The 60,948-nt window shown below is 35.2% G+C and overlaps 5 protein-coding genes across 5 annotated transcripts; 2 read left to right on the forward strand and 3 right to left on the reverse strand.

The window, feature by feature from the left end:
* Positions 1 to 1,482: 1,482 nt before the first annotated feature.
* On the forward strand, positions 1,483 to 21,901 carry LOC136802745 (protein O-linked-mannose beta-1,2-N-acetylglucosaminyltransferase 1-like). The gene is made up of 9 exons (XM_067059503.1): positions 1,483 to 1,740; positions 2,876 to 3,138; positions 15,812 to 16,115; positions 16,462 to 16,730; positions 17,043 to 17,216; positions 17,838 to 17,905; positions 19,819 to 19,925; positions 20,649 to 20,835; positions 21,494 to 21,901. The coding sequence occupies exons 1-9, from the start codon at positions 1,524 to 1,526 to the stop codon at positions 21,795 to 21,797; spliced, it is 1,893 nt and encodes a 630-aa protein (XP_066915604.1). The 5' UTR covers positions 1,483 to 1,523; the 3' UTR covers positions 21,798 to 21,901.
* Positions 21,902 to 27,607: 5,706 nt separating this feature from the next.
* On the forward strand, positions 27,608 to 36,642 carry LOC136802738 (uncharacterized). The gene is made up of 13 exons (XM_067059488.1): positions 27,608 to 27,855; positions 28,886 to 28,942; positions 29,098 to 29,125; positions 29,578 to 29,907; positions 30,136 to 30,183; positions 30,511 to 30,619; positions 31,706 to 31,987; positions 32,382 to 32,488; positions 32,749 to 32,840; positions 33,752 to 33,778; positions 34,022 to 34,095; positions 35,193 to 35,351; positions 36,148 to 36,642. The coding sequence occupies exons 1-13, from the start codon at positions 27,724 to 27,726 to the stop codon at positions 36,494 to 36,496; spliced, it is 1,794 nt and encodes a 597-aa protein (XP_066915589.1). The 5' UTR covers positions 27,608 to 27,723; the 3' UTR covers positions 36,497 to 36,642.
* LOC136802806 (anti-sigma-I factor RsgI6-like) lies at positions 36,592 to 41,249 on the reverse strand. Its single transcript, XM_067059572.1, has 6 exons — positions 41,161 to 41,249; positions 40,682 to 40,819; positions 39,687 to 39,855; positions 38,346 to 38,450; positions 37,756 to 37,971; positions 36,592 to 37,333 (listed from the first exon to the last, which is right to left on the reverse strand). Exons 1-6 carry the CDS (start codon positions 41,247 to 41,249, stop codon positions 37,079 to 37,081), a joined length of 972 nt encoding a protein of 323 aa, XP_066915673.1. The 3' UTR covers positions 36,592 to 37,078.
* A 1,039-nt stretch (positions 41,250 to 42,288) lies between these two features.
* On the reverse strand, positions 42,289 to 48,184 carry LOC136802739 (uncharacterized). Its single transcript, XM_067059489.1, has 6 exons — positions 47,982 to 48,184; positions 47,170 to 47,373; positions 45,580 to 45,747; positions 45,110 to 45,320; positions 44,150 to 44,210; positions 42,289 to 43,053 (listed from the first exon to the last, which is right to left on the reverse strand). The coding sequence occupies exons 1-6, from the start codon at positions 48,067 to 48,069 to the stop codon at positions 42,760 to 42,762; spliced, it is 1,026 nt and encodes a 341-aa protein (XP_066915590.1). The 5' UTR covers positions 48,070 to 48,184; the 3' UTR covers positions 42,289 to 42,759.
* A 331-nt stretch (positions 48,185 to 48,515) lies between these two features.
* On the reverse strand, positions 48,516 to 59,945 carry LOC136802740 (uncharacterized). Its single transcript, XM_067059490.1, has 15 exons — positions 59,793 to 59,945; positions 59,386 to 59,434; positions 57,965 to 58,191; positions 56,481 to 56,625; positions 55,905 to 56,245; positions 55,163 to 55,286; positions 54,467 to 54,612; positions 54,029 to 54,159; positions 53,367 to 53,529; positions 52,953 to 53,047; positions 52,069 to 52,225; positions 51,593 to 51,656; positions 51,007 to 51,269; positions 50,111 to 50,288; positions 48,516 to 49,656 (listed from the first exon to the last, which is right to left on the reverse strand). Exons 1-15 carry the CDS (start codon positions 59,835 to 59,837, stop codon positions 49,487 to 49,489), a joined length of 2,298 nt encoding a protein of 765 aa, XP_066915591.1. The 5' UTR covers positions 59,838 to 59,945; the 3' UTR covers positions 48,516 to 49,486.
* Between the last annotated feature and the right edge of the window lie 1,003 nt (positions 59,946 to 60,948).

Consider the following 60,948-nt stretch of genomic DNA (forward strand, 5'->3'; position numbering starts at 1 on the left):
AAATATATTTCATGAAAATTTACCGTATTCTAACGCTAATATACTTTAATGGGATAAACTTTCGTGGTGTTGGGCCTATCCGCGAAATTCAAAAAATTCCCGAGACTTAATTTCGCGGGTGGCACTATTAAGTGCCAATATTGGGTGGCAATATTCTCACGATTTTGTGACTTTTACTGACAAATCATGTATTTTGGTTTTTGAAATACACATTATTAGCGCATTATTAGTATTTGTTTGACATATTTTGAGTTTTGTTTAGAAATATTTCGCAGATGAGGCTCTTCCAAATTTCCATAGGGACTTAATTTTGCGGATTCCGCAGATGGGGTGTCATCCGCGAAAATCCGTGGAAATTTAATCCCCGCGAAAGTTTATCCCATTAAAGTAATCTAGATAGGAAACAGATATTAAATTTGACTCTCTGTTGCTTGTATTTCAAAATTTCAGGTTTAAAAAGAACTATTTACAAATTATTTTTTTTAACTGCCGTTGAATCGATATTGACATATTTAATGATGTCATGATCAATGCCATGCATATTTTGTCAACATCCTTTTCATTGGATAAATACCACTAAAATATTATACAAGATATGTAAAAATGAATTTATCACAGCGAGCACAGCTTAGCTAAGCGCACCTTTCTTATTCATTATCTAAGAATTGAAGCAGGCATAGATTACCGTGCAGGCTGATGGCGGACAAAGGTTTTTTGAAGATATTTTCAGTTATAATCCAAGATAGAACAAACTAAACATAGAGAGGGGGTATTTTTTTAGTGCTCTATACAATGATCGGTATTTTTTTTGAATTCTATGTTTAGATTTCTCTACCAGCCACGTTGTTATGAACGCATGTCCTGTTGCTAAGACCTTTGCTTGAAATCGAAACCAAAATATTATAGCACACACTGCTGTGCCCGTAATACCGAGTTTATGTATTTGCACTTTTGAGGACGGTAGAGTGACTGAAGCGATTTGGAAAAACCCGCAATTCCGCCCCGCAAAATCGAGGACGGTAAAAGTGCTGATTTACCGTCGTCCTCAGCTGGTCAGGATCTACTCAAATTAGAACCTTACCGTCTCCGTCGCTGAAAAACACACATACATAAACTCGCTTATATCAATAAAGGGAAAGGAAGGAGTTTGAGTTTCCTCTTTACAATGAAAACAGGATCTTAAAAATTCACATTTATTACTGGGATATCAACTATCAAACTTTTTAATATTTTTGGTGTTTACCAGGTAAAAGTCACTTAGATTAGCAGAAGATATATGTAAAGCATAAGTAAGTAAGAGCCTATTTTATTTGTTTAGGATGAGAACTCTCGTCCAGATGAGATAGTCGCTGCTTTTTTTGATGCTTTCAGATTGGATTTCTAAGTCATCTGGCCGAATGATGACTTGACTGCAAGGATGACAAAAACAAACAATCTCTAATAGAGTTCTTTTCTCTTGATAATACCTGAATCATTTTTTAGCTTTCAAAAAATGTGAATAAATATCTGAATAGAAAGAAAACATGTATCGAAAATTCTGTCATGCAACATGCTTGCAGTATTCTCTGTTAGCTGTCCTTTTAATCACTCTGGTTTTCAATGTGATGTTTGTCTTGGATAATCGAAGTCGATTTCAAGAGTCACAAGACCAATTTGCTAAACAGCAAGCAAGGGATCATCCAAAAGATATTTCTCCTCACCGAGAGAATAATGCTGAAGGATTTGTTGGGCATAAGAAAGGTTAGTATTATCAATAAAAAAAGGAATAGTCACGTGTATAGTCACATGCTTTGTTAGCTTTCCCCCTGAAAATGAATACATTCGAGAATGTTCGTAAATACTCGCGAAATGTAATACACGTGAAAATTAATCCCCTCATGTTCAAGTTCATAATAGCCATGTTCAAGTTTTGTATTTTGATGTCATTGCCTACGATTTTCTTGAGAAAAATGAAATTGTTCAATTTTTATGAAAACCTGAAATAATTTTCCAGAATAAAGTTAAAAAATGTACATAGCAAACTTGGAAAATATCAGTTCTAAAACAGGAAGGGAAAATTATCAGCCTTATTTATTACAAGTATATACGAACCAAAATTTGAAAAATTGACTTTAGAAAAAAAGTTTTGTAAACCTTTTAGTGTGTTTAAATAGACAAATTGATCTCAAAATTTTGGTCCAAAATCCTCGAGTTTAGGTCGAGGAAACGTTCAACTTGTTAACATTTTGCTGATTTTTTTCAAAATAAAACTTAAAAAGCCCACAGCCGTAAAATTATTTTATAGAAACATCAAGAAAAATCGCCAGATGCGTCTAACTCGCAAAATGCGTCTAACTCGCATTGAAAAGAATATTAGAATTTTGCTTAAAATTTATTGGCAGTGAGAGTTATTCTGCTTTTTAGTTTAATTTGTGGATCCTCACAGCATTACTTACCTATAATTTTGAGACTTGATCTTTCAATATGTTTTAAATTGTGTGGTAACATAGGAAAAATTTATAATTTACCCCCTTCCCCTTCCCTAAATAACATTTGACACCCCCTTTTCACAGACCCGGTAGGATTTTTTTAGTCAATGGGGATGAAAATAACAGACTGAAACTCGATGGAGATTGATATTCTCATATTTTTTATTGTTGGGGATTTCAATTCTTTTGTTTTCAAGTCAGAACATTCATCAGTGGGGATAGGAAATATAAAAATATTTTGCAGTGAGGATTGGTTTATTGATTATTTTCAATGGGACAAAAATTGGAAGATAATTTTCGACCAGGGATGATATTTTAGCCAATTTTTCCAGTGGGAAGGAGTCCCATTGGCTCTGTGAGAAGTGGTGTATTTTGAAATGAAATGAAATTATCATCTTCCCTTCCAGCTCTTGAACCACCGAGGAAGATTCGAATCGAAGCGAAGTCCAGTAAAAGTAGTGTCTACGTGGCAATTGATGGATTAAAAGTGTACGAAGACAGTTCTGAAGGAGACAAGACGAGAGGGATTCACATTGTTGTCATCAATGAGTTTTCAGGTGTCATCATGGCCAAAAGAACCTTCGATACATACCTCGCCAAAGAAGAAGAAGCCATGGTTTTGTTTTTGAACTTAATCACAGAAGGACGTATTGTCATTTTCACAATTAAGGTAATTTCTTAAAACCGAATTTCACACTGTACCTTCTGGAACTACATTATGGCCATCTGGAATACTTTTTCCATCCATCTTCATACATCACTTTGAAAGTCCTTTGAAAAGTCGTAAAATGTTGGGCCATTCTATTTCATATCTATAACAGTGGAGTGGAACATTTCCAGAGGGTAATTCGAGAAGAATTTTGCAGGGATTCTAAAGGAGTGTTTTTTCATTTCCTAGGGGTGAAAGATAATTTTCAATTTACCAGGTGGTAAAAGACTGATTTTAGCTCGTCCACCTTACAGACATTTCCGAGAAATGTTTTTTGACTTGAAAAGGTTCGTCCCTCCCCCCCACCCCCTGTATGGAGATTTAATGGAATGACCCATTAAATAAATGGGCTATTCTAGAAAAAAATTGCACCCCTTATTTTGAGGTTTTTTTGGGAAAGGTAAAACCCCTGGAGATTTTTCTAAAATTTTCAGGACTCCCTTGGATTTTTTTCCTCATTTTTGGACCACCCTTGACGTCATACCTCCTCAACATAGGCGGTACAGACTTCCAGATTTCTGGAATAGCTCAATATATGGCTATAGTTGTTTTTCCATAGTATCTCCATTCTTCAGCAAAGAAACCTTAGCTTTCATGTATGCCCTTTTGAACGCCACTGTAAATTTTCTAGTGAACATAGGCGAAGAAATTTCTGGATTATCTCTAACTTCGAAAAAAATATGGACTAAGTTAACAGAGAGCTTAAAATGACAAGAACAGTGAATTCTAATTCAGTTTCAAACTTTTCAATAAAAACGACTAAGAGGGGTGAAAACAAAATGAGACTCTTAAAAAAAATAAAGTCTTGACAAAAATTTGGTGAGTTTCATTGCCTCTATAATAAAATTTCAATCAGGGTGATATAATAATTTGAAAACATTTTCCTCAAAAGTTTCTTTGGTTAAGATAAAGAAATAACATACATAAAGAAAATAGAACATTTACATAAAGAAAAGAGAACATATTATAACATTTTAAAATATCCTGCCTGATAATATGTACATCTGATATATAAAATTGAAAATACTTTAAAGCTCAAAAGGTTTTTTCCTTCGATATTAGTTAATACAATATAACTAATTACAAGTAGACGGCTCTTTGCAAACTCGAATCAAATACAGGACGGCTACTACAGATGTTAAGCCAAGAGTAACAGTACCGGTTACTGCCAAAGGGTAAGCTTTTCCTGAAGTGTGAACCATAGTGTTAATGTCTGAAGCTTCTCCAACGATCATAGTTGCCATTGCAAGGGCGAAAGACAAGAAACATAATATGGCGCCAGCCCCTCCTTGCCACTTGAAATACTTTTTTCGACAATTAGCCATATTAATTTGAAATTGCGAATTCCAAATGGTGATAAAAGCTGCCAAGAACATTCCTCTCATGGCAGCTCTCTCGTCGGTGAATGACTGACCCGATCCATCATTCATTGATAATCCATCAATGAAAAACTCATCGAGCCACAGGCCAAGACCGATGAACAATCCATTGACCAGGTGTAATAAAACAATGACTGTACCCAATCTACATGTCTCCATCTGTGATAACTTCTCTGATACAAATTCAGTATTGTTTTGATGGTTTTTTTTTGCTTTGCTCTTTCCACAGAAAAAAGTGAAATATGTTTATATCTTGCTTACCTAAAATGACGAATTGAAAATGTTTTACAACATACTCCCCTATTTAAATCTCTATTCTCTTTATAATGAATATTTGCAAGTCCAATTTTTCTCCTTTTGTCATTTTAATAATTTAATAATACCACTTACAAACGTTTCAATAGGCTTTACAGATCAGCACCACAGTCATGTCAATTATGTTAGATATGTTATATGTGTAGCATATTTATAAGATAACAGAGAGATCGCACAGAAAAGTCACGGAGGCCCGTTTTTATCAATCGCTTTTGCTCGGTACGCTATAAACTATTTGTAATATCTGAAAACATTGTACTTACTACGAGATATCAAATTGTTGTAAAAACATAGCTAATTTGAATTTGTCAAATTAATTTCAAAATACATTTCATCTTGATTGATCTAAATTTGATTATGATAGGCCACCGTAAAACTGTTCAACTTCTATTTTCTACTAAAACTTTCTTTGAACGGTTCAATTTACGTAACTTTGCAACTCGACACCGCCCGCTTATTTTACATATGTTTCACAGCAAGTCTGTGAAATTGATTTTATGCGCATATAACTATAAATCAAGATTAATTATAAAGCCTACATAGAACTTATTTATAATGAAAGCAACATGAACATCCATTCCCCATTTTTTTGTCACGTGGTCAAACCCGTATGAAAGAACTAAATTTTTTATTGAATCTTTGTTACATAATATTACACGAGAAGCACTCAAAAGAAATATAAATAAAATAAAAACCCATACGTAGTTGAAGGTTTGACGAGTTCTAACTTTAATATCGTACATAGTTTGTCTTACAGAACCTTTGTGGTTTGTTATGATACAATTTCGACCTATCAACTCTGGCCAAGTCTATTAAATGCCTATTGAGTACTGTAGCTCTGAACAGAATGTAAAAAAAACAAACAAGAAACAGACATCTATCCATACAAACTGATCCCTGCTCTAAAGAACACTTTCTGTTTTTTAATGTTTATAATTATAAGTTGTTTTTTTTTAATTCCCTAATTAACCGTACAAGCTACTAATTATCCACAAGCCGTCAGGAGAATTACACAGTATCATAATTTACACACTTTTTTTAATAAGAACATCAAAACTGTTCATGCTTTAGTTTTAACATTATTTTGATATCAAGGAAAACATTTCCAAAGAATACCCCTTAAAATTGATGGTCGCTCTATATGATAGTCAAAGCAGTTTTTTTTATAAGAACATCCAAAAATTTTGAAGCCTTCGGATGCTTTTAGCTTTTTGAGTTTTGAGCCTAAAAATGTTCTTAACATGTTCTTATTTCACCCTTTTGTGGGTGGTATTTTTGTCCATTTTCCTAAGAAATTGAAGATGTTACAGTCTGCAGATACACTTGCCAATATTAAATCAATATTCAAAAACTGTTACTAAATATGGATATAAATTTAAAATTGATCGCTTCCTTACACTTATCAATAATCTAAATTATATTCAATCATAGAATATTGATCTGATATAATTTGGGCCCTTACGCTTGCTCAAAATTATAGGTAGTATTGCAAATAATAGGAACACTTGCCCTTTGTTCAAGAAGAGAAGTTTCTTCTCTCTCTCTTGGAGAAAAAATGAATGAAAGTGTTTGTTTACATAAGCGAAATCAATAGTTTTTCCTTTCTTTCTATTGTTGAATATTGACTGGAAGGGGAATTAAATTGAAAAATTTCAATTTAAATCAACTCTCGCTCAATAATCGAACAATAGAGTACTTTCATAAATTTGAACATCATTTTAAATTCAACTTTTTATCTTACATTCAGCAATATTAATTAGCTCAATAACATTTATGATCTATTTATAGTAACAGTTTTTGAATATTGATTTAATATTGACAAGTGTACGAAGGCCTTTTATTTCAATTTTTAAAAATTTAGAATGAGACGATCAAAATGAGCTATAAAGTTTTTTTCTAAATGCGTAATAATAGACGTTTGAAAATTTCCCTTTTTTTAAATCTGTGACGTACCAAGCGTGCTTTTCAAAAAGATGAGATTATTTAAACAAAATTTGTTCTCAACTTCAGTTGAGTTAGAATCTGAGAATGTGTGTGTGTGTGTCTGTCTGTGTGTCTGTGTGTGTGTATGTCCCAAAACTTTGGGGCAGCCTGGAGACTTCAAAAATTGTTCGATTTGGCTGAAATTTGGCACACTTGTTCCTTGGGTGAATATCTGGGGGTGTTTTTTTCATTTTTCAAAATTTTTGATTTTTGGGGCCTGGGGACGAGTTTTCGCCAAAACGAGGCTAAAACTTTGGGGCAGCCTGGAGACTTCAAAAATTGTTCGATTTGGCTGAAATTTTTCACACTTGTTCCTTGGGTGAATATCTGGGGGTGTTTTTTTCATTTTTCAAAATTTTTGATTTTTGGGGCCTGGGGACGAGTTTTTCGCCAAAACGAGGCTAAAATTTTGGGGCAGCCTGGAGACTTCAAAAATTGTTCGATCTGGCTGAAATTTTGCACACTTGTTCCTTGGGTGAATATCTGGGGGTGTTTTTTTTTCATTTTTCAAAAATTTTGATTTTTGGGGCCTGGGACGAGTTTTTTCGCCACAACGAGCTAAATTTGGGGCCGCTTAAAATTTTGGGGCAGCCTGGAGACTTCAAAAATTGTTCGATCTGGCTGAAATTTTGCACACTTGTTCCTTGGGTGAATATCTGGGGGTGCTTTTTGCATTTTTCAAAAATTTAGATTTTTGGGGCCTGGGGACGAGTTTTTTGCCAAAACGAGGTTAAAGCTTTGAAGCAGCCTACAGCCCTCCAAAATGGTCGGATTTGGTTGAAATTTGGCACACTTGTTCATTGGGTAAATATCTGGGGGTCTACAACTGGGCCCATGAATAATTTGAAGCCACTGAAGTTGAGCCCAGTGCGTTGCGCACGTTCGACTATTAAACAAGATTTTCGGTAAAAAGAGAGACAGTTTTTTCGGCTAGTTCGAAACGCAGGTTCATGTTTCAGGTTACAGGTTAAATCTTTTTTATGCAAATTTCAAAAACAAAATATCCCAACGTGTAGAGTGGAGCTTTGCGGTTTCGACAATATATATTGAATTATCATACAAAGTTAAATGTCTGTTTTTATTTTGAAACGCGTTCAATTTACGGACTTAATATTCATTTTACAGACCGGTGTTTCTAATCGGAAGTTCACACACTGTGGATCCTTTGATCAAATCCGATCCGGTTCGGGTCAAAGTCCTAATTTTTGACCAGGTTTTGATAGTTTTTGTTTTTTTTGGTGTAGATTCCAAAAAAAGTGGTCCGAAGTCCTGAAAAAGTCATGGGAAGGCTCTACAGGGGGGTCAGAACTCGTACCAGACCAGCTTGGAGTCCCTGGTGGGATGGAAAGCAGTGAGACGTTTCTACTTGTGAACCACTTGGTACTGACGTACACCTTCAGCTAAGTCTAAAAAATACTCTGAGGGGTCCCTATTGAGCTCTGGGCCAAGCCAAGCTATAGCGAAGGAATGACATTGCTGAGAATAATCATCTACGCACGCCTTGAAGTTGGCCCAGTGGTACAAGGTGTTGAGTTCACGCACTAGGCTCGAGTCGGGTTAAGGTCACCTTTAAAATTTTTATCCAGGTTTTGATATTTCATGTTTTTTTGGGTGTAGATTCCGAAAAAATAGGTCCCAAGTCCTGAAAAGTTGACGAAAGGGCGCTACGGGACCGTAAAGGACCCGTACGAGACAGTAAAGGACCCCCTCCCCCAGCGCCGGTCTAACGACTAGAAACTTTCTGGAGACGTCAAGCATATCTAAGGGGAAAGCATGCCAAATTTCATCACTCCACCGTCACCGGTCGCCGGGCTACGGGCCGCGCAAGGTACGCTGCAGGACGTCCCCGTACGAACGATTGCCGGGCCACCGTACGGCGTTTTCAGCCGGTCAATTTTTCTATTTTATCATCCACAAAAGGTATACCAGAAATATATACAGAAGAAAACTGTATACATGTTAGAAAAAAAACTTTGAACATACACAGAAAAGAGAAAAATAAAATTTAAATTATTTATATAAGAATTTTTTTATCTGGTCTGTAAACTTCAAGTCGAAATGATATATCTGGTCTGGCAATTATTTGTTTTAACCTGTAACCTGAAACCTGTAACCTGAAACCTGAACGTTTCGAACTAGCCGCAGTTTTTTTCACAATTACTACAAACATTGGAATCGAGAAAGAACGCAGTAAGAGAAAGATGTCTGATGAATCAAGTGATACTTTATTTGATATTATACTTTAATATCATACTTCGAATTCCCCATGTTATGTAGCCAACGTGCGCATTGTTCGTGATATCTCTGTATCTTTGGATCAGTCGGTCATTCCTTCTTGAAGAAACCTTTATTTTTTACATTTCTACCTGATGCATTACTGCATCCGTATGCAAGACAAAATGGCATGATAGATTAATAGACACTTGTCAATATTAAATCAATATTCAAAAACTGTTACTATAAATAGATCATAAATGTTATTGAGCTAATATTGCTGAATGTAAGGTAAAAAGTTGAATTTAAATGATGTTCAAATTCATGAAAGTGCTCTATTGTTCGATTATTGGGCGAGAGTTGATTTGAATTGAAATTTTTCAATTTAATTCCCCTTCCAGTCAATATTCAACAAAGAAAGAAAGAAAGGAAAAACTATTGATTTCGATTATGTAAACAAACACTTTCCATTCAATTTTTCTCCAAGAGAGAGAGAAAATATTTCTCTTCTTGAACAAAGGGCAAGTGTTCCTATTGTTTGCAATATTACCTATAATTTTGAGCAAGTGTAAGATCCCAAATTATAATATATCAATATTCTATGATTGAATATAATTTAGATTATTGATAAGTGTAAGGAAGCGATCAATTTTAGATTTATATCCATATTTAGTGACAGTTTTTGAATATTGATTTAATATTGACCAGTGTATCACAGGGGAGTTTCTAAACATCGACCAGAAATGGCGACCACGACCAGCGACCACGACCGGCGACCAGATAAATTTGGGTTATCGAGTTTTTCCTCTTTCTCCACCGTAGAGTCTTTCTCTTATGATAATTTATTTATCGAATTGAAGAGTAAAGCTCGCCCCTGTCTCATCTACAGTAATCATAAAGTCACGTGCAACACGTGTAGAGTAGCCATTTCAACGCTCTTGGAGCTTGAATAGAGTGTCAATTTCTATCCTTTTGTATTTTCGGCATCAAATTAATTAGTGGCAAAATTTGTGCTGGAATTTATTTAGAAAGCTTTATATTTGATCATCAGATCATTATTTTGTCAAAATAAGTCATTTTGACAATGTAAGGACAATAGAATAATTTATGAGATTGATTCATACTAAAGGCATCTCATTCGGTACAATTAAAATATTTGGTGTAATAAAGTTTACAGGCATCACACTTAAGTGCCCTGTCAATATTTTTGTCAAAAAGTGTCACTTTGTCTAGAAAATGACTGGTAACCTCAAAAGTCACTTTTAGTATTCTCTAGCTAGAGTAATTCTCAGCCACGTGCTCAGTGGTTCATTTGAAAGTCACATCAGGACTCGATTTGGATGTTCTCTACGGTGGAGAGAGCAGGTAAACTCGATAACCCAAATTAATCTGGTCGCCGGTCGTGGTCGCTGGTCGTGGTCGCCATTTCTGGTCGATGTTTAGAAACTCCCGTATCACAGCCTTAAAACAAACTCAGTTTAAATTTCTGCCATCCAAAATTATTTTCCTTCTTTCAGTTTCATAATTCATTATGAAAAGAAAGAGAAGGGGGAAACAGAAACATACAATCTACAAAATACAAATTGACTCTCCTTCGTATATTTTCTCCCCCGTAGAGTCGAAACAATAAAGATTAAAAATTGAATAACTCGGCCAAAAAAAAAGATTTTTTATTCGTTCTTTTAGCAATCACTTTTTTTTCATCATAGCTATCTTTTCTAAAAAAATGGTAAAAATGAAATCCCAAAGCTGACAACACTAAGAGATTTTTCAACACTTATATATCAATCTCGAAGTGCTTAAGTAATTTTGTAAAATACCTTAGAATAAAAATCAAAACACCTATTGTCCCTAAAAAATAGATATATTTTCCACCATATATTTTGATGAACTTACACTTTTATTTGCTGATCTAATGATAAAAAAATTCTAATTTCATAATATGTCATGTTTACATCAAAAAAAGTTGCAGAGCTCAGTTTTCTTCTAATAGCCTTAAATATATTTCAACCACTACACGTTTTTTATAAGAATATCAAATTTTTGAAGCCTTCAGATGTTCTTAACTTTTTGAGTGTTTGGACTAAAAATGTTCTTACAGTATGTGGCCCCCAAAACGGCGATCAAATTTGAAATTTCTCTCAAATCTAGGGGAAAAGAGATTTTACAAAACTTTTTGCTGCATGAAAACCTTTAACATCTCTACTTTATTTCCTGGAAGTTCTTTTTCAAAATCTTCAATTTCAACAATATTTTTCAATCGCTTAAAGATAGGTAGCTTTTTTCTAATGGCCCCCAAAACGGAGGTTTGAAATTTTAGCGATTTCTCGAGATATCTTTAAGATATAAATACAAAATTTTGACCATAGTTTTGAAATGTGATTTAGAGGGTTTTGGGCATAAATTTATTTGATAAAATTTTTACAGTATACCCCTACAGTAGTTGTCAAAATGCAGGTTTGGGGCCCCCAAAACGGAGGTGTAGCTAAAATCAAATTATTAAGCCCGGTGGTAATAGGGGGAAAAACTATGAACATATTTGTGTTTTCCCTTAAATTTACGACCCGATGGATGTAAAATTTATGATTTTTATGAAATATTTCAAGATTTTCGATATTGCAAAGTCCAAACTGAAAATTTAGAAATTTTCAAAATGACAATTTTGATTTAACAACGTCTTAATCAAGTTTTTGAAAACAAATCTCTTTTGTAAATAGTTCCATTCATGTATGGAATAAGCTGTGAAAATTTTAGAAAAAAAGCTTAACTGAAACTGAAAATATTAAGCTTTAAAGATATTTTTCTCCTATATTTTGCGAAAAAATGACAGAATTTGCCGTTTTTGCTGATTCAGCGAAAAATTTTATATATAATGTCAATTTTTTGTTATAAACTATTAACTTAAGGTGATAGGAATAGAATTCCAAGATTTTTTGCTTTTTCTCATATTTAGAATTTTCGGTTTTGTCAATGCTGATTCTAGGGCTCCAAAATACTGGTTGACCTTCAAGATGCTATATCTTTTACCCAGCCTCTAAAGTCACAGATGTATTTGCATTTTCTGAACGGCATTAGGTGTAGAAAGTTTCCTATACCCCGTTTTCATAACTTATTTTTAATATCCAAGGAGCTAGAGTGAGTTATATGCAATTTTTATCTAATTTTGGTGTTAAAATATTTCCTTTAGACGCAAATATGTTATTTTGAATCCGTCTCAAACCAGCAAAAACATGCTCTCATCTTTAAGTATAACCATCATTCTTTCAAAATAAACTAAAATCGTTTAATTCTGATAAATCTACAAGTCAGAATCTTCATTTTAAAGAAAACCTCCGTTTTGGGGGCCATATACTGTAACATGTTTCTATTTTCACCATTTTGTGAGTAATTATGTCCATTTTCCTAAGAAAGGCTACCCATGCTTTTTAGGCCAACCCGTTTTTGAGTCCACAAAGCCTTTAAAATGTTTTTAACTTGCTCTTGATATTTTAGCTACCGAAGCTCTATATTCTTAAAAAGGTCGTTCTTGCCTTACAGCCTTAGTTCTTATATACCGTTATGAATAAAGGTAGATTTATATCACCAAAGACATTGTTTCGTAAAGATCAAGATAAATATATATCATAAATCAGATCTTTTTTTTAATTAAAAAATACTTCATAAAAAGACATGAGTAAGAGAAAAAGTCTTTTTCTATCCTGACGAGCTTTCTGGTCTGTTAAATACATAAACATGTGTCCCGAAGTGTTTCTTATTCCCTAAGGTACTGCACTATTATTAACCAACTTTCTAATTTCATGATAAAACATCCATTTGTATATGTAATCACGCTCTACTCTGGAGGAGTAGCTCAAAAGCTCGTTTAATATTCACCCCAAATTTGGATGAAAAAAGATCAAATCGGTTCGCTAACCTGGGCGTTACCTGACCCCGAGAATATAGTAAACCCTGAGAATGTAGTAAACCCTGAGAATGTAGGTTCCTCATTTTTAAATATTGTAGCGTTAACCTGCGTTAACGATAGTTCAACCTCATGAAAAGTTGTTTCAGGGCATACTGTTACATATTTCTAGACATAAAATTTTAACTTGAATTAATTTTTTCCAACGTAAACCTGAATCGAAGTTGATTGGATATATACCCGAATTGAGACATTTTTTAAATAAATCCTCTCTAAATCGAAATCTATTGAAATTAAGTTATGATGATAGGGTGTTTTCTTTCCTAATGAACTAAGGACAGGGGAAAAATAGTCTATTTTAATATTTATTGTTCTAAGTTAGATATATTTTGACGAAAATGGACCTACCTTTTGGGGTTAGTTGACCTACAATTTAAAAAGTCTGTCAAATTATATAAAACTTGTTCGTTGTACTTTCATAACATGAAAGTATTACCTGAGAGATGATTAATGTTGACACTTTGAGCTTTAACGACGTGTCCCAGACCCGCTGGGACCCCATCCCAATCAGAAAATTTGCCTAAGTTTGTAATAATAGAATTTCTATCCCCAAGAATCACCAGAATTTCTAGTCCCAAACTTTAGTAGAAATTTTTGGACCCGATGTGGGAAAAAGTTCCACCGGGGCTGTGAGGAAGATTATATATTCACATATTTTAACACAGAATTTTCAACCTACAAAATAAAAACAACTTGCTTGTCTCTTCTTTTCGTCCTTTCTTTTACTTTTCCTCATTTATAGCACCATAAAATTAATATCTTTGTTAATTTTTAGTCAGAGTATATTTCTAAAGTATGAATTTAACTTACAGAAAAATAATTTCCGATGAATACTGAAATTCCACTCTCAACAACCGAATCTTTTCACCTACATTCTGGGGGTTAAAAAGCGAAAAAATCCAATTTTCAGAATAACAAAATGCACTTTAGAATATTTTTTTGGCATAAGATATTTCTGAAATTTGCTGTCATCATTAATCCAATTGAAAAAGTATTAACTATATTAAATATTAATTTTGCTATTACTAGATTTAAAGCCATAAAACCAAACCTACATTCTGGGGGTTATAATGAAAACGGGAGTCAACTTCAAGGACGAAAAAAATTAGCCTATCTATCAAAAGTAATGAAACTAACCCCTGGGAAAGGATTTTGGGAGTTCAAAATTTCGTTGAAAACATTCAATGTCTTTTAAAATGCAAATCTACATCTTTCAGGTTGATTCAAATTTCATACCTACATTCTCGATTCTCGGGGTTAGGTGCTGTAAGCAATAAGATACAAAATCCAAGAATTATCATTTTCTTTCATTAAAACATGAAACCGAGGATACAAGCTTTCGACTGTAAAATATTCAATCAAACAGATCAAACTTATCAATCGAGTGTGAATGTAGATATAAAGACATATTTAGTGTTGATAATCTTTTCCTTTTCTTTTCACGGGTTTATTTTAGTATTGTGTTGTTATGCTGATAATACTCTTTGCTAAAAAATAATCAAAGTTTCATATCTCATAGGAATCTTTTCTTTTTAACATTTCTCAAAATCAATCATTCGAAAACTAGAAATCTTGAAGCCGCAATAAGCTGTTCAGGAGTTGAACATGTGCGTAAAAATCCTGCTCTCCTGATCTAAAAATTAAGTAACACTTTGAAATCAACTAAAATGGCCAATGGTGGTTGAAACCGTCAATGGCTGTAGGGAAAAAAAACGTGGCTGGAGTAATAAATTATACGACTCTAACAACAGTGAAACATCAGCTCTAAACTCCCGTCTTCGCGTTTGTCCTTACACTTAAATGAAATTTGTCTTGGACTATAAAATGTTCTATTGAACGAGGTAAAATTTGTAAGTTATTTTTAGATATTCAAACACAAATAGCTACACTGCAAAACTAGAAACTTAAATTTGGATAAATACTTTGTGCATCTTTTGGGAGGATGATAACTTCTGATAACTTTGAAATGTGTACCCAATTGACTTTTAGGCCGAACCAAAATTATGTGAATTGTCTCTAGTATCTACCACTAGTCACTACCACTAGAGGCGTAGTGGTGTAGTGGTTATCATGCTCGACTTCTGTCCAGGAGGCTCGAGTTCGATACCCACCGTGGCACTACGATTCACTTGGCAAGTGAATGTTCCTTCGCCCGGGTCAACCCATGCCATGTGAGGGGAATTGGGTACCATAACTCTGATACAAGAGTATGGGTAGATATTTCAGACATTGTGGTGTGCCGTGACACTCAGGAGATTCTACACTTGCGAGGACATCCGTTCTCCCGTGTAGTTCGAGTGTCGTGGTATACACCATGGCTCGGCAGCTCGCATCTGCAGGGTTGCAATGTCTGCTTGCGCTGTGATTCCTACTCCACCGTGGGTAGGACCCATTCCGATACATCGGAGGGCATATCTATCTATCTATCTATCTATCTATCTACCACTAGTCAAAATTTAAGGGTCAGTCCACATGTCTTTCTTAGGCTCGAGCCCCCCCCCCCCAAGATGAAATACTTTCTCTACTAAAAGGATAGGATATGCACAAAAGATTAAAGAATTTGGAGGTCATGTGTTTACCAGTGTTTACCACAGATTTCTGTAAAGTCCGAAGGGCTCGATGTCATGCTTTAAGCTCTTTCAGGTAAAAAAAGTGAACGTCAGAAAAATATTGCTGCTATCGTTTTCGAAAACCCGCAAAGCTTCTTATTGGTCAATCACTGAAATTGTATTGTGATGCAAGCTATGGTCTGATAAAAAAAAACCATTATTTTATTTGACAGGATGAAGGTACCATGAACCTCAAAAAGGTTGGAAGAAACGCTTTAAAAACTTACGGCAGCCGATTTGCAGAGGAGCTTAGCTGGCGGAGTACGTGGGCATATATCTCGCGCAAGAGAAACATGTGGTATGCTGAGGCGATACAAAAATCACCCTCTTTTAACGATTGGGCGGCACCAGTTGTTGTGCAAGCTACCGTTCAACTGTTAGCTCAATCTGCTGGATGTGATTGGGGAAATGATGACGTAGCGAGACGGAGGCGCAATTTCTGTTCAAAATACGAAGGATACGGATCTGTATGCAGCTGTACGTATTCTTTACACCTCTCATTCCTTCATCTCATTCACCTACACCGAGCTTCATATAAACACTGGCCCTGGAGGTAGTTTCTCATACCCGGCCAAGAAAAACTTTTTGGTAGGGGTTTTTAGCTGCTCGATGTGGTCAAAATGCATCGAGAGCTACTTTTCTTGACTGTTTGGTTTTCCCTGAAGGTAAGAAATTTTCGCGGAATTTAATTTCGCGATTCACAGTTCAAAATTCGGAAGTTTCGCTGTTGACAGAATTTTTTATTTAGAATATGGCCTATTTTGCCCTTAAAAGACCCAATTTTAGAGGTGATTTTTAAAATCCTGAGAATATTTCTTTCAAGGTACGAATCCAGCACCAATCAACTTGCGTGGTGATCCATTAACAAACAATAACATTGCTTCTCTACCAATCGCAGTCATTGCTGCTAATAGACCAAACTACCTGTTTCGCATGTTAAGGGGATTACTGTCCAAACCTGGCGTGGACCCAAGTAACGTTATTGTATATATTGATGGATTTTTCGACGAACCATCTGCTATAGCGGAATTATTCAAAGTTTCAGTAGTCGAACATGTACCTATCTGTAGCAAGAATTGTCGCATTAGTCAGGTGCGTATGCCTTGGCAGTCATTCATTTTTAAATTTGTCGGTTGCTCCTCCATTTCTGGAAAACTTTTTTATTCTTGCTCCATTTTTTTACACCAGATTAGAGTAAAAACCTATTTCTAAATCAAATAGTATTATCGCAAAAATATTGGGTTTATCTGTTTGAACCCTAAAAATACTGATGGTCCTTATGTCAGAATGTCTGAATGGTAATGGTAATGGTGAATACATGCATAATATTGGTGATAGTGTACACATTTCAGCAGTGGCTCTTCCGGAACTAAAAACTAAAACTAAACTGTGATTATTTTTCAGCATTACAAACGAAGTTTGAAGGAGACGTTCGAAAAATATCCTGCAGCTGACTACATGATCATTTTAGAGGAGGATTTGGACGTGTCTAAAGATCTGATGGATTATTTCAGTCAACTGATACCTGTGTTGGCGACCGATCAAAGCTTGTATTGTATTTCGGCCTGGAATGATCAGGTATCTTGATCTTTATTACACAATCCTTTTAGTCTAGCATGCTAGATGCATAGATTTATAAAGCCCGAAGTGCTAGATATCGTGCTTTGGCTGAAAAGTGTGCCGAGTTAGGTCGGAAATCCTAACCTAGGTCACGTGATATTACATTAAAATTTCAGCGCTTGACCAATAAGAAGCTTCGCAGGTTTTCGAAAACAACAGCAGCAATATTTTTTTGCGATATTCACTTTTTTTTGTTTGGAAGAGCTTAAAGTCCGACATTTACAGAAATCTGTGGCTAGACGACTAAAGCAGACATAATGGAAGGGACAAAAAGTTGTAATTTACACAAACTGATACAATCCCATAACGTTGTGTATCGTATTATCGTATAACACTCATATTACTATATTACATTATTATAAGCGACTCCACTTAACAAACGTGATATTCATGACGTAATTTTTTCTACGGAAAGACCCCGGGTTTTTGCCAGTAGTGGCAAATATTATACAACTTTTGTCTAGTATAAATTTACCACTGCTGGCTAAAAGTATTTCTGTAGAAAACATTGCGTCATGAATATCATGACTGATTGTAGTTCAAACTTCAAACCTAAACGTGATTCCATTTTTTATTCAGGGTTATGAACATTCAAGTAATGATCCTTCAATGCTTTACAGAGTGGAAACAATGCCTGGTTTAGGATGGTAAGCGAGCATCTCTCTTCCACATAATTAATCATTATCATGGTAAGAATATCAAAGTCAAAAAGAATCAAATATTCACATGAAATTAAAATGAATACACTTTTACGACCGTAGCCGCCAATTACCTAGCCTGTTAGACGAAAACCGCTTTTTTATCGCGATTTTCAACAAAGATTTAACAAAGAAAAAATTTGGTTTGTGGGAAGATACTGGCTACCTATTGCCGCGCGGACATTGTTTTGTCCGTATTACTACCCTAAAACCGTCCCAGTCTTTTTTTCGCACCTATAGACGATAGAAAAAGGTGTCAAAAAGGATTGGATCGAGTTTAGTATTAAATAATTAAGTGGCACACGCCTGACCGTGCGACTACGGTTTCAAAGGTGTATTTGTGTCAAAACTGTCTAATAATCACTATTCGATTCCATTAGGAATTTGGATTTAAAATACCATGACCTCTAATCATTCTGTACTGTACTGTACTTTAAAAAATAGTACGCACTGACCCACTAACGAAAGGTGTATGCGCTGTGATACAGTAGAGCTTCTCACTCTAACCTCTATAACTCTAATGTCTCCTTAACTCGAGTTTCATAGTCCCTTCAATTAACAATGCATTATATAACCTTACTCCATAACTCGAAATTTCCTTTACTCGAACAAATTTTTTTCCCCGTGCGTGTTCTAGTTATGGAGGCTCCACTGTATTCATTACGTAATGTTTTCCATGATGCCAGTAGGGGCAAATTTTAAAGATTTTCTCTAGGTATTGGCAAAAAGCAGGGTGTTTCTGTAGAAAACATTACGTTATGAATCTCATAAATTTGTAGAAAGTAATTTCCTTTTTCATAAGTTCAAGTGCTGCCAAGTAGTTAGCACGTGAACACTTCCAGCACTTACCTACTGCATGCACTTGAATGTATTAATCAGTACTAACTGCTGCTCCTATAAATTTTAGAAAATATTAAATGATTTTACCCCTGAAAGTGCACTGCCTTTTTGTAAACTGTAACGTACTAAAGCGCTGGGCTCATATTCAGTGTCTAAATGAAATTTATAAGGATCGATTGTAAAAATTTAAAAATATTAACAAGAACAAGTTTTTGATTATGGCTACCGGTCCCCAGGACGTTTCCTGTACTGTATTGGTCGCTCAAAGGAGGGAGTGGCACATGGCTGAGTTTATGTATGTGTGTTTTTCTGCGACGGAGGGGGTAAGGTTATAATTTCTCTAAATCCTGACTGACTGGGGACAACGGTAAATCGGCACTTTCACCGTCCTTGACTTTGCGGGTCAAAACTGCGGGCTATTCCAAATCGCTTCAGTCACTTTACCGTCCTCAAAAGTGCAAATACATAAACTCGCCCATTTTTGTTCATTGTTGCCGGCTTTCCATTCCAACCTCGAGCAACTTAGAGGAATTGTTTACAAATAGATATCGCTGCCCCTAATCACTCTGTGCATGTAAATCAAAACAGTGAGGAAACACAATTAGTTTTTTAAAAGCAAACACAATCAGAACAAATCCAAAATTCCATAACACAACCATGACAAACTAGAACTTGCAAAATGAATGAAGGAAATTCGTTGTAGATTTTTTTTGACATTTACAATGCAATGGTTTCGAAATTTTACTCATTTTGAAAAAAAAATTGTTTTTGTAATTGTTGACGTCAGTTTGAATGTTTAAATTCGAACGGTTTTATGACGTAATAATCGCAAAAATGACAGTAAAAGGTAAAAGGGGTTGCGAAAAAAATGTAGCACTCTGGTACAGAGAGTACTCTACAGGCTGCTCTTAAAATTTGGCGGACATACATACTAAAATTCTAGCTCAATAACTGAAGTTGAGAATTTCACGGTATATAACTTAGACCTGGTTTTACGTATTTGAGGTTTTTTTTTCTTTCAGGGTATTGAAGAAATCATTATTTATGAACGAGCTCTACCCGAAATGGCCAGGTAGTGATAAGTTTTGGGATTGGGATATGTGGATGCGGATGGATGGCAATAGAAAAGGTACTGGAACGCTATTGATTTATCAGCGTCGTTTACTCTATCGAAAAGCCGACAGTGGGCTATGTTCTGGCTATTTTTTGCGCAAAAAAAAAGCCGCATTCCTATTGTCTGAATTGATTATCTTCAATTTAATGCGGTAAATTTATTATCTATGATGGAAAAAAATAATTCACTTTGAACCATTTTGACTTTCATACCAAATTAAGCATCAGATGAATTTTAGTTGATCCTTATACTGAATTTGAGAAATGTAATAAGATTTTTCAAAACTTTCCGATTCTAACTTAGGCGAGACCAATTTGATTAGTTGTTTTACGGGCCCGACCGACCCTGAAATCCCAAAAATGGAAATAAAATTAAAATTGATTTTCGTAGTACATTTTGTTTTCATTGCTTTACAGACTGCCAAATTTTCAAAATTTTGGTAGTTTTTCCAAGGTTTTTTAGAATTTCATGTTCAATTTTTCATTTTATCTATGAATTCGAGCTCTTTGTGTTTTTTTATTTTCTATTCCGCTTTTTTGTCAAGTTGTAGTAGTTTTTGTTGCCTTTTTAGGAGGTTTTATAGAAGACATTTTACTTTTATCTTTATTTTTTCGCCGACCGGCCGACCCTTCTTTTTTGGGTAGCTTGGCCCGTAAAACAACAAATTAAATTGGTCTTGCCTTAAAAAACATCAATAATCTATATTTTGAAAACTTCTTTTCATCTGACCGGTTTCAGGAAGAGAATGCATCATACCTGACGTATCAAGGACGTACCATTTCGGTGCCAAAGGGTTGAATATGAACTCCTACTTTCAAGATTTGTACTTCACAAAACATGCGCTGAACACCAAATCTGGAATTCATTTCAATATCAGTCGAGTAGAGAAAGATAGTTATGAACAACATATCAATGATAAAATAAGGTAGAATATTTCTACTTTGTGTGCTTATGTTTCCTGGCGGATTTCAAGGCTTAAAGGTCTTATTTTTACATTACAAGTGTTCCTGTTTCATATCAGGACAGTGTTTGCCTAATGTTATATTATGCTGATATAAGCAAAAAAAACTTTTTCTTTTTCTCTTTCTGACCAATCTTGCTCCACATCCATGTCAATCCAATGTGAAAAAGCTTATGAATTAAAATTGATGAGTAAGCAAACGATATTACTCTTATTTAAAAACAAAACCTTTAAGTTGATTATAAGAGCTTGTTTTTTGTCACCGCATTATTTATTCGATCCTGTCATTCTTGCATTGAACTAAGCTTACAAAATTTATCATTTTTTAAGCGCGTAAATTCTGTTATCTTTTAAAATCTATGTCATATACGCAAAGTCGCATTCAACTCGCATTCACAGTTTACGTTCTCTTACCATTCGATACGTTTTATTATTCGATAATATTGAAAGTCTCCTTAAACAAGAAACTCTCATAAGACGACGCTCTACTATTCGATGAAAATCCAATTCTCCTTGAGAATCGAATTAGAGCGTCAACTGTACAATATCTCCTATTTATATAAGATAAATGATACGCATACATTGATTACTGAACTTGTTGCAAATTTCTCTCACATCACAGAACTGCAGAAGTGCTGGACCACAAGGAAAACCCCTGTTCCAGTGATCGTTTCATCCCTGACACCAAAGGTCGCACATACATTTTCTATATTCATCAAACGCACACGGGTGACTACGAAACATGGACTAATGTCGCACGTTGTTTCAAATTATGGGATTTAGACGTGCGTGGTTTTCATAAACAAATGTGGCGCTTTTGGATGAAAGAAAATCAAATATTTGTAGTTGGTTCCAGTTCACCTTATATTCATTATAAACCGGACAATGTGAAGCCGATTTTCTTACCTAAGAAGAAGAAAGAGTGATGAATAGATTCTCTTTAGGTATGTTTAAAATTGAGTTCTTTTATAGCTTGTTGTATTATTGTAGTATTTTTAACTTACTCGTCTTTACGTTGTCAAGTGGAGAATTCCTTACTGGATAATAACTGTTTTGGGCTGCTCTGACAGTTCTTCTGCCCAAATACATGGGCTGCAAAATTATATCACTGCAGTCAAAACTCGAATTACTCGATGAAAAAGTTTACGTGATTTTATTCCCTTGTTGCTCGGTATACAACTCAAACTTAATTACTTTATTAGTATCAATAAATCAACCAGAAATAAAGGTCATGTAACAAGCACATAAAAATTTCGAATAAAAGCGTGATTTGGCTCCAAACATTATTTTTTGCAGCCTGTGTATTCAGACAGATTTTCGTCTTGGCGAGGTACAAAAAGAAGATTTTCCTTATCGAGATTCAATAAAGTTCTGCCTAATTTAAAGTTTGAAATCCATTTCTGTCTGAGACAAAAGGAAACTTATCTTTGACCACTCTTTGGGATGTTATACACCTTTTTCGAATTCGAGATGTATGAAATAAGTGCTTCTAAAGGATTTAAAAAGGGATTGATTGTCACCAGCTCATGTCAAGTCAAATCAAGAACTAATAACCTCTCCATCCTTCACATTGAATAAATTAGCAAGACCCGAAGTTTTCTCTGCTAAAGTTAGAGGTGGTCGTTTAATATTTAGATTTAGATTGAGCCTTGGTATCGCTGAAATTTTGACTGTAACCTTTAATCATTACACGCTTTTTGTTTCATCAGAATGGTGTAAATCCATTTCATCATGGATATTCTTAAGTTTTTTGGGAAAATCATCCTAAAATATTCTTAGGGTATTTTCTTAGGTTAGGGTCGACATTAAACCAAAATTTAACAAGAAATACACACCTGAAACAAAAAAACGGAAATTTTGAGCCATACTAGGGACAATTGGTAATTTACAGTTAAAATTGCTCTGTAAATGGCATTCTTAGATTTTGTTGCCTAATTCCATGATGAAGATATTCTTAGCATTAATTTTTTGGGAAATTTCATCTCATGAATATTCTTATAAAGTATATTCTTATAATGGTCTGAGTTTTAAGCGACCAGCATTTTCCGGTCAAGATATTACATGACGTCATGTTGGTTTGCCTCAAAAGAATTTATGTGAAAATAAAGTTAGATGGGTCTTATTTTCTGCCAATGAATGCCAAAGAATGATGTCATCGATGGTGCCAAAATTTTCAGAATGCCATCATTTTTTGTAAAATGATGTCAACGAGTCCGCTTAAAAAGCCAGCATATTCTGCTTCTAAAGTCCATTTCAAATTAGATGGTAGTGTTTTTTCAAACCTCAATAACTTTTGATAGAATTTGAATTAGGTAGCGATTGTGTACTCGTTGGAAAGACTATCGCAAATTTGGATTTGATTATTATAAGAAATTTGAAATATCGAAAATGAATAAAAAAAATCTATTCATGCTTTGGAAATGAATTTAGGCTTTTTCTAAAATTTCCGTTTTTGTAGAATAAGATAAATTGTAGTTACTATTTATACAGTTTTTAAAAGTTTTCTAATTTTTATTTTTTATTATGTTTACAATTTTTGATCGATGATTTAATTAATTAATATGTAGAAATATTATATACCAACACCCTTTGGATACTCGATACCTTAGAATACGTGAACACGTTTAAAAGATAAAGTTAGTCTTCTTTTTCCGTCCTTGATAAAATACAGCTCCGCTAAATTACATGATTCTTTTAGAATAGGCAGGTTGCTGTGGCCCTCAGTTTGAGCGTGTTTGGTTGAAATGAGGGGGAAAATCAACATTCTTTACATCAAATAACTCCCGTTCACTACAGAATTCGGCCACACTTGCTTAAAAGTCTTCAATATAGTTTCTCGAGAGTTTTCAGTTTCTATATTTTCTTTTGGTCTAAAGAGTTTGAAGTTTCTATAATATTGGGGTTGTCATAGAAAATTTCTCTGAAATCGAGATAAAATGCTAATTATTGTTTACCCATTTAAATAATTAATATATGGATTAACGCTTGGGGACACGATAAGTTCTTTTCGCGTTGGTGCAATGGCACATGCTCTATCCCACCAACACAAGAAAAAAAGTGCGTGTCCCATAGTTTTTTTTTGTCTCAGTGACATTGGAGCAAAATTAACTGGAATCAATCAAGAGATTTCACTTTTATTGGTAGAAAAAAAAGGGGTGGGAGCATGTTGCATTGCACCAACGCGAAAAAAAACTTCTCGTGTCCCCAAGCTTTGATATACCGAATTTGGACATTTTAACTACAAAAAAGACCTAATAACTGTATGTAATCTAGAAACTAGTTAGTTCATTCGAGTCAGCCATATTGTCTCTAATCGCTCAATCGAACTCACAGCCCTGCGGATGTAAAATGTCATAACCAACAAGTCAACACAAATATTTTGGGTAATTTCAAAACAATTTGTTTTTGCGGAAGCTATCTGTGGTTATTTGAGTGCTTTATTTTTAGTGCCGTTCCGACCATATATTCAAAAGATTTTTAGGCGTGCATTGTAACATGCTATCATCATCATAACCGGAAGAATTCTAAACTCTCTTTTCTAATAACAGTACATAAACAGATGAGATGGAGTTTTTACAAGCTCTTATTTGATTTGGTTGGTCGTTAACCAGTAATAAAACAATTTTGTTACTTTTTCTAAAGAACGCGTCATTTTTATTACTTCAAATGCCCAATTATTAAAGTACCTTATCAATCTATCCATGGAAAAAGATAGCCCTTGACCCAATAATCATATAAATATGGTGTGATATCAGGGTGATCAAGGAAACTTTGAAAAAGTTAAGCTAGCATGCTTAGCAACTCCAGGCCTGGCCCGTACCAGAGACAAGAAAAAAAGGAAAATGCCGGCCACGGTAGATGTAAAAATAGTAAAATTTGCACAAAAGTAACAATATCAAAAAAGTGAAAAATTTGATGGTTTTCCAATAATTTTGAAATGAACTATGGGGCATTGGAAGTCATACATAAATTTCAGCAAATTTGCGCCTCTCCTGTCTACGCTACTGTTACGAATGCGACATTTGTGCGCTACTTTTCAACTTTTGCGTGTTCTACTTCTGTAAGACGGGGGGGGTTTCAGGGGGTACCCGATTCCGCAATTCCGTCAATTCTTTCTCCAATTTCCGTCAAACCGTCTTAAATTGAACCAAAATTCCGTCACCGAAAATTCCTTTGAAATTCAATATTTTTGTCGAAAATTCCGCAAATTTTGAATATCTTTTACCAATTCCGAAATTCCGCAATTTTTTTTGCTTAATTCCGTTTTTCCGCACTAAAATTGTCTAATTTTCCGTCTCCGTCAGAGAACCCAATTTCCGTAATTCCGTCTAAATTTTCGCCAAATTCCGCCACTCCGTCCGAAAAAAGGGCCGATTCCGCTCCTCCGCCAACCATGAAACCCCCCCCTAAGACCACATTTAAACATTTAAATGATGTGATGTTTTGATTAGGTAAGCTATTTGTATCTGGCAGGCGGATGTTAATCGCTTTAGGTTATAAAAATATTAAAAAGGTAAAACAAATAAAGCGTCAATACTTATGTTTTGATGTGTCCCTTGGGGTCATGAGTGTGCATGAGATCTTATTTTCTAGTTACGTAACCACCGAATAACTACCGAATGGAACGAGTTTTGTTTTTTCAGAAGTCATCATTCATTAAAAGTATGTTGGATAAACAGGAATTGGTTTCTTCGGTTGTTGAAATGCGACAGAGGCGAGATGAATGAAATCAGTTTGGGCTAAAAGTTTCCACTGTTGCCCTGGGGTAGACATTGGTGGATAGGGAAAGAGGTTAAACTACATTTGTTTGAATATCCTCAGTATTATTCATAAGATTGAGATAAACTGAGCTTCTTTCTTTCTGTCTCAGGAAGTTTATTGCCACTGACTATAGGAGGCAATTTTTGCCGTAATTTTACGGTCAAACTTTCTTAAAATCTTGTTAAATGGATGCGCCTTATCAACTTTTTGGATCCAACGACTAAAAGGGGCTCAAAAGGGTCATTTTTGCCATTTTTCCTTCAAAAAATGTAATAAACAAAAAGAGACAAAACAATACCAACAAGCAACAAGGGGACACAACAACACAACATGCTCAGGATGAATATTCATAAAATGGAAAACAGGTATGTGGTATCAAATGATGACAAAAGATGTAAACTATTTGTACATAATTCTGATGAAACAGAAAAACAGAAATGGGACAATGGATATATATAATATATATGTGAAGAAATTCAAAGAATTTCTGTCCAACTATCTTCTTTCAGGAGATTTGGGTGGCAGAGCAGCATAGCATATATTATATATATATAAAGTGTCCGGAGGGTAAATTCAGAATCTACAAAATTTGCCTTGTCTGGGGGGTAAACTTGCCCTGTTTGGGGGTAATTTTGATTGTCTATGGGTTCAACTAAAGTCTGTCCAGATATAATTGACAGTGGAAACAAGAATGCCTGTATCTTTTGATAGTCAAATATAATTATGGAATTTTTTTTTGCTTGTTTTAGAGAATCAAAAGTGCTATATTTGAAGGTGTTTTTGGTTGAAAAATTCACGATTTTTAGCGGTTAAATTTGCGATTGTAAAAGTTCTTATATTATGTTTTTACCTAAGACTTTTTGCAAAATTTTCTTTCAAGAATTGCGTAAATCAATCATACTGTAACTTGGCAAATGGTGTATCTGAAATATTTTTAAAACGTCTCACTCTCAACCAAAACTTCCTTCCAATTTCTGATTCAAAAAAGACTAATTTTTTCTACTGTTTCAACTATTTTAGAGTTGTATGACTTTCTTTTACTTTAAAGAGGTTTTCCAAATTTTTAATTTTTGCGGGAATAGTTTTAGAGTTATTCAACCCTCAAACTTATTCACTAGCATGAAACAGAATCTTCGAGAAAAATTATTTTTGTCAGCGTTTAAGAAAAAGGGTAGACCAAATTTGTGACATTTTGACCCCCTATAGGATAAGTTTTTTATTTATTCGCAGAATTGTATAATATTTACTAGACTTTTGAAAGATCTGACGGTGTGACGTATCACATGAGCGCGTTCTATTATGCGTGCAAAATAGCATGATGATAAAATGTCAGGACTTAAAACAACAATAAGAAAATTCAGTAACGAAAATTTGCTAACGAGTTTTGATTTCATCATAGTCATTATAAAAACAGTGGTCTGGAAGGCTTTTGTCTCTTTTCATTGTTAAAAGATAGAGCTTACGTACCAAAATCGATTTATTTTGCAAACTTTGATCATGTGATTAGAAAATAGACCAATCCCAAGAGGAGATTTTGGTAACGTGATCAAAAAGTATGCAAATCGCAACTTGTCATTTTTTTGTAAAAGAAAATTGAACAAAAAGCTAAAACAATACATTGCCAGCACTCTTGTTTTTATAAGAACAATGAATTTCAAGCTAGTCGAAAAATAAGAATGATACTGCGAGCCTATTGCTGAATTTCAAACAACCCAAGCCAAGGGTCCTAGTATTAAAAATTATATATTAAGCCTATTATAATACAACAAATTTGGCCTAAAATTAAGGATAGCCAAATATCATTCAAAGAGATTCAGAAAGATTTACTGGTACTTACAAAAAAAAGACTGTATGTCACCCAAATACATTCATGCGTGCGTAAGTTTGAATTTAGGATCTGGATATGTTGTTTTGCTCGAAATGTCATTGCAGTACTTGACGAGAATATAGTAGTAATCTTTTTAAAAGAGCTTCGATAGGTAAGTACCGGTAAAAATTATAAGCCCATAGCCAAACTTGACAGAGAGATCTATACCTGACTACTTGGTTTCTAAAGAAAACATAAAAGAAAGGCTCTCTATATAAGAAAGAATGGAGAGAATAAAATCCTGGTTTGGAAGATGCTTTCGAAAGAAGAATCAAGAAGAAGGCAGTCCAGAACAAATCACCAAAAAGATGACACCTTTACCAAAAGCTGTTGTGGCTATTGTCTTCTCAATGATTGTAAGTCACTCTTGTTGAGCAATTCTTATTCGTCTCCCTCCTTCAAGATAACGCGGTCGTACCCAGCTGACACACAACGTTCGCTCAACGTTCATCTAACGCTAGATGGACGTTATGAACATTAGATTACCGTTGAAACAACGTTGTGTACCAGCTGGGTAGGTAAACTCGAACCCAGACCCTTTCTTCTTATGTTTCTGACTCTTTTGCACTCACTCAGAAAAATTAAAAAGTGGTGTAAGTGGCTCTAAATACGTCCCCCAACTTCTACCTGCCCTTGACCCAATAATCATATAAATATGGTGTGATATCAGGGTGATCAAGGAAACTTTGAAAAAGTTAAGCTAGCATGCTTAGCAACTCCAGGCCTGGCCCGTACCAGAGACAAGAAAAAAAGGAAAATGCCGACCACGGTAGATGTAAAAATAGTAAAATTTGCACAAAAGTAACAATATCAAAAAAGTGAAAAATTTGATGGTTTTCCAATAATTTTGAAATGAACTATGGAGCATTGGAAGTCATACATAAATTTCAGCAAATTTGCGCCTCTCCTGTCTACGCTACTGTTACGAATGCGACATTTGTGCGCTACTTTTCAACTTTTGCGTGTTTTACTTCTGTAAGACCACATTTAAACATTTAAATGATGTGATGTTTTGATTAGGTAAGCTATTTGTATCTGGCAGGCGGATGTTAATCGCTTTAGGTTATAAAAATAGTGGGACGCATTGTATCGTTAACTTATTTTAAGTTTGCTGGTCGTAAAAATATTAATAACTTCCAATCTGAGTTGTTATATTCATATTTGCCGAGATAAGACACGTTTTCCAAAATTCGACAATTTGGCGGAAGATAAAAATTTCTGTTTCTCTCTATTATTAAGATAGCTAAGATTATGGTAAAAAAATGAATTTATAGAACCATAAAGAAGGATGAACCAAATCCAAGGATGAAAGGTGACTTATCATTTATTGGTGAACTTTTGATTGATGTCATAATAAAGTCTGGTTCATTTTCTTCTTTGTTTTAGTTTTTCGCTGCAATGGCTATTACGATGGTTTTCTCCTTTCTTCCAAAATTGATCAAGGTACCGTGGTAATTATTCTCAAAATTCACCTTTGTTTTTTTCTTTTCGGAGCTTATGTTAAATTTCACGGCCTGGCGCAATGCATCCTGTGTATCTCATTATTAGTATTCAGACATTTATGTATTCCAACAATCATTATTTCTTTATTTTTTCAGTCCTTTGGAATATCAGAGGTAGAAACAGGTACTTTGGTTTACTTCTTTTAAAATATACTATCTGGTAGTTTTTCGTCTCCAAATCGACTTATTATTCATAAATGACCTCATAGGATTCAGTTCCTTATCCCTAAAACCTTTGTCCACTTTAATAATCTTAGCTCAATAATGCAAACAATAGCTATTTTACCAGCAAGCTTGTAAATTTGATTTCTAAACCCCTGTCTTAAAGATCCGGCCGCCCCACTGGAAAACTTGCCAAAAATTTCGTCCTTTTTGGAAAGATACCCTAAAATTTCAAGATCACTGGGAAATTGGCTTTGTTTCCATCCTAATAAAAATCAATGGAAAAATTGCACTCCAAAACCATTGAAAATCATCCCCACTGTTTTTTTAAGTTCCTCCATTGCTGTCAGACAAGATATTTCTTATGCCACCAAAACGGTAACAATTTATTATTCAATTTTTCTATTTTCACAGGTTATTATGCTGGTTGGGTTGCAGCTTCGTTTTTCATTGGACGCATACCCTGTAGTTTTTTGTGGGGTTGGCTATCAGACGTGAAAGGAAGACGTTTCTCAGCGCTGCTTTCCCTCAGTGCAATGTCAGTCACCACTTTACTGTTTGGTTTGAGCAACAGTTATTATTGGACTTTGATATTTCGTGGTATTCAAGGCTGTTCTAATGGAGTTATCATCATTTGCAAAGCGCTCATTTTCGTCATTTGCGACGATACGAATTTACCGCTAGCAATGTCAGTTATAATGGCTTCTTACAATGTTGGCATCATTATTGGACCGAGTTTAGCAGGTATGATGGTATGATTTGTTTGAAGGCGTGATCTTTGATTCTAAAAGTGTGATGCGTGATCTAGGATTTCTAAAAGCGCGATGCATGATTCATAAGAGAAATTTTTCTTTATATATGTTTAGTTCAAATAAAGTCTTAAATTATTTTTTACGTAAAGTGTTCCAACCTCCTGGCCCATTCTATGATCGAAATTTTATCTTAACATTATGTCTTTCTTTTTTTTTTCAGGCTTTTTGGTTTTCCCTCATGAGCAGTACCCCTCAATTTTCTCCGAAGGTACGAGTTGAATTCTATAATTTAGAAACTAAGTGACAAATTCCATCAATTGCAACCGTTTCATCTCCTCCTCCATATAACAATCATTTTTGAAATACCCTTTACAAGGACTGACACGTGGTGTGCATCTTCTTAAGATTCTCCTCAGTGGAGGAGGTCATTAATAATATCTAGGGTAGCTAGAGACAAGAGAATAACTTTTTTCATCTTTTGGGGGTTTTTTATAAGGAAAAGCATGGACCAGTTCGATTTTTCCTTCTATCTTCAGTTGCCAATCAAATGCCAATAATTAATGATGATTCTTTTGATTACAATTATCTTATTCAGATAATATCTTCAGCAAATATCCCATCTTGTTTCCAAACATGATCATCGCCGTTGGTTTCATCGTCACTATCTTCCTTCTCTTCAAATGGATTCCCAAAGATAAGAAAAAGTAAGCTGGCAAACTCATGTTTAGTCATTTCAAACCTCGTTTCCTTTGTATTATTATCCATATAGCGGTCATTAAGTAAGCCATTAAAGATTCGAACGGCGGGCGGTATTGAAAGGTTCTATGACTCAAATAGTCATACCCGCGCTGAGAAAACTAAGGCGTTGTGCTTCAGAGGGCTGAAATATCATTAACCGCCCTGGTTATAGGGCGATAACGTCGTTTTCGGCCCGCTCGGAACTTTATTGAAGTCGTTGCATTGAAGTGGCGAGACTAAACCGACGTCAGAAAAAAACACTTTTTGGTCATTGGCGGCCCGCTTGCAAGGGTACTCAAAACTTGTTGAAGTCATTGCATTGAAACGAAAAGACTTGGCTGACGCTAGAAAAAACATTGTTTGAATTTCCGATATGGATAATAATAGTAATAGCGTTAAGCTTTCGTTCGTTGTTGTTATTTTCTGCCCGCGCAGTTTGATTACAGCCCTCTAGTGCCATTTGCGCCCTCCGCTTCGCGTCGGGCCCAAATGACACTCTCGGGCTAATAATCAAACTGCGCGGGCAGAAAATAACAACAACGACCTCAAACTGAACGCTATTGTTATATTATCGTCTTTTTCATGCTTACAGAATGCGCCAGATTATATTCTCTGGCATCTATCAGTAATGTAGCTGGGGATACACGGGAACGAGATTGAGTTATTTCACTAATTTTTGAAAGACTTAAAGGGATTGAGAGGATTTTTTCATGAAGCTTACATCTTTAATTGCAAGTTTCTTATTAGGGAACGGACTGGTATTTCGGTGAACCCGCCATGACGTTTTTTTGAATACACATGTCATACAATATTCTGTACCAGAGCGTAGCGTAGTACGACAATGAATTTTGAAATTTCCGTACATATCGGGTCTCTTCACGGACAAGTTATGCAAGGGTCTATAATTAAGAATGATATGGGCGACCCACATTTTAACCCCAGGCAACCATTCGTGAATTTGCTTAATTTTTCAGTCAGGCACTGTTAATTAATCAGAGAGAAAGAAGTAAGATTTCCTTTATTTTCTATGATTTTTGAATCTTCGTTCACAGAAGTGATATGTTTAACGAGAAGAACTATCTGCTCGATCCAATCGATAAAACGAAGCCTCGATACGATAATGTCATGGATGAGAGCATTCAAACTTCAGACGATTCTGTCGAGTCAGCACTTTCTACAGATGATTATATGAACGTCTCCGTGAAACTATATACTGGTGACGGTCTAGGATATTTCCAAATCATTGAACCAGATGCATTCATGATTCAACAACCAAATCGTAAATTAACATTGAAAGAGAAATGGAACTCGTCAAAAATGAAGCAAGTATTGAGGTAAAAGTGATCTCAACTTCTTCTCAATTATCTATGCTATTCATGACAAAAATTGCCACTGCTGGTAGAAATCTTAAATACAGAGTATCTTTATTATCTGCAGGACTAAACGATTACATAACTTCGTCAGAAATAACACATCATCTTTCTTCAATGAATACTTCGGTCAACTGGTCTTTTTTCAACATAGGCCTTTTTTTACATAGTCGATTACCCTCTTTCCAGCTATACAATCTAAGCTTTCGTTCAAAGTGATCCTTTTAGCTTCGTATTTGAGGATTTTGATTAGTGAAAATGCTGTATCTCTCCGTATACAATATATGAAGGGTGAGTAAACGAACAGTAGAGTCTCGTGCGTGTATTTTTGATTCTTGGATTTCCTTTCTAATTTCAGCAACAAGTGGTGTATGGTGTCATGTTTGTTGTATGGGATGTGTGCGTTCAATTCAGTTGGTGTCGATGAACTGTTGCCGCTCTTCTTAGCTTCATCACGTGAATACGGTAAGCGGAAAGAAGTATTTTTGTTTTTGTTTGCTCTGGGCTCAAATTATGCCAGTTATCGTTGTGCAGCCCCTTTTTCGCAGACCCGGTAGGATTTTTACAGCTGGTCGGCATAAAAATACTGGACTGAAACTCGATGGGAATTGATATTCCAATATTTTTTATGCCTGGGGATTTCAATTCTTTTGTTTTTCAAGTCGATATTTTGGCCAATCTTTCTCATGCAGGCAAATATGTATTAAAAGTGTATTATTTTTCAGGTGGATTGGGTATGACAACACGTGACATTGGTTTGGCTTATCTCATCTCAGCAGCAGTCATGGTCGTTCTTCTTCTTACTTTGTTGACATGGGTATGTATCCAACATTCCATTTGGACACCCCCTTTTTACAGACCCGATAGGATTTTCTCAGCCAGAAAAATAGCAAAATGTTTTGCAGTAAGGATTTGTTTATTTGATTAATCATTTTTTTATAAGCAACTAGGTTGCTAAGGCTCGAGCCCTGAAATTAACCAAATCTTGTAAAATAAAAGCTTTTTAGATAATCTAAGGCAAACGATAGCCTTTGACCCAATAAGCATAAATATGGTATAATATCAGGGGTGGTCAAAGAAAACTTTTTCACAAAATGAGTTAGAATGCTAAGCAACCCCAGCCTCGATCCGAAGATTGAGTTGTTTATAAGAAATGTGTACAAGTGGGGACAAAAATTGTATAGTATAATAACCAACTGGGGACGATATTTTGCCCAACTGTTCCAGATCTAGGGGTTCTCACCGGGTATGTAAAAAATTACACTCCCAACCCTAGACCTGACCTAACCCAAAAATGTGTATGTTAATCGGGGACAAAAATTGGAGTATAAATTCCAACTGAGGACGACATTTTGGCCGACTTTTCCAGTTGGAGGGGTTCTCACCGGGTATGTGAGAAAATCACACTCCCAACCTCAAGCCCAACTCTCCCCCCTAGGAGTGATTCCAATACAGTGGAGTCTCTTTGACTCGAACAAGTCTCTCTATAACTCGAATGTCTCCTTCACTCGAACAAGTGTTATGGCCTCTTCTGTTAACAATGCGTTATAAAAAACTTTCTCCATAACTCGAAATTTCCAAATTTGTGTCCCCCCTTGCTTGTTCGAGTTATGGAGACTCCACTGCTGTTATGCGTGCTGTTATGCTCCACTGCACTAAATTTTGTTTCTTGTCTTAATTTCTTGGTAACTTAGCTTTGAATAATAATAAAGGTATTTTCTTTTCTAGTTTTCAAGAAGATTTGGTGCCAAAATTGTAAGTCTTTCAATTACACTCATTTACAAAACCAGCACATTTTGGCACAGCTCAGGCAAATTTGCCTTGTTCTGTGTATTAATTAGTCGCAATTTTTGACCAAATTTCAAATTTATTTTCTGATGAGGCCCCCAAAACGGTTTTTCTGGTTGCATGATTGAGTCTTTTTTCGTGTGTTAGCATGATTAGCGTCTCTGCTGGAGAGCCTTTCTTATGATTTGTAAATTGTCATTCTCATTTCAGCTGATGCTTGTTAGTTTAATTGGATTTGGATTGGCTGTACCTTTCATTCCATTGTCTGGCTTCATCCAAAATGAGTAAGTTATTGTTTTATACACGTTTTTTTTTGAAGAAACTAGTTTTACCAAGCAGCCTCAATGTTTCTTAAGAAATCGGTCTTTTGAGCCTTAAATGTTTCTTACATGTTTTTAAGCTTTTTGACATAATCAGCCTCATGGAAGGCTGGATTGGAAGGTTCTTAAGAAAAACCGAATTAAAAAATGTTATTTTCTCATTCTCAGCCTCAGCATGTTTCTTAGATGTTTCTTAGTTTTTAGGCATTCTGAGCCTCATGTTTCTTAAAAGTGTGTTTCTTAAAATAAAAAAACGTGTACTCTTTAAACTCTTTTAATGTTTGAAACCAGTTTGAAACAAGAAAACAAACCAAATCAAATATGGTTACAACCCCTACTCACAGACCATGTAGGATTATTCTTCAGCCAGTAGGGGTAAAAATAACGGATTGAAGCTTAAAGGGGTTTGATTTTTTTAATGTCTTTTATGTCCAAGGATTTGAATTCCATTATTTTCAAGTCAAAAATTCATTTGGAATGAAAAAAATAGCACATTATTTAGCAGTGAGAATTTGTTTATTTGATTATTTTCAGTGGGGACAAAAGTTGGAGTATAATTTTCCACTGGGAATGATATTCTGGCCAATTTTTTTACCGGGTCCGTGAGAGGGGGTATGGCTATTTTTCGTGTGATGTCCCTTTTCTTCGCTTTGCTTTTGGGTTGAAATAGAGACGGGGGTGAAATAAAAATTGGTTCACAATGGTGAACTGACAATGGTGTAGCCCGGGGTCCACTTAAAGCTTTTTTTTTAAGACTGGATGGCGCGATTAAGTGGCCCGGTAGTATATGGATATGCTTATAGCTTTTGCTTAGGCGGAGAAGTTTGAGCAATAAGGGATTGCAAATCTTAATCGTGTTTGTTTCTCATTTTTGGTTATATCTTTCAACTCCAAGTAGTTATTTGGATTTTTAATTATTTTTCTTTCAAAATGCCGACCTTGCCAAACGCTCCTAGTCTACTTCAGTGGACTCTGCGTCAAAAAAAAAATATCAAAAAGCAAAGTTCAGCCAAAAGTAGACTCTAGTCTAACAATGGTGGTGAAATTTTGTTTCTTCTTAGAAAAGCACGTTGGGCAGCCTTGGTCATAAACATCTTACTGACCAAGATTCCACAATCAGGACAATTTTTGGCCATCAATGTTATCGTTAACAATACAGTGGGTGAAGATTTGGTGGGAAGTGCAAATGGATTGGCTTTTGGTATCTCTTCTATTGGAAGGTAAGTTAATTGGGAAAGCTTATATAGTTCGAATTGCAGAGGGTTCGAATAGACGGTATCGGCTTTCCGAATTCTTCCCGAATGATTACCCATGATGCATTGCGCAAAAGAATTCACGGACGATATTGACTTCCCGTGAATTTTTTCCGCAATGCATCATGGGTAATCATTCGGGGAGAATTTGGAAAGCCGATATCGTCTATTATAAAAGTATATCTAGAGGGTTTCTCCTTGTGATGGGGGATACGTTGAATTATAGAAAGATTCGAATAAAAGAAGTTTGAGAGTCTACTATATTCTAAAGTTCATTCGTATTTGCTGCAATGTGGAAACAACTCTAAAGTGAAAATCATTGTGTATAGCAAAAATCCTTTCTTTAACAAATGAACACGTAAAATAAGAACCAATACCAACAAAAAGGAAAATTTTAACAAGTTTAAGGTCTATCTACACTGTAATAAGATATTAAATTATTCGAATTTAATTAGTGGGGGGGTCTTAATAAGAGCGGGGTGGATGGATTTTTTTTCATTTAACAATTAGCGGGGGAGACGTCTATTCGGGAGGGGGTACTAGGGCAAGATGGGTTACGGGGACCGCTGTATTTACCTAAAGGTAGGGTCAAATAGAAAAATTCCCTCGGGGAAATTTGGGGAGAGGGTCTTTTTAATTTTTTTAGGGGCATTTTTCGCCGGTGTGGAAACAACTCTGAAGTGAAAATCATTGTGTATAGCAAAAATCCTTTTTTTGGGACACCCTGTGACACCAATTAAATTGCTTTCTTCTTTTAATTTAGAATGATCGCACCATCTATTGTTGGTTCGCTTCAATCCTGGTCATTGACCAATGTCAAGGGCATCAAAGGAAACTCCAACCCTCTGGGGTTTCCTTTCAATAATTTCTTTCCATTTTTCGTAATTGCCATCGTCTCAATGTTTATCAATTCCATCATCGCTTTCAAAATCCCATCCCACCTCGATAACAAACCCAAATCCGAATCCGAAGATAACCCAGATGGTCAAATCGGGGAAACTGGAAATCACTCTAAAACTAACGATGACGTCTTTAAGGAAGATACTCGAGTCACAGACATCAAGATTAGTTACTTCAACCCGTCTTTCAAAGGTGACGAAGTCCATTTATGATTTTCGAAATTACTTTTTCATTATGTTTCAGTTACCTTATACTTAAATTTTTTTTCACGACAAATGTATATAGTTAGTAGGACACAGATAGATAATTTCTTATATTTTTCTAAAGATTCTTTTTTAATATATAATTTCAGAACCAATCTACAAAGCAATGTTCGATATCTTTTATCAGATCGCCTGTTCTGAAACGGTTCTCAAATGGACTTCTTTCTCTTACGTACCACTAAACGTTTTCCTATTTTTCATGTTTGCCATACAAGGTCCTCAACAACCTGTATTACAGGCGGTATAAGTTTTTCATGTTTTATTAAGTTTGTTAAGCTACCTGATTTCCACCATTATGGAAGCAAACGTTCGAATCTGTAGAAGGGATCCCTTACACAAATCGAACGTTTGTTTCCATAATTATGGAAATTACGTAATTTAACAAAGCATAAAAAGCCTCTATAATAAGTTTATAGTTGTTGGCTAGCACTTCCTTGTGATAGTATTTCACCATAGAAGCAAACACCATTTTGGTTACATGGTGATACATTTCGTGCACCAATATCCAGTCATATACCATTCGAATTCACTTCAATCAGGTGCATCTTTTATATCTGGTGATTGTTTGTTAAACACAAGTTCCAATTCACCTGGATGGTTTCGAATATTCACGTTTTGTTCCAAGACACTACCATCGGGTAATCGAATTCTGATCACGTGTTCACCATGAAATGCACGGAACCGAAACACGCAATCATGTGACGTGACGTCATCTGGTTGACGGTCAATTATGTCAGTCTTCCATTCATTACGCATTCTCAAGTATCTTCTTCCAGCTTCATTTGGCTGTAAAAGTAGTAAAAAAGGTACTTTTAACCTTATTTGCGCATGTATTCTTTGAGAAAGTTGTTGTTGTTATATTTTTAAAATTCCCATTATCGAAATTTCAAAAAAGCTTGTAATCTGAAAGTTGAGCTGAGAGCTATTTTCTTTTTCTTTCTAAAAGCCTTCGGTTTCTGCTTCTAAAAATTAATCAATTCAGTACTTGAGTTAGTACTGACTTTTGGACGCATGTACTCGTATCTCGGGGAGTTAAAGAGTTAAAGTTTCTTCAAGTCAATACTTACCCGCTTTGATTGTAAAGAAAACGAAAGTAAGACCGAGGTGTACATCATTCATCTTATCAAAATAAATTTCACACAAATTCCACCTGTAACTGATCAAAAAATTAAGAAACGCTATCAACCCCACATAAAGTACCAGCTTACCTTAAAAAAATGACCTTCAAACAGTGACGTGTTTTTCTTCCATTCATGTTTATCCCAAAATGTCCATAAAACAATCCCTTGTACCGATGGATGCGCGTACGCTACGCGGATGATTTTTTCGAGAACTTCGGCCCGTTTGACGTCATTCTCAGCAACAACATCAAGTTCCGTAATCCAAATAGGTAATCCCAATACTGCAAGGTCATCTAATCTTTCCTACAACCGAAATTAACAAAACATAACTCAGAGGAAGCTAGTAATTAAATGCTTGTCAAAATATCTTAGCGTCACCTCATAGTAAACACATTTTTTATAAGAACAAACTATATAAGAAAATAAGGCTTCCAAAACCAAATTATTAAGAATAAGCTAAGAAGACTTAAGGCCTCACGGACTCTAAAACACCCAATTACTTAGCAAATCGCTCAGAAACATACTCACAAAATGATGAAAACGAGAAAATCTTAAGAACAACTCACAAAGTTACGAACAGGCTTTAAAGATGTATACCATGTAAGCGAATCTGTCCTTAACAAACCGTAAAAAGACAAAGGGAAATGCATTCAGCAAGAGGAATGGAAGAGTTATACCTTGAGTATCTCTGGATGTGCATGACCAGCAAAATGTCCTTGAACACCGATTCCATCTATCGGTATCCCTTTCTTTAAGAAGCTTCGAATTTGATCCACGTAACTCTAAAGTGAAAGGAATTAGGTAAGAAAATAGAAAAATATTCTCGGCCAATCCAGGTCATTTTATAAAATGCCTTGACCAAACCGTAAATCTTAAGGGAAATCCAAAGTTACAACAATGAAGAGTTATGTCCGAATCTCTTAACAAATGTTAAAAAGACCAAAACTGTTTTGCAAGAGGCTTAAGAGTTTATAGCAGCTTCGCATCCAGCAAACTGTCCTTGAAACACCGCTTCCATCTCTCGGTTATCCCTTTTCTTTAAGAAGCTTCGACTTTGATCCAATTTAACTCTAACTCCTGTATAGGAATCAGTACGAAAATAGGGAAGAAAAGATTCTCGGCCAATCCCGTCTCATTTTTCAAAATTCATAAATGATTTTAGCAACTAACCGTTTTTAGACAGCAAGTTTGGAGATTTTATATTTCACAGAAAAACTTATCTCCAACGGGTATCTTTCTTTCAATCTTCCAAACTTTATTTTGGTTTTTAAAAACTTTTAACCGAATTGAACGACCACAGAAAAAAATGAATGGATGCATCAGGCGAAAAAAAGCTCAATTTTTCACAAACGCTTCCGCAGTTTTTTTCAACCAAAAATCTTCAAATAACCTTTGATGCTTCATCCCCAAATAAAAATATCCATGTTATCGTATAAAAGTTACGGCATTTTTTTTCAAATGATTTTTGGGCAACTTTGACTTTTCATATAAACCCGTTTCACGTGGGTGAGTTCTTTCTTTTGATGACGGTTGTCTGATGACCTTTCTTTAAACGTATTTTCTCCATTTCAACCGAAATTTTTTGATTCATGAAAGCTCTGTTCAAAAACTCCCTGAAAGCGCACTTTTCAAGTTTTTGGATAAAAATCGATTTTATAAAAGCAGAACGTTCGTTCAAAATTAGTGCAAACTTACCTTACTTTGCGCTTTCATTTTTTCGTTTTTAAACCGTTTACTAAACAAACGGAGCTTCTATTATCCAACTGTTTATTCAATAGAAAAGACAAAGAAAATTGTTAAGGAAAGACCGTGGTTTACAGTTACACTGACGTGAAAGATATACGTTTCAAATTATCAACTCTCCTCAACATTATAAGGACCATTTAGTGTATACAATTATTACACAACAATTTAAACAAAAAAACTTTCTCCAGGCACAAATTTGGATATTTTTTCTTTCTGCTGGCCAGCATCGAGGCCTCTCTTCTTATATGATAACAACAATCGAACTTACGAACCTGTGTATACCAAGGTGCTGACAGAACTTCAAACTCATTAACGAACATTTGTCCTCGAGGGAAAATGCGGTGTGCTTCGTAATACATCCAATCTCTTATCGTTTCATTCATGCGATCGCTGTAAAACGAACCATGTAACATCTCATTGTTCACATCCCAATCTCTTATTCTGTCAACAGAATGAAAAAGACACAATCATAAATGTGTAGTTAAACTTGCAATCAGGCGTGGTGGCAGGTGGGCCAAGGCCCAGCCTTTCCAAAATGGGGCCAAGCTTTTCAGGCGCCCATATCTCCCAAATGCAAACCGCTTCACCTCAAAAACTCAAAATTTTAAAACTTCAATATCAACACTTGGAAACTGACAATTCTAAAAATTCGCAATCGAGAGCCTGTGACGGCAGCGTCTTTTTCTTTTTAATAAGCGAGTTTATCTGAAGGAAGTGACTAAAGCGATTGGAAAACCTTTTTTGACCGAATCTGAAAAACACTTATTTACCGCGTTCAGTCTCAGGAACTAGGCAAACTCAGAAGCTGAACCATTTCATCGAGAAAACACATACATAAACTCGCTTAGTTCAGAGTTTGATGAAAAAGTAATGGTTTATCATTGGGATGACGGCTTATCGACGTCTATATTTGTCCTCGCCTAATAGCTCATGCCCCCCGTCCAATGTTCCAATGTACATTCACACATAAATGCTTTTCAAAAGACTTGCACCACTTTTTGATTTTAATAAACGACCTATACCTATCCTCCGCGACCCAGCTGGCACACAATTGTTTCAAACAATATCTCTTAAGTTTTGAATTATTGAAACGTTGTTCTCCCAGTGGAGCTCTATAAGCACTTTTAGCAAAAAAATATGTGGATATCTTGGGACATAATTTTCGCCATTAACAAGTTATTTTAATCCTCCAAACGTTCAGATATTTGTCAGGATAAGTATCATAAAAAAGCGAACTAGGGGACTAGGTTCGGGGCTGCCATTTCACCTATTCTTGTATCTGGTCAACACATCATGAAGCCTTCTCCACATAGCGCCCTTCAATTGCATAGGATCCGCTTTCAATAACCATTTTGGTTGTTCTTCTTCAACCGCCCAAAAAATACAATGACCTCTTATCTTCATCCTAAAGGATAAAAATGAAATTCTTTTTATCATCGAAAGCGGGAAGTTGGATAAAGACTGACATTTGGAAATTCTTTAATAGTCGAAAAAGGGAAGACACTACATTGATAAAGACTGATCTTTAATATCTAATGATCAAATCATTTAAAATGAACTTTTTCGGCGTTTCCCACTTCAATGTTAGTGGCAAACTAACGGTCTTTTTGAGTGCTTCTGTGTCCAACTTTACGTTGTGAATTTCACGATGTCAAGCCTTTCACGATATTCCAAAACCAACTATTACCATGGCTTGTTGGTGCCATGTTTAAACTAATTATACTTATTGTTTGTAAGTCAACTTACAAGCACTTAGTCAATTTAGTATCATGTGCGTTCAATAAATTTTGACATCTGTTGATCCATAACGGATGACCTTGTTTAGTTAGCTTCATTTCCATAAAACGACTAAAACATCGCTTGAAATCGTGAAATCGTAATGTTTGATATTCAAAAATCACTCAAATAAGACCGGGTGTTCGCCATTAAAGAAGTGGAAAATGCCCGGGTTATTTTGGGTTGGTTATTTTGGGTTGGAATAAATTCAAACCGGACTTTTCCATCTTTTGTTGGCATCTGTTTTCGAATATTAACACCCTTTTTTTTTTTTATATTTCGAACCTAAAAGCATCAGAAGTTTCAAGGAAAATTGAAAAATGGTGAATTGTGTATCTAAAGGATTTTGAAAATGACAAAATCATACCCTTTGAAAAGGTTTTTTATTAACTGGTAATTCGACCTTGATTTTCAGACTAATATAAAGAAATCCCACAATAAGTCATGACTATAACTTTTGAAAATTCCTTATAAAGGTATGGAAATATGTGAGTGAACAATTGAAAAAAAAACTTTAAAAGAGCTACCCAGATAAAAATAACGCCCCAAAAATGAGCTTGAAAGTGATAAAACTTTCATTTTCACTCAATTTTTGATCTTGGAGACCTTGTGAAGAAATTCAAAAATATTATTCATACAAGTATGATACAAAGTTAATAAGGATTGAACCAAAACAGGCAAGTTCAAGAAGCCAGGACGTCAAACTATATTTGTAATATCTTTTGACTGTATTTTTTTGAGAATTTGTTTAAGTTGGAACAAAATCCCTTCAAAAATGTGTTAACTCTTCTACCATCTTCATTTTTTTCTTCTTCATTTTCATCTTCTTTTTCTAAATTTCAAAACCCTTCCTTACAAAAAGACTCCAACAAAATTACCATGATATCTTATATTTAAACGACCTAAAAAATCAAAAGTATGGAAAGAACAAGGTGATTTTTGTACGTGGTGATTTTAATTCTTTTAAAAAATAGCAAGTAATTTAAAAATTTGATGTTAAATATTTTTTTATGAACGACGAATAGGCTTAAGGTTTCTGGCAAAATGTTAAGAACAAGTTAAGAGCATTTTAAGGCTTTGTGGACTTAAAAAACATCCTATTTCTTAGGAAAACGGTCAAAAATATTTACAAGATTGTCAAAATAAGAACATGTTCATTTTTAGGTATAAAACTCAAAAAGCTAAGAACATCCGAAGGCTTCAAAAATTTTGGATGTTCTTATAAAAAACGCGCATGTGACATACACGTTTTTTTTTTAAGAAACTAGTTTTACCAAGCAGCCTCAATGTTTCTTAAGAAATCGGCCTTTTGAGCCTTAAATGTTTCTTACATGTTTCTAAACTTTTTAACATAATCAGCCTCATGGAAGGCTGGATTGGAAGGTTATTAAAAAAAAAAATTTAAAAAATGTTATTTTCTCATTCTCAGCCTCAGCATGTTTCTTAGATGTTTCTTAGTTTTTAGGCATTTTGAGCCTCATGTTTCTTAAAAGTGTGTTTCTTAAAAAAAAACAAAAAACGTGTAATTAACGGATGCACCTACAACTTTGCACGACGACGAACGAAGATTTAACAGGCTAGTGAGTTTCTATCAATCAAATTTCGTATTTTCACTAGCCTATTAAATCTTTCGTCCGTCTTCGTGATTATCCTGGAATGCTTAACCTCAGTATCATCAGATGTATAGAAAGAAGAAAAAACAAGCCCAACCTGGAGGGTTTCGATAAAGGGCCATTTCAAGCGGTGTTCCATGGTCGCCCATTCGAAAGTCCTTTCAATAAAATTGCGGTAAATTGGATTGTTTTCGATGGCTTCGAAATGAACTGAACCGCCCCATCCAAAATCGCTGGAAGTCTGTTTTACCTAGTGAAAGTTCTTTTAGTCATTAGTCATTTCATAGAAACATATTCATTATAAAAAATACCGGTCTGGTAAAGTATTGTTTTAGCTTTTTGTTCAATTTTCCTTTGTTACAAACAAATGACAAGTTGCGATTTGCATACTTTTTGATCACGTTACCAAAATCTCCTCTTGGGATTGGTCTATTTTCTAATCACATGATCAAAAAGTTTGCAAAATAAATCGATTTTGGTACGTAAGCTCCATCTTTTAACAATAAAAAGAGACAAAAAAGCCTTCCAGACCAGTGTTTTTTATAATCACTATGATAAAAATGAAATCTCAGTCAACTCTCTCTAATTCGATATTCCGTTTTTCGAATCTTTCAATAATTCGAAATAAAATATTAGCCCCCCTCAGCTATGGAAAGTGGTTTGAATAACTCTTTGTAATTCGAATCTTTATCTAGTTCAAAGACAATTCTTGGTCCATCGAAGATCGAATTAGAGAGAGTCAACTGCAGTCTTACTACTAACCCGTAGTCGAAAAGATGTCGGGAAAAATTAGATTTTTTTTTGGTACTTAAACAATGGCTCTATTATTTAAGAACAAGCAATACTTTAATGGACCTACCTATTTATAAAACGAATAATTAGAATTTAATGGAAGTAATGTATAATTTTAAATTTCGATTTATATATCTATTAGAACGGAGAAAGCAATTAAGAAACACCTTTTCGGCAGTACTAATGTGCATCTATGTGCAAAAAATCGCAAAAAACTAATGATAAAATCTCGAGAAAATCTCAAAAAACCGCTTTTTTCGGGACATTTCCGGTTCTACCGGCCGGAAAAATTTTTTTTTCGAAAATCGGGCTCCGTCACATTCGAGGGTTTATAGTAATGCACCTTTGTGCAAAAAATCAGAAAAATTGAATGAGCCAATCTCGAGAAAAGTTGGTAACTAACGAACGAACGAACGAACGAACGAACTAACTAACTAACGAACACGGGTTAATTTATAGGACCTTCACCCCACCGGGGTAGGTCCAACAATAGAATGCTAATCATAATGCGAGCCTGATATAGGGGTAGATACTTGCTTATAAAAAACATGTACCTGTAATGTGGTGGTAGTAATCAGATCCATCGCATGGTATTCCTCTGGATCAAACTTCACTCTATATTGATAAAGAAGCCTGATGGTAGTGAAACAGTAGTCAACACAAGAGATGTAAGGGAATTTAAAATAACTTGGAATCTAAATATGCCCATCGCTTTTTGAGCTCCACCATCCCATTCTCATCCTTGATTTCTATTCTTACTTAGCGGCTAAAAGATTCTCAAGGCAAAAATCACTGAGAGAGAGGATTTTAACTACATTTAGTATCAGGAGGGAATATAAATGTAACAGTCTTCCCATAGGGAGTAGTACGGTCTAATTATGTAAAAATTGTGCACTAAAGGCGTACAAGCACGAGACTTTGCACAATTGTAGTTTAGGGGTAACATTACAACCTATATCTGAAAATGAAACCAATAAATTGCAATTGCTGACGTCAGCGAAAATTTTTATTTCTTTCAAATTAGATAGAGGACCTTTCGATGTCTAAATGGATAGCGTTGGTTGAGAGTTAGACTTACTTGACATTGAATATCGCGTTTTTATGAAACTTCGAAAGCTTTAGGCTATATGGGTTGCATCGGGCATGCCCATGATAAGCACTTCTAAGGCAAAATTTCCCACCCTAACCATACTCAAAAAGCTACTGTAAAATAAGCTTGTATCTGATCTAACTAATCGTATCTAGTACCTGAAAGGTGTATTATCGAATTTCCAACGGTATGTAACATGACATACTTTGGAGAAAAAAAATTCATTCATTTCTGGTCTGTAAAATACACAAACAGGTGCCAATTTTTTGGGTTTGAGGTTTAAATCCATTTTTACCCCTAAACTATAATTGTGCAAAGTCTCATGCTTGTACGCCTTTGTGCACAATGTTGATGACTTTTGGCACATTTAGACTGCACTGTTATTGTATGCTGACATCTCTCTGCAAATATTTGATCATAATACCTGAGAACAACATCTCTTTTCCTGATATCATCAATTCGGTCGTTAGAATATTCCCGCCAATCCGCAAGCTTAGGTATGGGTACTAACGTGACGTCATCAATCAAGATATCCATATGAGCCGGTGGTCCTTTGAAGCAGAGTATGACGTAATCAAAAGGTAGCGGTGAATCGAGAAGATGGAATTGCGTTTTCCAGAACACCCAATCATCATCTGTGAAGTACAAAAATTACGTTTTAGCCCTTAGACCACGAGGGACACGTATATATGCGTCCAAAAAATTGAGTTTTGTGAGAAAATTAAAACCCAGACTTTTGAAAATAGGAAAATGAAAGAAATTTCGTCTACTCAAAAAAAATCCTCGCGAAAATTTAACCTCTTTAAGGACCTTCATTTTCAGTGAAACAATTTTTTTAGATCGGTAAAGACTTGTATAGTAGTTTGTGTTCATTCATTTAACAATTTCCCATACTTTTTAAGAATTTGCCTCTCACACCAAGCAGCTTGCTATCTTCTTCGGCTCCTTTGACTTTCCACCTTAACCAGAGTTCGATGGAATCATATTGTTCTTTTGTTGTTCCCTTGGTCAACATGGTCCATCCTTGGACACGATACAAACCATCTCTCACTACCAGGTTGCCTGTATATAAAACACACATAAAAATTCAATAAGTTAAATTCGAACCCAGTCCTTTAACTCGCTTTGAGAGCGCTTACGACAGGATTGAGTCACGTTTGTGCAAGTGGCTTTGTGTATAAGATTATCAAAAGATGCTGTAATAATTTAGCTTGAATGAAAGAAAAAAACTTGATAATGTAAGCAATCAAGTCTTCAAGTTCAAAGCAACGAAATAGTAACAGATATACCGGGTGCACCAAAAAAAAGTATACAACTTTGTCGAGATATTGTGAGCTTCAGGATTTAAATTTTTTGTTCATTCTTTTTTTATTGTATAGAGGATGCTTCAACTTGAATTTTGAGCTATCATACATTAAATTTGAAAAAGTAGTTCGAAAGTTATTTCCAAAAAACTGACTGTTTTTCCATGTCGAAATTTCAAAAAATCATTAAAAACAGCGAGCAAACTTTTCTCTTGACACTTACCTTTTTTACACATTAAAATACCAAAAAATGCAATTGTGTTCATCAAAACTCGTTGCGGAATTTAAGAATATGGTAAAACAAGCTATTCCCACGTGGGATAATATTTTTGGAAAGGTTGAAAGTTCTTTTTGGAAATCTTCAAGAGATGTTTTGATGTTATGTGTGTGCTGTGTGAGAAAATTTTTGAAAAAAAATAGATCACCATTCCTCGAATAGTTGCTCAAAAAACTTGGGTCTGCATTGAGTTTGCTGGTGTTGGAAATGTTCAGGACGCAGCATGACGTGCAAATAAGATGGACAAACTGTTGGCAAAATATAAGATAAGAGAAAAAGGAATAAAAAAAAACAATGAAAATGTGTTTTTGTCATTTTGTCTTATTTATAGCGTGATTGCTGTTTTTAATGATTTTTTGAAATTTCGACATGGAAAAACAGTCAGTTTTTTGGAAATAACTTTCGAACTACTTTTTCAAATTTAATGTATGATAGCTCAAAATTCAAGTTGAAGCATCCTCTATACAATAAAAAAAGAATGAACAAAAAATTTAAATCCTGAAGCTCACAATATCTCGACAAAGTTGTATACTTTTTTTTGGTGCACCCGGTATATGTATCCAATTCTGGATAGTAATTATGTATGGATGGCAGGATTAGTTGAAAATTTACTGAAACCTTGACAAAAATCCAAACAAGCTAAAATTTGTCACAGCTACCTCTATAATAGAGTGACAAATTAACAGAAAAAAGCACTGCGAGGGCATTAGGAAAACATTACCGAGAATTGACAACTTTTTAGGGTAGAAAAAAATAGGGTCCTCTTCATAAAACACCACACGGACAAAATAAGTATTCCGATATTAGTATTTTGCAGCTAGCTATCTTAGCCTTCGTAGTATCAATAGTAGATACCATAAATCTTACACAATTAGAATCAGATTGGTAAATACCAAAACCTACGTATATCGATACTGGGGCCTTGCAAGAAGCTTGTTCTTTGGGTACAAAGTCCAGCGTATGGTTTGGATACAGATGACATCATAGTTCGAAGCATTGGTGAAAAATTAGCCTGTTCTCCTTGACATGTCCATCGCAGTTCGATCCCAGTCTGAGTGAAGGTGGCGTCGAACTTCCCATTTGGTAAAAGATTGTTTTTGGCTGAGTCTATAAAAATATGGGAAAATGGTTTGTCGAATTATGCATGGGTAATATGTAATATCTTTCTGAGCAGTTCTGAGTGCACTGCGTAACAAATTTTTGGAAGCATTTAGTCATTTAGTGTTTATAAGCTTGGCATGGCATTTAAGGTCTCATTCGGGTTCATCGATAGTCTCGATTTCCAGACCACTATTCTTTAAACACAAAACATTAGGAGCAATCCTGCCTCAAATTTAAAAAGAAGAAAAAAAGCCGTACGGGAAGTTGGAACTGTAAAAAAAGCTTTTGAGTAAAACTGATGCTAATTCATCGATGGTTAAGAGCAAGAAAACTAATTCATTGATGATCGAGTATTGCAGTTTTAGGTCTCTGAAACATACATCTCTACCCTTATGATAAGTCCTTGAGGTTGAAAGATTCTGAAACATAAAAGGGACATAAAAAACCCCGGGATTGGCAATTTTGTCGAGAAATCGGTCTTTACTGATTAAAGATTTCCCTTCTTGATCTTCATAAAATATATTCCTATTCCCGAGAGCTTTTGGAAGATTGACACACACCTTATATTTCAAACACAAAAACAGATTCTCAATTTTAAAGGAAAAGAAATTTACCTTTTGTATGCTTTCCACTAGTTAAGATGACAAAGATCAAGTGCGAATATAAATATGCTATGGTGCTTCCATTGCCAAAAATTCGCATTTCATCTTCGATCAATATTCACTGCAAAAATCTTCTCCGTAACTATTCCATATATTTTAAATTCATTAGCCTGAAATTAGCAAAATCTTTAGCGGAAATACATGAATTAGTTTGCGTCTTCTCTACCATTTTGATTTCAAACAACTGATTTATTTTTTTTCTCATTTTCTGCATTGCACGCCTGATTGATTTTGACGTTTTAAAGGTTTTGTTTTTAAATAAGAGTGATATCGTTTGCTTACTCGTCAATTTTAAATCACAAGTTTTAGATTGACACGGATGTGAAGCAAGATTGGTCAGAAAGAGGAAAAGAAACTTTTTTTGCTTATATAGGCAGACACTGTCCCGATATGAAATATGGGTGACGGAAACGTAAGAAAATGAAAATCTTCATATTAAGATAAGAGTGAAGAGACTATGTCCGTGAAAAGTAAAGGAAATTGAAATTTTAGTTCTTAAAAAGTCTTATAAATTACCCATAAATCATCAATATTGTGTGCGTATTTACAACTTTACAATGGAAGCTCGTATTATTTTCAATAAAAATAGAATAAAAACGCGAGTGAGAAGACACTCATTTTATTCGAGCCTACATAATTCGATATTTTCGTTTATTGGAAGATGGCTTTCCCTGCTATCTGTTTACTCAACTGTTTACTCAACTGATGTAATCCTTATGTTGTTTCAACGTTTTGGATAATGTTCATAACGTCCATATAATGTTGGATGAACATTGTATTGTGTTCCAGCTGATTTAAAGTGGTTTGTATGTAGTCCCGATGGAGCTAAATTTCGTCTTAATTTCCCTCAATCTTTAAATTCACAAATCGTCAAAAGAACTTTAGAATAACCAAAACTTCTCATTAAAAAAAAATCGGCGAGTCAATCAATTTTCTCAAAACGTAATATAAATGTGCAGTGAGATTACCCTAATAAAAAAATTAGAAAAACGATATTCTCCCCACCACAAGCGAGTTTATGTATTTTCACTCTTGAGGACGGCAGAGTGGCTGAAGCGATTTGGAATAGCCCACATTTCTGACCCGCAAAATTGAGGACGGTAAAAGTGTTGACTTACCTCCGTTCTCAGTCAATCAGGATCTAGTCAACTTAGAAGCTAACCATCTCCGTCGCAAAAAACACAGATACATAAACTCGCTACAGACTTGACATGAACGAATGTTCAGTACAAGTTCGTCAGCTCGTAGAATACCTTGGCATAATACTATATACAAAATTCAAACTTTAAAAATTAAAAATACATTTTCAAATCACAATCTGCCGTATGCAGCAAATCATACTTCTCCGACAGTTGGAGTTTAAAGGTTTATCTGACAATCATGTCACTGTCCATTTGCTTAACTCTTAACTTTCGCTTAACTTTCTCGAAAAAATTCCATTATTTCCATATTTTCCATTATTGCTTATGAAATTGCTTGATTTGTTGTTTGTGTACATAAGCTTTTGTGGTGACGATGTTCGCCATTCGTTCCTTCAGCTCATCCACATCCTTCAAAACATTCCCTTTCAACACTTTACAAAACTTGGCTTGCTTCACACCATCCTCTGACACAAGCAACTCAAGTTCTATAAAGAAAATATGAAAAAATTGGTCGTGAAACCGTGTAAGAATCTCAACGTTTAAAGAATAATTTGGCAAAAAGATTCTCAAAAAAAAAAAAAAAAAAAAAAAAGCCAACAAAGATCTCAAAAGTTGCTTTAATCGGAGTAAAATACCCCAAATGTTTTCTTCTAGAATACTCTCCTTTTTTATAAAAACAATTTTATAAGAAGGACGAAACTGAAAAATTTCAGAACAATGCCAAGTCTGAAAGACTGAAGTTTAGGTAAATTTAGTCAAAGTAGTACAAAGCCTGAAATGCCTCAATATTGTCCTTAAAATAAAAACAGGATAAGACCAATATGAACCTCGAAGTGCCAAAATAAAACAAGAATAGTTGAACTTATCCACAAAAATTTATTGGTTCTTATAAAAAAGAGTGAGACAACTGCATGTTACGTGGATGAAAGAAAAACTTACTGTTAGCAGAGGCTAACATTCGGTCTCGTGGTCTCAAATAGATGTATTCCCACATCAAACCACCAATGATGAAAACAATGAGCAAATAGATGGATGTGTTGACCGACTTCTTGAAGTATGTTGATGCTGGATCGAAAATGTCTGCTGACTTTGCCAAAGCTTCTGCATCACCTTTTTTCTGCAATGAAAATGTAATGAATGAATACATTTCCTCGATTTCAGCCCATGAAAATCTTTCCAGTACTTACCATGTTTCAACAAATTTCCCGTGAAAGTGTGTCCAGTTTTATGGTCGGTTATAGTCTGCCATGTTGTTTTTTGTTTGACGTTAGATTTTCGAACGTTCGAATTTCAAAACATTCGAATTCTGCTGTTGACAATCAAAATAGAATACAAGATGCCAGATTAGTCTCTCTTAAACTGGACACACTTCCTTTTATATTTGAAACCCGATCCAGTCAAGTAGTCAGGGATCAGTGTTATGGACAACGTACGCTCAGTGAATACTAGTAAACACTCAAAAAACTCGGCAACTTCGGAGGAGTGGAAATTCGTAGCCATATGCAGTGAGATTTAATTTAAGTCTGTAACGTACTGTTCTGAAAGTGAAGGATCAAACTATAGTCCGTATAAAAAACCCGGTCTGGAAGCCTTGTTTCTTTCCTTTGTTTCTTTCTTGAACTTGCGTTGAAAAATTGGTTTGTTTTGCTCACTATTTGATCATGTGATTCAATCTTTTTAACCAATCCCAAGAGGAGTACTTGGTAACGTGATCAAAAACCAGGCAAATCGATTTTTATCTTTTGATATTGACAAATAAAAAAAGCTAACAAAAAGCAAAAACAGCGAGGTTCCAAACCAAGGTTTTTTATACGGACTATGAATCAAACACTTACGAAACTTTTGACATTTTGTTCAACGGCTCTCAACACTCGTCCTTTGTTGGCTTCCATCCAATTCTCAAACTTGTCATAAAGAATGGAGTCAGACATAGATCGACCAAAAGCAATACCATACACTTTATTATCGTCAATGATTTTACCAACGTTGAAATCTTCAAAGTCTGTGGTTCGGTAGGACGCCTCATAAGCATCGATCAATGCACCCTTGATCATACCACTCTTCATGTCTTTGGAGATTCTGGCGAAACTACCCATTTCTATTATTGAAAATGATTATAATGTCATTACGGTGAATATCTTACAGTAGCGTAGACAAGAGGGGTGAAAAATTTGTGTAGGAGAGCAGATTTTTATTACACTGTAATTATCTTTTCAGCTACTGCCTTATTACACGAAATTAAATAGACACATAATTAACGGCCTTGAAATGAACACGCAAAAATTTAACACGAATTTTATTTGCTTTTTCAAGGACACCACGGCTGGTTTTAATTAAAGAGGTTTTAATATCAGACTTTATGGCGCTACAGTGTCTACATGCCCCTGTAATGAAGTTCTTAAGATAAAAGAATGATGAGACCTTGCATATCTCCATTTCTTCGTGCACCGAAGAAATATTCATTAGAGTTGGAGATGGCACCAAGCTAAAAAAATAAAGTAAGATTGGGTCATTTTAACACTAGAGAAAAGACTTTTCACTTTGCATAAAAAGTTTCAGAAGATAACTCCAAAGCAAAATATGTTGAACGGTGAAAAAAAAATGCGGCTATCATATTTTGATTTTGATTCTGCTCCAAAGCAGAATATATTTATCTGAACGCAGGTAAATTGGTAAAATATTGAATTTACTCTCATTACAGTACTCACGCTAATTCGAACTTCTATTATTTGAATCTTCCTATGATTCGAACTCATTCTCAGTTCCCGTCAAGGGGAAACCCACCTATATTACTTTTTATTATTTCGAATCTTTCTCTAATTCGAGCAAATTAGAATTTCCCTTTCGAGTTCGAATTAGCGAGTGTTAACTGTTTTTTCATTATTTTACCAACTTACTTTAGTCCCGTAAATTTTGGCTGATGACGTCATAACGCTTGATGTTAAACCGGTTGTAATTACACCAGTTAAGATTGCGGTGATGACCAGGCCGATCAGAATCCAAACCAATGCAAAGGAGCGACCAGGGACACTTATTGGTGCAATATCTCCATAACTAGAACATAAAGAAAAATCATCGAAATAAGTTTGAGTTTATCGTCACAGTGATATTCATATTGGAAGTTTATCGTGGCTTGGATCACGAGATTTACGTTTGGTTACGGCACTGTGGAGGATGTTTTCCCCACTATTTGTACTAATAGCCCTTCTGAGTACACATAATTATCAAGTGTAATTTCCTTACAAGGTGTGAATCCCCAAGTTACCATAAAGAAGAATAAATAAACGGAAACAGAGCTTATTTTCGTGGTCTGAATGACCAGATTTGCTGGAATTGTTATTCACCGTTTGGACCATTGAGTTTCAATTCACAGGCTAAAGATCGAGTTTCAATTCACAGGCTAGAGATTGAGTTTCAATTCACAGGCTAGAGATTGAGTTTCAATTCACAGGCTAGGGATTGAGTTTCAACTCACAGGCTAGAGATTGAGTTTCAATTCACAGGCTAGAGAAATTAATCTTCAAACTTTGCCAAGCCAGAAAAATGAAACATTAAAATTTGCGTCGTATTTTGGATGACGTATTGAATCAAGCACTTTATTTCGTGTTTAAAAATTTTCCATTTTTCTGGCAGTAAATGTTACTTCCAATTCAGCGTTTGTATAAAAACCACACAAGGCGCATAACTTGTATCGGAAATAAGTGGCTTTAAACCCTACATAGGAGATTCGACTCTAGCATAGATAAACCTTATTGGTGACAATATTTTGGAAGCTTCTTACCCTACAGTCGTCATGGTAACAAAAGCCCACCAACAACCTTCTATCATTCCTCCGATTGCTTTACGTGGAAATTCTTCAGGGTTGAAGGGACATTCCTAAAGGAATCACAATCGTGAAAAAAATTATAATGAAACAAATAAATATTGCTTAAGACTTGGCTATAATATCTGGACAGCTTCACAATTTTGCCACTAAAACTTAATATAAATCTAATTTGCTTTTCTGGTCTATATCCAATTTTAAATCAAATATGTCACACATTTTGAAACTATAGTAGCCGAGCCCCATACTTTTATTTGACTCCATTAAAACTCAACTTTATTCCAACTATAAATTCTTATTGAGTTTAATGGAAAGAAAAACTATATTAAAATCATAGCAAAGGAAAGGATGGGCAGGGATGACGTCACTAACCAGCATCCACATAATGATACCAGACACCATAGCCATCAAGACTGCAATCACCATGACAGACCATGAACTTTCCACAATTCTTAACACAAGACCTTCATCTTTATCTTTGACCATCATCATTGCAATACCAGGTGATGGAAACATTGGTAAAAAGTAGTAACCCCTGCAAAATAACATGAGATACTGATTTAGAGATGTTATCGAAGGATGCCAATGGAACTCAAAGGCACCGAACGCTATTAATTCATGATATGCACCACTGGAGAGTCTTCTGAGAACTTTTAAAAGTTTCCACCAAATACGTCAAAAAGTGACGTATTGGGTGGTAATTTTTGAAAATTCTCAGAAGACTCTCCAAGTGCTGCATATCATGAATAGACTCACCCAAAAGTGGATAAAAAGATGGTGTTTATTACTCATGGCAGATAAGAATTCCAGTAATTTCATTAGTTAATCTTAAACTCATTTATGGGTTAGGAATATCAGTTTTGGTCATAAAAACTTTAGTCAGGCTTAATTCGCGGGCACCCCTCAAAAAAGTCTCAAAATTGCGGTGTCCCATGAAAGATGCTACAAATCCCAAACCCCCTACTATTCGTAGTGATTTATTTTTGCGGTGATGTCATGATTTGAAACTCGAAGAGTTAAAAAAGAGTTATTACTTGTATTTGTTGACCAATTTGTTGTTCTTGATGGGAAGGTAGATATCGAACTTTTCGTCTTGAATGGCCGAGTGAAGACCTATGATACCGTTTTGTGGATTTCGCTTGCCTGTCCAATGAACGGTTGGTTTCTGAACGAAGAGAAAATGAAATAAAGAAATTCAGCAAGATAATTATGTCAGTATTAACTTAAGGGAAGAAATTTTGGCGGAAAGGAAATTTGACGGATTTGGCGGATTTAGCCGAAATCCGCCAAATTAAGTTCCCGCTAAAAGTATTTTTTCCTTCAATCGCCAAATTAAATCCCCGCCAAATAGTCGTTACATAAATTCGTAAAATAATCGTAAAATAATGGATTATACATTATAGGTCCCCAGTGTGACGTAAAATAAAATAATGGCGCTGTTGGTTAAACTAATGAAACTGATGTATATTTACCATTGTACAGTTGCAGACTTCATCTACCATTTCGTTCAGCATATTATAGAACACACCAGTATATTGGTTGTTTTCGTCCAAGTGACGTGTATACGGGGTCTTGTAGTAATATCCAACATAAATATCCTTTGGGCACAAACATTTTTCTGCCAAAAGAATTTATTAAATGAAACGTTAGGACAACACAGAGCATAGATAAAACATCTTAAGTATATACAGTTAACTCTCTCTAATTCGAATCATTCTATAATTCGAAAAAAACTTTGGTTCCCTCAGCTGGAAAGTAGTGCAAATACTTTCTATATTTCGAACTAATCTTTATTTCGAAGAAAATCTTTAGGCCCATGAAGATCAAATTCTTCTCACATGGGTATTGTTCCAATTTCGGCAAAAGTAACATCTACCAGAACTTTGAGCCAGGGTGTTAGGTAGGTTGTACCAATTTACTCCGTAGAGATGGTAAGGCATTGATCAAAGAAGAAATTCTCGTGTCAGGCAGAAGTGGGGTTTTAAACACTAAGCTAAGGCCAAAATTCTCTGCTTTTTAATTTGCTGTGATACGGAAAAGTCTCTTTTTAAAATTTCTTTGAGACGGAAGAGCTTTAAACACTGTGGTGGTAAGAAAATGAGGCAGCCGAAATATATCACGAAAAACAAAAATGAAACATGAAAAAAAAAACCACAAAGAAAGCTTACCAAGTACAGTCATGTGATAATCAACAGATGAGCTGCCATATTTGTTGGTTGCTACGCAACGGTAATAACCAGTATCATCTTTTTGCAGCTTATGAAGTTGAAGAGTACCGTTACCGTGTTGAAGCTGAAGGAAGAAAACAAAGGTATAAACTTCGAATGTATTTAATCTTTGAAACATGGCAGTGAAGACAGAAGCAGGTCAGAGCCACAGATATCTTATAAAACACTAGATGAAGCTATTTTACTTCTGATTAAATCAAAATAATTTAAAAGTAGATTACAGTTCAGTATCGACAATTTGATACTCGCCTCCTCGTTTCTCGCCATTTCATTTATTTGTTCATATTGAAGAAATTGCCGGTACCGAACTAACTATGGGCTACTCATAGATTTATAAAACCCGAAGGGCTAGATATCATGCTCTTGCTGAAAAGTTAGGTTAGGTAGGAAAGGTTAGGAAATCCTACCTAGGTCACGTGACATTACCATAAATTTCAGCGCTTGACCAATCAGAAGCTTCGCGGGTTTTCGAAAACAATAGCAGCAATATTTTTTGCGATATTCACTTTTTTTTTGCTTGGAAGAGCTTAAAGCACTCCATCTAGCCCTTCGGGCTTTATAAATCTATGGGGCTACTACTGTTGTCTACTCAGCAAAGGGTGATGGCGCATTATTTTGTTTTAACTGCCGAGGATTGAGGTTAAAACACATTCTTCCATTAGGATGTAATGAGGAACTTTACCTGGACCATTCGAGAGGGCATTGTTGAGTTATCCCAATCATCCGTTGAAAAAGCTGCAGTTGTAGTGGTTGCAACCGTTGTGGTGAAATTTGCCATGGTGTAATTGGCCATGGTGCTATTGGCCACAGTAACGTTAACGATGGAACCGGTAGAGTTGACGGTCACGTTAACAGTTGGCATGGAAACATACATCGGTTCAGAGAGTTTCAACCATGTAATAGAAGCTTTGGGAATATCTTCAGAGACGTTACATTTTAAGGTGACTGTGTCGTATTCTTGGTAGGTGAGGTTACTTCCATGTGGATTGGATTGATCCAACACTTTTTGAGCTTGAGGTGCAGCTGTTTGAAAAGGAGAATTTAGTGAGGATTTGAAGATATATTTTCCATCACAAAACCAATGTTAAACAACTTTCTCCAAACGCAAGTTCTATCAAAATTTCACACTATAAAAAAGCCACTCAATAGGATGGGGTACCGTCCAAAATTCTTGAAAATGTGGCACAAGACTGTGGCACTTTAGAAAATACATACAGTATTGATAAAGCAATAAAAAATATTAGCGTTAAATACATACATGCAGTGATGTGAAAATGAGCGGTGGCATTGAAGCCTTTATGCACTTGGGAAGAGTCAGATTTGAAGACAAGGAGGACTTCTTTGCCAGTCATGGTGACTGAGAATGCATTCAAAGCTCCACAATATCCTTGAGCTGGGGAAGTCTGTCCAAAAGAACAAGCAAGATAAATATAGTTAAAACCTGGGTGAGGTTACTTAGAAACAAGCAACATGCTGAATGGACCTACCTGATGATGAAAGCTAGATAATAAGGCAATAAGGAGAAAAATTAAAAGAATCAGTCAAACGATATAGCGTTTTGCAAAAATGAATAAAACATTAATTTGATTGATTGTTGATGGGGGAAGAGGGAAGGGGAGTAAAATCAATTTTATTGAAAATAAAACATGCTGATGGGGGCTTTGCTATTTTCAATGTTTTGCAAACCCTTGTAAGGCCAGTCCAATGAAATCTGCCCACGCTGATTCCGCATATTTTCGGCATTTTTCGCGGAAATTTTTTTCTCAAATCGGACTCGGCCTGTTTGAGCATTGTTACTACGCCTCTTAAAGCAAAATCAGAAAACCGATGAAATCTTGAGAATGCCGAAAAACCATGTTTCCGGCTATTCCGGCATTTTCGGCCGAATGAAGTTTTTTTCAAAATGGCTCCGTCACAATTTAGTATGACATTTGCATCAGTGTCAAATTCATGTATAGTAAACCTTTTTCGGCGAAATGACCGCCGATTCCGCCGTCCGGGCGATTTTTAGAAAGTTCCCGGCTTCAAAAATTTATTGAAATTGAAACATGTTGATGTGGGCATTGATATAATTTTTTAATGAAAAACCCCCAATTATGGCAAAGTCCAATGAAAATCCAGAAACCGGCGATTTCCGGCTTTCGGCATTTCGCGGAAAATTTTTTTCTCAAAAATCGATCCCGAGAAAAGCTGGCAACAGACGAACGGACGGACGGACGGACGGACGGACGGACAAGGGTTAATTTAAAGGACTACCTTAGGGTAGGTCCAAAAATAGGTGTTGTGTTTGCACGGACGGTAAAATTCGTTCTTTTAAACTTCCCTAAGGGTGAGTTTTTTTTTTCTTTCCTCTTTGAGAGAGATTTTGTCACTCTAAGGGTAATTATTTTGCAAAAATTCAGTCTCTCTAAGGGTCCGTTTTCGGAGTTCCAGTTAAGATTAGATTAGACTCGGAAGAAATACGAGTAAACAAGACAGTCTAGTATCAATCATAGAAACGATACATGTTTTTTTACCATGATAAAGAAAGCTATTTTTTTGTTACACTCAATTAAGAAGATTTGATAAAGTATTTGGCCAATGAGTAAAATTTCAGATAGTCTTCAAGAAAGACATCTTCAAACTTTTTAGCCAGTCTCTTAGAGAAGGAGTTTTTGTGCTCGAAACAAAGGAAGATAAAATGATGCAGTCTAGATTTCAGGGCTTAATTTTTGAGGTCGTTGCGAGAGTCAATAAACTTACTCTTGTCCATTCAGTATCGCCATCCAATTTCTTATAAAGATGAACCCAATCGTAACATCTCAAAGAATATTCCAAATCAAACGAATGGAAAGTGATTGAAAAGTCAGCTTCTTGTGCCACTGTACTCATCTTCCATCCACATTTCTTGTTGAGCGGGTAAGTGTTAGTACCGTCATAACCAGGTGATTTGTATTCCAAAACCGAATTCAAGTTGGTGCAATCAGTTTCTAAAAAACAAATTCAAAAAGTGAATTAAAAGAAAAAAAACAGAGTTTTATTTTAAAATTGTGAAAAAAAAAAGAATTGATTTTCCTTTTTTTTTGGTTTTCGACAAACATACTGAAAAAGTCTCATCATCATATCGAAAGAATACACGTTTTTTTTTTATTAGAACACCTAAAATTTGGCTGAGCCTGGATGTGCTTATTTTTTTTAGCAATTTTCAGCCTAAAATGTTCTTAAAAAAAAATGCGTTCTTAATTTTTCAGACTACTCTAAATCGACAATATGATACAAAACAAAGAGCACTTAAATTTGGCAAAATTTGGACAATATTTGACTCTCGACTTTTGAAGATCCACCCATAAATTCGGTTAAAACTGCTTAAAAAGAGGAAAAAATTGTAGTTTCTTGTTATTTTTTTCCAAACTGAGGCTGGGCATGTTCTTAAGATGTTCTTAATTTTTCGACGAATTTCAGCCTATATGTCTTATAGACTAGGTTCTAATAAAAAAAAAACGTGTAGTCCTTTATTCGTGATATGCACAATTGCAATGTCTTCCACGGACCAAACAGCTGATTGGTTGAATGTGATCTAATGATTAATTTTACGTCACTTACAACCAATCAGCTATCGGGCCTGTGATGTAATGTCAGATGAAGACATTGCAGTGATGCATATCATGAATAGTTGAGTTTTATACTGATTTTTATCAGTATGCTTTTACGCTAAATTTTAGCCACGTTATTATCTTCACACCTTTTTTGAGGTATTTCTACAAGGCTCTAATTGTACACAAATGTTTTTCGATTTCTAATGCTTCATTTATTAATATCGAAAGGGGCTCTTCCAGAAAAAAAATTGAATATGGGGGGGGTGGTGGTGTGGAGGATATAAGATTTTTTGGAAATTTACTCCCGGACATGGTGACTTTTGACCCCCGAACAGCAGGTGTAACCCCCTGGACAAGCATCAGTTGACCCTTTGGACATTCAAAATTACCCTCAAAAAGAGCAAAGTTGCTCAAAAACAGAGCACGAGCAACAAGGCAAATTTTTTAGATTTTTCACTACACCCCGGACACTATATCCTCCACCTCCCTCCCCATGCACGGACAATTTCTGGAAGAGCCCATCGAGGATTCGTTCGTAGGAGAGATAACCCAACCGAGACTTGTGGACTGTTCCAATAAAAACCTTACCAAGCCCAATCATTGGATCAACATAAGCTGCACATTGGATTTGTAAAATCTGAAGAAAAAAAAACAAGTAAAATAATGGTGACGCAAATCTGACAGCAAATCGAAATGAAATGAAGGCCAAGATTATGTATAAGCATTGTAACTAGCTTACTAAAGGGGGAAGCTTAGTCAAGGAAAAGTGATGATATATTTAGGCGCAATTGACGAAATTTTCCTCAAGTTTTACCCAACGTAGGTATGCGACAAAGATTTTCAAAAAAGTAACGAAATTTTTCCCGATGAAAGCATGAAAAGATATACATAAGTCTCTCAGACTTTCAATTTTGATGATTAGTAAATACAAACGAAGTAATGGGTCAGATAAAATATTAACTTGGTGGAACCAAACAAAACAAATCATTATTTACCTGTAACAAGAGAACCCATACTATCATACCAGGCTTGAAGCCCATTTTTGATAACTGTGTTGATTTCACACCATACAATTTTCTAAATTCTAACTATAGCCAATAACTCCTTATTAGAGCACAATAAATATCAAAATTATGAAAATAAAATTTATTTTCTTAAATCGTTAAAATCTATCAGTGAAAATTTTTCAAAACTCATGATTAATTGATAAGGAAAAATATTCCGTATTGAAAAGGGATTTTAATGCTGAATATGATCTATAACGAGCGATTTTCAATCCTTTACATTCATTTTATCATGAAGTTTCTATGACAACCTAAACATCATACCGTTAACAAATTTTGTTAGGCATGGATTACATTAGCATTACATAGACTAGGGTTTACCTGTGCTTCATTGGGTTCTTTTCATTATTGGTACAGTTAGACTAGGTAAACTTCATGGGTACTTGAAAGTGGAAGTTTCTGAGGTTGCCTGTTTTCAGACCTTGAATATGAGGATTGCAAAAAGTATATCTACTTTCATTTACTCAAAGTGCTGTGAAAGCAGCGGTATCCTACTTTTTGACACTTAGAACCCTGAACTTCTAGAAGATAATCCCAATAAGTGGAATTTAAGAATGGTTCGACCATGGCAAAAGGTAGCGATTTTCACTTCATTTTCTGAGTAACATATGAAGTATTAGCCAAGGAATATAATTTTGAGTTGAACATTGTAGAATAGTTATTTTTCAACATGGAAAAGTTTTTAACTATTCATTTTTTCATTTCAAACCATATGGTGGAAAAATCTTGTAAAAAATGATAAATTTGCAGCAAATAGGTCGAAATTTCGCATGTCGGCAAATCCCGACAATGGCAAGGAAATAAAAAATGCTCATGTCGGCATATGAAAATCGGGCTCCGTCAAATTCGAGGGTTTATAGTTATGCAAAAAATCATAAAGAATGAAAGAGCCAATCTTGAGAAAAGCTAATACCTAAGTAATTGATAATGTGCTTATAAAAAATATCGAATTTGGCCAGTTTCTCTATAAAAACACGCCAAGCAACCAAAATTCCATGTCTAAACACATGTAAGCCCTCATGAGCAAAAAAAATCATCTATCTCATAAAAAAATTGAGTAATTTGACTGAGAACATTGATGTATGCT

Source organism: Clytia hemisphaerica, unplaced genomic scaffold, assembly GCF_902728285.1.
Source record: "Clytia hemisphaerica strain Z4C2 unplaced genomic scaffold, Clytia hemisphaerica genome assembly, whole genome shotgun sequence".
In the NCBI taxonomy this organism is placed as follows: domain Eukaryota; kingdom Metazoa; phylum Cnidaria; class Hydrozoa; order Leptothecata; family Clytiidae; genus Clytia; species Clytia hemisphaerica.

Excerpts from the sequence above, each read along its gene's own strand:
- LOC136802745 (XM_067059503.1), top strand. The coding sequence starts at position 1,524 with ATGTATCGAAAATTCTGTCATGCAACATGCTTGCAGTATTCTCTGTTA. Across the intron at positions 16,116-16,461 it reads ATACGGATCTGTATGCAGCT|GTACGAATCCAGCACCAATC; the intron begins GTACGTATTCTT and ends ATTTCTTTCAAG. Across the intron at positions 19,926-20,648 it reads GATGGATGGCAATAGAAAAG|GAAGAGAATGCATCATACCT; the intron begins GTACTGGAACGC and ends GACCGGTTTCAG.
- LOC136802738 (XM_067059488.1), top strand. The coding sequence starts at position 27,724 with ATGGAGAGAATAAAATCCTGGTTTGGAAGATGCTTTCGAAAGAAGAAT. Across the intron at positions 32,489-32,748 it reads AGCTTCATCACGTGAATACG|GTGGATTGGGTATGACAACA; the intron begins GTAAGCGGAAAG and ends ATTATTTTTCAG. Across the intron at positions 33,779-34,021 it reads GAAGATTTGGTGCCAAAATT|CTGATGCTTGTTAGTTTAAT; the intron begins GTAAGTCTTTCA and ends TTCTCATTTCAG.
- LOC136802806 (XM_067059572.1), bottom strand. The coding sequence starts at position 41,249 with ATGAAGCTAACTAAACAAGGTCATCCGTTATGGATCAACAGATGTCAA. Across the intron at positions 39,856-40,681 it reads TTGACCAGATACAAGAATAG|AATAAGAGATTGGGATGTGA; the intron begins GTGAAATGGCAG and ends TTCTGTTGACAG. Across the intron at positions 37,972-38,345 it reads CACATCCAGAGATACTCAAG|GAAAGATTAGATGACCTTGC; the intron begins GTATAACTCTTC and ends TTTCGGTTGTAG.
- LOC136802739 (XM_067059489.1), bottom strand. The coding sequence starts at position 48,069 with ATGCGAATTTTTGGCAATGGAAGCACCATAGCATATTTATATTCGCAC. Across the intron at positions 47,374-47,981 it reads TAGTGGAAAGCATACAAAAG|ACTCAGCCAAAAACAATCTT; the intron begins GTAAATTTCTTT and ends ATATTTTTATAG. Across the intron at positions 43,054-44,149 it reads TTACTACCACCACATTACAG|GTAAAACAGACTTCCAGCGA; the intron begins GTACATGTTTTT and ends AACTTTCACTAG.
- LOC136802740 (XM_067059490.1), bottom strand. The coding sequence starts at position 59,837 with ATGGGCTTCAAGCCTGGTATGATAGTATGGGTTCTCTTGTTACAG. Across the intron at positions 56,626-57,964 it reads GCGATACTGAATGGACAAGA|ACTTCCCCAGCTCAAGGATA; the intron begins GTAAGTTTATTG and ends TCTTTTGGACAG. Across the intron at positions 53,530-54,028 it reads AAATTGGTCAACAAATACAA|GGGTTACTACTTTTTACCAA; the intron begins GTAATAACTCTT and ends GTTATTTTGCAG.